Source organism: Apodemus sylvaticus, chromosome 22, assembly GCF_947179515.1.
Source record: "Apodemus sylvaticus chromosome 22, mApoSyl1.1, whole genome shotgun sequence".
In the NCBI taxonomy this organism is placed as follows: Eukaryota; Metazoa; Chordata; class Mammalia; order Rodentia; family Muridae; genus Apodemus; species Apodemus sylvaticus.
Window position 1 is genome coordinate 23,774,454 of NC_067493.1, and position 69,719 is coordinate 23,844,172.

General features: G+C 52.8%; 2 protein-coding genes across 3 annotated transcripts; both read left to right on the plus strand.

Annotated features, from left to right (window-relative positions):
* Window positions 1-8,777: 8,777 nt before the first annotated feature.
* Actb (actin beta) lies at window positions 8,778-12,411 on the plus strand. The gene is made up of 6 exons (XM_052167491.1): window positions 8,778-8,892; window positions 9,848-9,976; window positions 10,063-10,302; window positions 10,759-11,197; window positions 11,297-11,478; window positions 11,600-12,411. The coding sequence occupies exons 2-6, from the start codon at window positions 9,854-9,856 to the stop codon at window positions 11,741-11,743; spliced, it is 1,128 nt and encodes a 375-aa protein (XP_052023451.1). The 5' UTR covers window positions 8,778-8,892; window positions 9,848-9,853; the 3' UTR covers window positions 11,744-12,411.
* An 8,099-nt stretch (window positions 12,412-20,510) lies between these two features.
* On the plus strand, window positions 20,511-42,318 carry Fbxl18 (F-box and leucine rich repeat protein 18). 2 transcript variants are annotated; one of them, XM_052168119.1, is made up of 5 exons: window positions 20,511-20,624; window positions 25,337-25,552; window positions 27,349-28,895; window positions 36,588-36,806; window positions 41,631-42,318. In XM_052168119.1, the coding sequence occupies exons 2-5, from the start codon at window positions 25,340-25,342 to the stop codon at window positions 41,785-41,787; spliced, it is 2,136 nt and encodes a 711-aa protein (XP_052024079.1). In that variant the 5' UTR covers window positions 20,511-20,624; window positions 25,337-25,339; the 3' UTR covers window positions 41,788-42,318. The 2 variants fall into 2 exon arrangements, with proteins under 2 accessions (XP_052024079.1, XP_052024078.1); XM_052168118.1 differs by lacking the exon at window positions 36,588-36,806 and having other exon boundaries at window positions 20,534-20,624.
* The last annotated feature ends 27,401 nt before the right edge of the window (window positions 42,319-69,719 follow it).

The window sequence follows — 69,719 nt, forward strand, 5'->3', positions numbered from 1 at the left end:
CAGAAGCCGGTTCTCTGCCTCCGCTGTGACTTCGGGCTAGCCAACACAGCTTGTGAGACTTGCTAAATGAGAACTTAGAGCCACTGGGACATCTGGCTGGCCCCACAGAACTCTCTGCTGTTAGCATATTCATTTATCTGAAACAAGATTTCCTGGAACCCGGGCTGGCCTGGAACCCGCTATGTAGATGAGGACGAAGTCACTCCAGCCCTCCTGGCTCTTCCTCCTGGGTGAGGATCCAGCGTGCACCACCGCACCTGTTCTACAGGAAACTGAGGCAGGAACCCCGAGCCTTGTGGGCCTTAGGCAAGCACTCTACCAGCTAAGCCCCTTCCCTGTCCTTGTTGCTTGTTTGTTTTTGAGAGGCACCTGTGTCTGCAGCCTAGCTTGGCCTGCAGCTCACAGCCTAGACCCACTGGTCCCTGGGCAGGCCTGCATCATTCTTCCAAGTGATTGGCTTACAGGACTGAGCCAACACAGCTGGTTTACCAGTTCTCTTTATTTATTTACATTTATCATTTTATGTGTAGGAGTACTTTGCCTACACATCTGTGTGTGTGTACCATGCATGTGCCTAGTGCAGACTGGGCATCAGATCCCCTGGAGTTACAGATGGTTGTGGAGTTACAGATGCTGGGACCTGAACTCTAGCCCTCCCTATGAGAGCGACAAATGCTCTTAACCATTGTCATCTCTCTGGCCCCTTATTTATTTATTTTAATAGAATACAATATATCATATGCTACCATACCCTGCATGAAAAATTCATACATGTAAACATTGTGTTTTGATCATGTGCACCACAACTTTTCCCTGTAACTCCCCTCAGGAACCCCCTACTTTTCCCTGCCATTTCCCCTAGGTATCTGATCCATTCCCCATTCCCACCCTTGTGGGGTTTGGTTTTTTTTTGTTGTTGTTGGTTTTTTGGGTTTTTTTGTTTGTTTGTTTGTTTTTGGTTTCTTTTTGGTTTTGATTTTTCAAGACAGGGTTTCTCTGTGTAGCCCTGGCTGTCCTGGAACTCACTCTGTAGACCAGGCTCACCTTGAACTCAGAAGTCTGCCTGCTTCTGCCTCCTAAGTGATGGGATTAAAGGTGTGCGCCATCACTGCCTGGCCTTTGTGTTGTTTTTTAAGACAAGGTTTCATGCAGTCCGGGCTGGCCTGGAGCTTACTATATGGACCAGGCTGGCCTGGAATTCACAGAGATCTGCCTGCCTCTGCCTCCTAAGTCCTAGGACTCAAGCTGTGTCCTGATCAGCCATGCAGCCTGTTGGGACATCTTGTTGGCTGCTTCTGTCCATGTTGCTGTAGCTACAAGTTCATTGCGATGGCCATGTCAGGTCTCCAAAGCAGTATTATTCCAGAACATTCCTCTGCATCCTCTAGCTCTTACATTTTCTTCTTCTCTTCTCTGGTATGTTCTCTGAGTTTTAGAAGGTGGGGTGGGAATTTGATATAGATGACCTATTTTAAACAATACCTTACTATTTATTTTTATTCTACGTGCATTGGCGTTTTGCTTCCCTGTATGTCTGTGTGAGGGTGTCAGGTCCCCTGGAACTGGAATTACAGAAAGTTGTGAGCTGCCATGTGGTGCTGGGAATTGAACTCTGGTCCTTTGGGAGAACAGCCAGTGCTTTTAACCTCTGAGCCATTTCTCCAGCCCTGGATGACCCACTTAGGGTTCAACACTCAATGCTTACTTGTCCTTAGCACTAGTCTTGAATGAGTTGTGAGTGCTAACAAGCCCTTGAGAAAGAGGCTTTTCTGGCCAATGTTGAGAACAACATTAACATATGGGAGTTCAGCATAAATATTCAGAAGGGAGCTTGACAATATATCCTTTAGTGAAACAACAGTAGCAGATTCCTCCCTAGGGCCTGTGATCTTCAGGGCCATGGGCCTTTGACAAGGATTACAGTCTAGGCCTACATTCCTTGTTGGTTTCAGATCCAATCAGGAAGCAGTGGTTACCAGAGCCTTCACGCCAATGCTACACTAATGAACACGTCTTTGTTGGCATGCCACACTTTGTAGCATGCAGGCCTCCCTGCTGGGTAACACCACAGATGCTCACCCCTGCTACCCTTGTGGCCTATATAGATAGCACCTTCCAGCACCATGCAAGCTAGCCAGCAGAGAGGAATTTTTCAGGTCAGTTCTAGCTAGAGTTTTCTATTCTCTGCCAAAGACTAGTGTGTTTTCAGTAATAAGGTCCCACCATTCAGTTCTGATGGACAACTGAACAAAACCCAGCCCTTTTGAAATTTGATTTCATTTGCTTTGAGACAGGCTAGCCTGGAATTCACTAGATAGGCTGGCTCCATGTTTCACTTTGGCCATTTAATTTTTTTTTTTTTTAATAGTCTAACCTCCAATCCTCCCAGTCATCATGCCTCAGTGCCTGGGAGAGCTGGAGTGATAGGGCCTATGCCACCATATTTGGTCTGATACTATCTCCTTTGCTCATCTAAGAAACCGGGAGATTCCGGCTGACTGGGTAGGGGTGTGGCAAATTAGGGGTAGCTCCCAGTACCCTGTAGGCTCTCAGCAGGCTGGGTAGGCCAGGAGGGAAGGCCTGGGCTGACCCCTAGGGCTCAGCCTATGAGTCAGCTGTGGCCAAGACACACACCTACATCTACGCAAGTCTCCCTTCCAATTCCACTTCCTCCAAGGCTGGCATCCCCCTGGGTAACTAACTACCCTTCTCTACTTAGGAGGGGCATTTCCAAAAGCTGGAGCAGGCAGAATTCTTGTCTATTTATTTATCTTATGGTTTTTAGAGAGAGAATCTCGCTGTGTAGCTCTGACTGTCCTGGAACAAGCAAGCTGGCCTCAATCTCACAGAGGTCCACCTGCCTCTGCCTCCCAAGTGCTGGGATTAAAGGCATACAGTGTCACACTGGTGATTAAAGCTAAGCCCTCTCTACCAGGAAAGGGGCAAGCCACACTGACCACATGAGCCACACTGACCTGACCTTTAGACCTTGCCTTCCTAGGCACTTCAGAACGCCTGCCTGTTTTATTGTTTGTTTATTGTACTGGGGATGGAATCCAGAGTTTTGTAGCCTCAGGAGCCACTCTTTATTTCATTTTTTTGAGACATGGTTTCTCTGTGTTGCTCTGGCTGTCCTAAAACTCACTTCGTAGACAAGGCTGGCCTGGAAACTCGGAGACCTGCCTGCCTCTGCCTTCTTAGTGCTAGGATTAACCACGTGCACCAAAATGCCCGTCATGAATTAGGGGCTACACTTTGCTGAGCCACCCCTCCAGCTCCTCCCTGTAAGGACCTAAGCAGGTGCTCTACACTCAAGAGCCAGGACCCAGCCCCCCTGCTGTGGTAGTCTAGGCAGGTGTTCTACATTGAGCCACACCCCACCCCCACCCCTGGAGGATTCCAAGCAAATGCTCTACCACTGTGCAGCTCCTACCCTTCGCAGACCTTCTACTGGTGACCACCTTGACTGAGTCTCTGAAACAGCTGGACAATGAGCCAGCCATTGTCACCCCATAATGCTCTGGTCTACCTGGACAACCAGTAGAGCACAAGATCAGCCTCTGGTGACACAGAGCTGGTGGCCACTCCCCCGCAGGCTGTTCACTGGGACCCAGGGATCGGTCTATACCCTAGCCTCCCCCATTCCTCTGACTGCATTTCCTCTGAGCATTGGGTAGCACTTCCATCTGAGAGTGAGGAACGTGAATCCCGCTTGCCCTAGGACAAGCAGCCAGGCCTCCTCCGGTGTGTCTGCTGGGGAAGACCTGGAAGTTTCTTTTCTGCTTCTGAATAAATCACTCTGAATTTGAAAGTCTGGGAACTCCCCAGAAGGGCGGGGCAGTTTTTCCCTGGTGCCCTAGGGGGCCAAGACAGAAGGTAGTTTTTAAAAGGACTTTTCAAAATTCTCCCAAGAACACTAATAAGTTCCCCCATTTCAGTGGAGCTTGCTTCTAACTGAAGTGCTTGGCCGTGGGTTTGAGGCCAGGCTGGATTACAATTATGAGAACTTGCCTTAAGGAAACACCAGTGAACAAACACGGGCCAGTGAGATGGCCCAGGGGGTAAAGAAGCTTACCACCAAGCCCGATAGTCCCTGGCGACCCACCAGGTGGAAAGACCTGACCTCAGGTTGTCACATGTGGTACACAGCCCCCTCCACACACACTCAGAATTTATCATTACTGTGTAAACTGTGTGTCCCCGTGATGGGAAGATGGATAGTGGAGGATCAAGAGTTCTAGGTCTTAGATGCCTCGGTGATTAAGGACACTTACTGCTCTTGTAGAGGACCTGAATTCGGTTCCCAACATCCTCATGAGGTGGGCGCCAACTGTTGGGCGTCTGCATTCACGTCTACGCACAAACTCCTGCAGGCACACGTAAGTGAAAAGTAATATATGAACCTTTTAAAATATTTTAGGCTGGGCGGTGGTGGTGCATACCTTTGATCCCAACAGTCAGGAAGGAGAAGCAGGATGATCTTCGTGAGTTTGAGGCTAGCTTGATCTACAGGGTTAGTTCCAGGATAGCCAAGGCTACATAAAGAAACCCTATCTCGGAGGGTTGGCTCAGCCCTTAAGAGCACTGACTACTCTTCCAGAGGTCCTGAGTTCAATTCCCAGCAACCACATGGTGGCTCGCAGCCATCTGTAATGGGATCCCATGGCCTCTCCTGGTGTGTCTGAAGACAGCTACAGTGTGCTCACATGTATAAAATAAAATAAGTCTTCAAAAGGGGTAAGGGGGACAAACTTCCCTTTCCAAAACAAACAAACAAACAAACAAACAAACAGTCTCAAACTCACAAAAGATGAACAAGAACAACAAAAGAACACATAAAACAAACCCCCTACATTTGTGTGTGTGTGGTGTGTTGGTAGGGAACACTTGGTGTGGTTTTAACGTGGAGGTCAGAGGGCTTCAGAGGGCCACTGAGGGAGCTCGGTCCCCCCTCCCACCGTGTGGTTTCAGGCGGTGAGGCTTGGAAGCAAACAAACACCTCTGACCCAGGTAGAAAAGGTTTACCAAGTCAATTTTTTGCTTCCTTCCTGGAGCCAGCAAACAGGGCTATCTTTTAGGCTTTTCTTTTAGGGCTATCTCAAGGCACAGCTTGCTTCAGTTTATTTCCTCTGCTCAGAACGGGAGCCTGACAAACCATACTCCTTGCCTCTTGGCGGCCGAGTAGGCAGCAGGTACAGTGACTGACTGAGAAACTCTGCAACTGTTTGGGAGGACAGGGCCATCTGCTTTTGCCCCAGGCTATTCCTTTTCTGGGTCATCTCACCTGGGTCACTTGCTCTCTGTAGGCCTGGAGAGAACAGCCTGAAGCTGGCCCCAAAGGCTGAGAAGTTAGTCGGTTGAGGAACCCCACATCCCTGGACAAACCTCCTGTATTGGAAAGCCCTGAGGGAGGCAGGGTTATCAGAGCCTGGGCGGAGAGGCCCTACAAGCGGGAATCCCGTAGATTTTTCCAGTGGTACCCTATGACTAGGGCCTTTGGCTTGGCCTCACTGAACCCTGGGAGATAGAAATATGTACTGAGGAGGGGGTGGGGCCAGGAATTCCAACTTTGGAGCAGTCCTTGGACCCAGTCCCTGGGGACATTCCAGAGGCCACTTTACCCAGGGAGGGGCCCTGTGAGGCAGAGGGCAGGCTGTTAGCTCAGGGGCCCCTGAGGACGGAGGCCTTATGGCTGGATTGTAAAGCACTGGGCACTCTGTCAGTCCCATCTCAGTTTCTGAATCTGTGAGAAGGGAGTATGTTTTCTGGAACGTTCCAGGCCCTCCCTCATTCATTTAGTTACTGCCTTACTGACATCCTGCTGTCTGTAGGGACCCGCCCTCTTGGACAGAGCTCTAGCCAGTGTAACAGGAAGTTCCCCTCTTCCTCAATATCTCACTTGAAAATGTGCAGCTTAGGGTCTTCCTGGCCAGCTGGGCTTGAATGTCCCCAGGAGAAGTGACACGTGGCTTCTGAGAGGAGGATCAGGGAGTGGGCCTTGAATTAGGTTGTAAATATTCTCTTGTCCCAAGGCCTTGCAGGGAAAGGGGCCCTTATGGGAGAAATGTACTAAGGTGACAGGTGTCACGCTCTGGGCCAGGCCGTGGCTGCCAGCTGGGTGCCTGACTGTCACAGTGACAGCTCTTTGTGAGGGTAAAGTTCTCCGGAGAAGACTGGCCTCACTTCCTCTGCCTTCCCCTTCCTCCGCTTCCTCTTTTCCCCACCCCCATCCCGCTTTCTGTACATATGGGCTCCTGTCTGCACCCCAAACTTAACAGCTCGCCCCCCTCCACCTCTGCAGGCCTCTCGGGGGTCCTCTCCTTTGTCAGGGCCGAGGACACCCAGGCAGTCTCTCATTCATTCCACAGAACAGAGCCCCTCAGTGTGTGTGTGTGTGTGTGTGTGTGTGTGTGTGTGTGTGCGGTGGGAGGAAGTGGGGGGTGACGAGCCCCTCAAAGGGCTGGCTTGTTTTGTCGGGGGCTGGGGGCGGTGCTGAGTTAAGATTAGCCTGAACAGGCGCCATAACTGTCTTCATCAGCACACAGGAAGCTGAAGCAGGAAGAACAGGAGTTTGAGGCCAGCCTGGGCTACATAGGAGCCACGGGTTCAGACAAACAAAGAGAAGCTGGGCATAGTGGTGCATGCCTGTGATCACAACACTCAGGATGTAGAGAGACAGGAGGATCAGTTCAAGTCTCTGCTCCAGTACATATCAAATCTGAGACCAGCCGAGGCTACCTGAGACCCTGTTAAAAACAACTTCCCAGTCCCAGTTCCCAACAAACCAAGAGAAATTCTCTCTCTCTCCTCTCTCTCTCTCTCTCTCTCTCTCTCTCTCAAGAATGTGAAAGAGAATAGTGGAAAATGATCACTGCAGACAAGACAGAACCCTAAGCCAGTGACACAGACCAGAATTGTTTCAGAGGTCGGGTGGGGCTGAAGTGCCTGCCCCTGACCAGTCAGTCCCAGGACCGAGAGGTGACAAAGTGGCAACACAGGTCCTGCCTGGGAATCTGGTCCGCTCCAACCTAGTAAAGCTGCCTGGTGTCACCCCAGAGGCTCCCTCCTCATCCTGAACCCTTGCACCGCACCGGGGTTCTCCTAGGAACAGTCTGGACTCTCCTTATTGACCGGCAGCATTCGCCCTGCCCCACCCCCACCTGTGAACTGCAGGACTGGCAGGTCCTCAGGCAGCTGGCAAAGTGCCGAGCAACCGAGAGCTACAAGGCCAGAGTCAGGGCAGTCCCATCCCCCGGAGGCAGGGAGGGGGCAGCCTGGGAAAGTTCTCTCAGGCTCAGGGTTGGTGACTGCCGAAGACTTTTGTAAAATGTTTTTTTGTTTTTTTTTTTGTGGGAGAGATAAAGTAGCTCTGAACCTGGGGGTGTGTTTCCAGTTCACAGCATACGCTGCGGTGGTGGTCACCCTTTCCTGACAAGGCCTCTGCAACTTCAAAATGCCCTGCCACCAGCCTAGAACAAGGAAGCTGGCCTGGCCTCCTCCTGCAGGGCCACTGTGGTCCATATATGGATGAAGCCTTCCTTGGTTTCAACACCTACACTTTGTGATCCGGTGAACACCTACTATGCATGTGCTAAGCTATGTCAGGCCCAGAGTATCTCACCTGAAGCACCCTTCTTGCCTAAAGCAGCCTTCTGTCACTGTCCCCCAGGAGGTGTGTGTCCTTCTAAGCTGAGTTGAGGGTTCTGGCCCTCAACCCTGATCCTGTGCGTAGCTGTCAGCAGAATAGCTGGCTTCCCGAGCAGAACTCCCCTACTTAGGTGAGGAGAACAGGGGGTTCTTCTCTCTGGAGGATTTGGGGCTCCGGTGACCAGCAACACTTCCCTGAGCAGTTTGTCACTCCCAGAGTCCCCATGGCCGGCAGATGGACTGGTGTGCACAGTTCAGCTGTGGTTGCACATAATAAATAGAGTAGATGGTGGGCCCCAGCCCAATGATGCCTGGCAGTCACCCAGAGTCACTAGCTAACGGCCCAGGCTTAGTCTTGCCTGGGTGTGATCAGGCAGCCCTCCAAAAGTGCCTGACTCCATGAGAAGTTTGGTTTGTTCTATTGAGCACAGTTCTTTTCTAGATCCGGGCAAGGGATATCTAGAGGCATCTTCTTGCAGTATCTCCAGTTACTGGACCACCGGGGCTTGTCCTATCCTTGAGAGTATGGCCTTGAGTCTCTAAGTGATCAAGATCTGTGAAAACCTCTCCAACCAGAGTTCTGCTTCCAAGTTCTACCCCAACACACACAGCAGAAGGCCCCCCGGATCTGGGTTTCCGGCTATTGCTAGCAAGGGGGAGTGACACACTCTGTCCATTCAATCCAGGTCCCGCGTGTCCCTCAAACAAGAGGCCATACAAAAAGGGCCCGGGCCTCCATGCTGACCCTCGCCACTTAGGTGTTCAATATTCACGTGACATTCACACCCAGAGGGTCCTGGGGTGGGTGGATGACCCCCAGAATGAGGGCCTAGTAACCGAGGCATTGAATGGGGGGCAGTGTCCACAGGGGCGGAGGCTATTCCTGTACATCTGGGCCTACGGGGCCAGCACCCATCGCCAAAAACTGTCCATCCTCTTCCTCAATCTCGCTTTCTCTCTCGCTCTTTTTTTCTTCTTCTTCTTCTTCTTCTTCTTTTTTTTTTTTTTGCAAAAGGAGGGGAGAGGGGGTAAAAAAATGCTGCACTGTGCGGCGAGGCCGGTGAGTGAGCGACGCGGAGCCAATCAGCGCCCGCCGTTCCGAAAGTTGCCTTTTATGGCTCGAGTGGCCGCTGTGGCGTCCTATAAAACCCGGCGGCGCAACGCGCAGCCACTGTCGAGTCCGCGTCCACCCGCGAGCACAGCCTTCTTGCAGCTCCTTCGTCGCCGGTCCACACCCGCCACCAGGTAAGCAGGGACGCCGGGCCCAGCGGCCTCAACTCTCTTGTGGGTAGTAGTGCCTCGCTGCAGGGTCGTGAGGGACACTCAGAACGGACACCGCGGGCGGAGGGGTGGAGGGTGGTGCCGGGCCGCGGAGCGGACACTGGCAGAGCCAGCTTTCCGCCCAGAGTGTAGACTATTTGCAGCCGTATTCCCGCCGTGTAGACATTCGTGGGCCCGCTCCCGCTCGGTGCGCGAGGCTCGAGGGGGGACACACTAGGGTCGCGGTGTGGGTACTTGAAGAGCCGGTGCGGCTTGCGGGTGTTAAACCGTATCTGTCCACCTTGAGGGGACACAGTATTGGGAACCAGACGCTACAATCACGCCTTGATGGCCGATGGGTCTTTGTCCAAACCGGTTTGCCCATTCGGCTTGCCCGGCTGGCGGGCGCGGCGGGGCCGGCTCGGCCGGGTGGGGGCTGGGATGCCTTTGCGCGTGCGCGCTCTATCACTGGGCATTGGGGCGCGTGCGCGCCGGGGAGGGAGCTCTTCCTCTCCCCCTCTTCCGAGTTAGAGTTGCGCATGCGTATTGAGACGAGGAGCGCGGACGCCCAGGGTTGGGCGAGGGCGGGGCCGTTGTCCGGAAGGGGCGGGGTCACAGCGGCTGGGGCGCCTGCTTGCGCTTCCTGCTGGGTGTGGTCGCCTCCCGCGCGCGCACTAGCCGCCCGACAGCGCAGTGTAGGCGGAGCCTGCGCCCGTTTGGGGAGGGGGCGGAGGCCTGGCTTCCTGCCGTGGGTCCGCCTCCGGGCCAGCGTTTGCCTTTTATGGTAATAATGCGGCCGGCCTGCGCTTCCTTTGTCCCCTGAGCTTGGGCGCGCGCCCCCTGGCGGCTCGAGGCCGCGGCGTGCCGGAAGTGGGCAGGGCGGCAGCGGCTGCTCTCGGCGGCCCGGCGGTGACCATAGCCTTCTTTTGTGCCCTTATAGTTCGCCATGGATGACGATATCGCTGCGCTCGTCGTCGACAACGGCTCCGGCATGTGCAAAGCCGGCTTCGCGGGCGACGATGCTCCCCGGGCCGTTTTCCCCTCCATCGTGGGCCGCCCTAGGCACCAGGTAAGTGACCTATTACTTTGGGGGGTGGCAACCCTGGGGTTTTCTTGGGGAAATGCCAGTGCTAAGAACGCTGTTCCCCTCCGCAGGGTGTGATGGTGGGTATGGGTCAGAAGGACTCCTACGTGGGCGACGAGGCCCAGAGCAAGAGAGGCATCCTGACCCTGAAGTACCCCATTGAACACGGCATTGTCACCAACTGGGACGATATGGAGAAGATCTGGCACCACACCTTCTACAATGAGCTGCGTGTGGCCCCTGAGGAGCACCCTGTGCTGCTCACCGAGGCCCCCCTGAACCCTAAGGCCAACCGTGAAAAGATGACCCAGGTCAGTATCCTGGGCGATCCTTCTCTTAGGCCAACTTCTCGGCCACGCCCTTTCTCAATTGTCTTTCTTCTGCCGTTCTCCCATAGGACTCTCTTCTATGAGCTGAGTTTCCCTTGGATCTTTGCAGTTTCTGCTCTTTTCCAGATGAGGTCTTTTTTTCTCTCGATTGCCTTTCTGACTAGGTGTTTCAACCCTACAGTGGTGTGGGTATAGGTACTAACAATGGCTCGTGTGACAAAGCTAATGAGGCTGGTGATGAGTGCCTTGGAGTGTGTATTCAGTAGATGCACAGTAGGTCGGAGTGGAGTCCCTGTCCTGAGACTCCAGCACACTTACTTAACTTCGGTGTGTTCTTGCACTCTTTGCATGTCTCAAATCTATCCTTACAGTCTCACCTGCCCTGAGTGTTTCTTGTGGCTTTCGGAGCTTGACAACACCATATATTTATCTCTACAGATCATGTTTGAGACCTTCAACACCCCAGCCATGTACGTTGCCATCCAGGCTGTGCTGTCCCTGTATGCCTCTGGTCGTACCACTGGCATTGTGATGGACTCCGGAGACGGGGTCACCCACACTGTGCCCATCTACGAGGGCTACGCTCTCCCTCATGCCATCCTGCGTCTGGACCTGGCTGGCCGGGACCTGACAGACTACCTCATGAAGATCCTGACCGAGCGTGGCTACAGCTTCACCACCACAGCTGAGAGGGAAATCGTGCGTGACATCAAAGAGAAGCTGTGCTATGTTGCCCTGGACTTCGAGCAGGAGATGGCCACTGCCGCATCCTCCTCCTCCCTGGAGAAGAGCTACGAGCTGCCTGACGGCCAGGTCATCACCATTGGCAATGAGCGGTTCCGATGCCCTGAAGCTCTCTTCCAGCCTTCCTTTTTGGGTGAGTTGTAGTCTAGTCCCTTCTCCATCTAAAGGTGACCGACTCTTGAGGCCACACTCACTATAAGTTAAATCTGATTTCTCTGACTTTTCCTCTCAGGTATGGAATCCTGTGGCATCCATGAAACTACATTCAATTCCATCATGAAGTGTGACGTTGACATCCGTAAAGACCTCTATGCCAACACAGTGCTGTCTGGTGGCACCACCATGTACCCAGGCATTGCTGACAGGATGCAGAAGGAGATTACTGCTCTGGCTCCTAGCACCATGAAGATCAAGGTGAGCTTAGCATCCTTAGCCTGGCGAGGGTGGGACCTGTGGTTGCAAAAGCAAACTGCTTTGGTTTAAGGGAAATCCGTCATCCAGAATGGTCACCATCACTGTGTCTTGCTTTCTTCAGATCATTGCTCCTCCTGAGCGCAAGTACTCTGTGTGGATCGGTGGCTCCATCCTGGCCTCACTGTCCACCTTCCAGCAGATGTGGATCAGCAAGCAGGAGTACGATGAGTCCGGCCCCTCCATCGTGCACCGCAAATGCTTCTAGGCGGACTGTTACTGAGCTGCGTTTTACACCCTTTCTTTGACAAAACCTAACTTGCGCAGAAAAAAAAAAATATGAGACAACATTGGCATGGCTTTATTTGTTTTTTTGTTCTTTTTTTTTTTTTTTAATTTTTTTTTAAAAAAAGGTTTTTTGTTTTGTTTTGGCGCTTTTGACTCAGGATTTAAAAACTGGAACGGTGAAGGCGACAGCAGTCGGTTGGAGCAAACATCCCCCAAAGTTCTACAATGTGGCTGAGGACTTTGATTGTACATTGTTTTTTTTTTTTTTTCCTGTTTGGTTTTTTAATAGTCATTCCAAGTATCCATGAAATATGGTTACAGGAAGTCCCTCACCCTCCCAAAAGCCACCCCCACTCCTAAGAGGAGGATGGCAGAGTTCATGCCCTGAGTCCACACCGGGGAAGGGGACAGCATTGCTTCTGTGTAAATTATGTACTGCAAAAATTTTTTTAAATCTCCGCCTTAATACTTCATTTTTGTTTTTAATTTCTGAATGGTCAGCCATCATGACCCTCCTTTTTTTGTTCCCCCAACTTGATGTATGAAGGCTTTGGTCTCCCTGGGAGTGGGTTGAGGTGTTGAGGCAGCCAGGGCTGGCCTGTACACTGACTTGAGACCATTTTAATAAAAGTGCACACCTTACAAACAGCTTGTGGCTCTGTGGCTTTGTGGGTGTGGGGAGCAGGTTGGGGGGTGTGGGGACTCTCCTGGGAGGAGGGGGATCTAGGGTGGGCTGGGCCTTGCCTCATAATACCTGGTGGGAGGGCTACAGGATCATGACTATAATTGAGGTCTCACAAATAGCCCATCTTCTGACTGTCTTGAGGGAGGGTGGAGAGTTGGAAAGGTACTCTTCCTGAAACCCAGGCCAAGTTGGCCTGCCTTAACCCTACCTTCCTCAACCAGGGAGGGAGGGCCCACACCCTTTGTTCCCACCTGCATAGCTGCTCCTGAGTTTCTAGAGGCAAACCCTGATATGCTGGAGGCCTCTGACTGCAAGAGAATGGGAAGTGAAAGCAATCCGGGCCACCCTTGCCTCTCCAGGGCTGGGAAAGGGAAAGCCCAAGGCTTCCTTCCCAGGGAATGGTCATCTTTTCCCTGGTCCTGTTTGAGAGCCTAGGACTAAGGGTCACCTCTGACTAAGCTGCTAAGGATGGCGGGAGAAAGAGGGTCCACTGACAATAAATAAGTCCCTTCCACATGGCACACAGCTCTGTCATGTTAGCTGGCCTGGATTATTTGTTCACACATGCCAAGAACACAGCTTAAAAGTCCTTGTCATCTCCATCTGCCTACCTGTTAATCCACCCAGTTTATATACACCTATCAGCCCATACATCTAGCCTAGCCATTCACCTGCCCCAGCTGTCTGTCACTCATTCCCAAACAATCTGTGGGCAACACAGAAACCAAACCATCAGAAGTCTGGAAGTGAAGGCATACAGGTCTGGGGCCCAGCTGTTACAGGCTCATGACCAAGTCCAGGGAGAGCAGAGGCCGTGCTAAACACTGGATCATAATCCTGTGGGATGTGGTCTCAGGAGTGTAGGTATCAAAGTTCAAGGGCCAGATGTGGATACTTATCATTCTATCTGAGGTGGAGGCAGAGGCGGAGGACAGCTTGAACTACAAAGTGAACCCCGTGGGTTAATGAGTCCATAAATCTGGTATTTCAAGGTGAATGCAGGACAAGTTACAAGACCATCCCTATCTACATACGGACTTTGAGACCAGCCTGGGATACATGAGACACCGCCTCAAACAAAAGTCCTTAAACCAATCCTAAATAAACTACCTCAGGTGGTTAACCCAAGAAATTTGACTTCTTTCTTTTTTCAATCAGGCTGGGCACGACACACTTCTAATTCCGGTACTTGAGAAGAGGCAGGCCGATGGATGTGTGGGGGTCCAAGATATGCCTGCTCTGTGTAGTAAGTCCCAGGACAGCCAGAGCTGCGTCGCGAGATCTTGCCACAAAAGTGAAAAAGAAAAGGTAATAGAGGCCTGACCATAGACCAGGGCAGAGGGACTGGAGGAGGAATCGGGCCGGACAGTGTAAGTCGGTTGAAATCTAGGGTTGACTGGGGACAAAACTGGGAGACAAAGCACTTCCTCCCCGTAGGACAGAAACGGGGCACAGGTTGGTTGCCAAGTGGCCATTTGAGACATGGGCACAGCGGCAGCCCCTGATGCTTCTTCAGTCTTCGCCATTAAAGGATCCCAAGTGCCCTTCAGAGGAGCCAGGGCAGCGCCTGGCCCCGCCTCCTTCCCCTGCGCCCAGCAGGCAAACTGGCTATTCAAGGCCAGGCTCCAGCAAAGCCTGTCACTGTGCATGGCTTTTTTTCTTTTTGGACTAGAGGTTGTATCAGTACCAGGGCCTCACTCCTCACACATCCAAGAGAAATCTATCTTCAACCCTTTTCTGATCCTCCTGCCTCCAGTTCCTGAATGCTTACCCCAAACCTCCAGTACTACAGCAATAACAAAGCAACAATAGCTATAGCTCAGTTGACAGAGTTCTTGCCTAGCATACGCAAAGTCCTGGGTTTGAGCCCTAGCAGGAGCCGTCCAAGGTCATCCTTGGCTCCTTGGCTATATAGTGAATTAGAGGCCAGCCTGGGCTACGTGGGGACATTGTCTCCAAACAACAAACAAACAAAGTACAGGTGTGGTCTAATAAGCAGAACTCCCTCCCCTGGATTCTTTGCTTTTCAGAAATGTAAAAAAAATTTGTTCTATAAACGCCAGCTTCAGTTCCGTGTTCCCTCTTCTATCTGCAAGGGGGCAGTTTTGCCTTTGCAGACTCTACCCCAGTTGGCTCTGGCTTTTTCAGGTCACTGGATTCCCCAGTGAGGCAGCTCTGACCCTGATATTCACCTTTGCAGACTTGAATCCCACACCCTGACAGGCCACCCAGATCTTGTGCCAGCACAGGTGGAATTCCAGACCTTCCTTCATGGGGGCCCCGTGAAGACAACAGAGGCATCTTCTCACAATCACAGTGATGGTGGCAATGCCAGGCTAGGGAGGGCAGGCTGGCAGAGCAGCCATCATTTTAGCACTGGAAGAAGGGCAACTGGTGGGACTGAGTGGAAGGGTGGCCCTCCCAGGGCACACCGCATCTGACCAGTTGGGTGTCACCCAACAGATAGGAGAGGCGGGAACGGTTCACCGCCCACGCCACTGACTAGACCTTCACTGTCACTTATTGTCCAACAAAATGTGTGTGTGTGTGTGTGTGTATGTGTGTGTGTGTTATAGACGGTCTCGTGTAGCATAGTAAATTAAATTCAGCACATAACTGAGACTGATTTGGGTCAGGATGGCATAGGACTGCCATTTCAGTATGTGGGAGGTAGAAAGGAGGATCAAAAGCTCAAATTCAACCTTAGATACGTGAGACTGTCTCAAGAGAGCAGAAAAAACCCTAAACAACAAAAAAGGAGAAGTCTCACCGTGTAGTCCTGGATGGTCTAAAACTATGTGAACCAAGCAGGCCCCTCACTGGAGGATTCTAGGTGAGCATCCTGCACTAGGTCACACCCCCACCAGGGAAGGTTACTCTTGGTGCTTAGCTCAGTTCTATGAGGGACTTAAGTCTATTTAAATTTAAATTTTGTAGAAGGAAGAATTCTGTTCTTTCGTCACACAGCCTGCATGGCAAGCATGCAAAAGCTGGCATCTGGGTGGGGGGTGGCGCTGGGGAACCAGCTTACTAGGCAAAGCATTCAGTGCACAGTCATGAGAAACTGAATTTGGATACCCAGCTATGAAAAGCCGGACATAGCTCCTAAGCCCAGAACTCCCACAACTGGATGGGAGGAAGAGGCAGGAGAATCCCTTTAAGTTCAGGCCGCCTGTCAGGGTTCACACAGCAGCAAACAAGAGAGCCTGTCTCAAACAAGGTAGAAAGTGAGAACACCCAAGTAACTGCTACATGTGCATTCATGTATACGTACACAAGCACACACACACACACACACACATACACACACTTCTTCTTTTTTTTTTTTTTTTTTTTTTTTTCCAAGACAGGGTTTCTCTGTGTAGCCCTGACTGTCCTGGAACTCACTCTGTAGACCAGGATGGCCTTGAACTCAGAAATCCGCCTGCCTCTGCCTCCCAAGACCTGGGATTAAAAAAAGTGTGTGCCACCACTGCCTGGCCTTTTTGGTTTTTTTTTGTTTTTCAAGACAGGGTTTTTCTATGTAGTACTGACTATCCTGGAACTCACAGACTTAGGCTGGCCTTGAACTCAGAGAGATCTGCCTGCCTCTTGAGTAATGGTAAAACTCATTAAAAACATGCATAACTATAACCAACAAAAAGCCCCATTTCCAGTTTTTTTATTTGTTTTATGTGTAGGAACTTACATACAAAGGTAAGTAGATGTGTGTGTGTGTGTGTGTGTGTGTGTAGGTCAGAGGACAATTTATGGGAGTCGGTTCTCTCCTTCTCTCCTTCCATCATGTGGGAACCTGAGATTGAATTCAGGTCATCAAACCCGGCAGCGAGCACTTTCACCTTCTGAACCCCAGTACCTGTGCTCCCTCAGATTAAAAAAAAAAGTTGATTAACTGTGTATATTGTTCAGTGGCAAAGCACTTCCCTCACATACACAAGTTCCTGAGTCTGTACCTAGCACTGAGGGCAAAAAAGTATTCTCTCCAGCAGTTTTCAGGCACACAGTGAGATCCAGGGGAAGCCTGCCTCCTCCGCCCACGGTGCCCCCACGGTGCCCCCACGGCAGCATGAGGAAGCTGGGCGCTCCGTTTGTTACAATGAGTCTATGTCCATGCCTTCTTTCTTGTTGGCAGGCAGTGCAGAAGTTGCAGGGTGCACTGGGCTTCCCTCTGCATGGTGTACGCTGTAGGTTTGCACACTTCTAGTGACCAAAACCGACCACCGTAGGGACTGACAGTGAGCAGTCACAGGAGTGGAAACAGTCTGGGGTCTGGACTGGAAGCCATGGTTCAGCAGTTAGCAGAAGACTCGGGTTTGAGCCCCACATGGTGGATCACAACTGTCTGTAACTCCAGTCCCAGGGGATCTGACATCCTCCTCTGACCTCTGTGGGCACTACATGCATGTGATACACAGATACTCATGCAGGCAAGACATTCATACCCATGTGAATGTTTGTGTTTATACACATGCATGCCCAGGGGCCTAAGGGTGTCAGATCCTTCTCCAGAAGATTAGCACACACGCTTTCAACTACTGAGCAATCTCTTCCGCATCCTGGAAGTAATTAAAAAAAAAAATCTGTTTTGAGACAGGGTCTTACTTTGTAGCTTTGGCTAGCTTGAAACACACTATGTAGACCACTATGTAGACCAGGCTGGCTTTGTAGACCAGGCTGGCCTTGAATTCAAAGTGATCCCGCACCCCCCCCCCCTCCGTGAGGTGAAGTGGTCTTTGATTTGGCATAGAACACACCGAGATACCAAATTCTCGGCACAAAGATTTACTACCACAAGGGACAATTGGGGGCGGGGAGGGGGAGAGGGGGAGGGGGGGAAGGCTCTGGACTGGACAAAGAGAAGTGAGGAGAAAAGGGGAAGTTCTGTGCTGGGGTAAGGTGGGAAGTCCTGATTAGATATTCTAGTCACTGTAACCAAATAATGGATTTTGAATGCTGGACCTTGGTGTTTTGATAGTTGGACCTTGGAGTTTTAGTCAGGCATAAGGAAGTAGCCAATAAGAGAACAGACCTTGGTGCCAAACTTTAGGAATCTAAAAGGGATGGGGCAAGACCAAAGCCATGTTTGCTGTGTCTGGACCGTCCTTCACAAGGGCAGGAGAGATGACTCAGTGGTCAAGAACACTGGTTGCTCTTCCAAAGGCCCCGATTCAGTTCTCAGCAAGCGTAAGATTTCTTTTTTTCTTTTTCTTTTTTAAAGATTTATTTTATGCATATGAGTACAGCACCGTTGCTCTCTTCAGACATACCAGAAGAGGGCATCATACCCCATTATAGATGGCTGTGAGCCACCATGTGGTTGCTGGGAATTGAACTCAGGACTTTTGCAAGAGCAGTCAGTGCTCTTAACCACTGAGCCATCTCTCCAGCACATATGGTTTCTCTTATAGTGTACTGTTATAAAAATCTAAATTAATTTAGCAAATCTTTTATATTAAATAGTGTATTTCTTTTTTCCGAGACAGGGTTTCTCTGTGTAGCCCTGGCTGTCCTGGAGCTCACTCTGTAGACCAGGCTGCTCTCGAACTCAGAAATCCACATGCCTCTGCCTCCCACGTGCTGGGATTAGAGGCGTGCGCCACTACCGTGCTGCTACTTTTTGGTTCTTTATGTTTAGTTTGTATAAATATTAATGATTTGGGCTAATACATCTGGACCATGCTCAAGGTCATGGAAATGCCAAATATGTATATAGCCAAGGCCAATGCAGCTCTTGGGGAGTAGGGGCAGAGAAGTATCTAAGCAGATACCAAAGGGGGCAGACAAGATGGCATTACCTTAGTCACATCAAGACAAAACACTGTTTGCATGCGAAGACCAGAGGACAATTTTATTTTCTCCTTCTGCTTTCATGTGGGTTCTGAGCCAACTTGGCAGTTTGTAAGACACTTCAAAAACAAGCCCTTTATCTCACGCAGCTGGTGATATCTTTGTAGTGTAGCACAGGCTTGGCTTTTCTCGGGATGTCCTTGAGTTGGAATCCAGTCCCACAATGGGAGCCTTTTCTGATTAGCTTCCTTTGTTGCATTACTTGCCTCCAAGTTTGATGGCACACGTCTGTGACTCCAGCACTTGGGAACCGGGAAAGCAGAGGCGGGAGGGGCTGGAGTTGGAGCCAGCCTGAATTAAATAGTAAGATGCAGGACAGTCAAAGCTTTATGATACCCGTGCTCAAAGAACTCTGGAAAGGGCTTGCAAGATTGCTCCGTGAGGGGAAGCATCTGCCATGCAAGTCTTGACTACAGCCTCTAAAAACTATGGCTGAAAGAGAAAACTGACTCCCCAGGTCTGACCTCCAATGTTTACATGTGCACATGCTTCTTGCTACATGCACCTATACATATCTCACACACACACATACACACATACACATACACACACACACACACTAAGTAAAATAAGAAATGTAATTAAAAATTAAAAAGGAAGAAATTGCTGTGTGTTGATGGTAGTGGTGGGAGATGGGAATGCGGAGTCCTGCACAATGAGAATCAGCTAGCTCAGTGGCCCCGCCCACCCCTTCCAGGCCCCTCCTCTCTTCTCTCCTTTCCTCCTCTCCTCTCCTCCCTTCCCTTCTCTTCTCTCTCTCTCTCTCTCTCTCTCTCTCTCTCTCTCTCTCTCTCTCGTTTTTTTCGAGACAGGGTTTCTCTGTGTAGCCATGGCTGTCTTGGAACTCGGAACTCACTTTGTAGATCAACCTGGCCTCGAACTCAGAAAGGGCCTGCCTCTGCCTCCCAAGTGCTGGGATTAAGGTTTTCTCTTCTCTGTAGTAGCTTACAATGCTGAACTGGAGGGTTTAACCAGGGGCTTCAAACCCAGCTTTCCCGCTATGTTCATAATTTGGTTAATTTTCATAATTATTATTTTAATTATGTCTTGAGGAAGTAGGAAGGGTGTATTAGTTCCCCTGTAGCCTTAGCTGTTCTGAAACACACTATGTAGACCAGGCTGGCTCCAAACTCACTATATAGCCTAGGATAACCTTGAACTGCTGCTAGTCCTCCGGCCTCCACTTTCTGAGCCCTGAGGTTGCCTCCATTTGGTTTGGTTTATATAGTGCTGGGGACTGAACTCTGGGTTATGAACCTGCTAGACAAATACTCACATGAACTACATCTCCAGTTCCCTTTAAACTATTATCTTAATTTTAAAAACACCTGGCCTTCCTTCCTTTCTCTTTCTCTGTGTGCGCTTGGGTAAGGGCATGCGTTCATGGCCAGGTGCACACACAGACACCAGAGGTCAGCTTCCAGGAATTCTGCCAGCATGCACGTTCTTGGGATCTAGCAAACTCACTTCAGGTGGTCAATCAGAGTCAGGCTTCTTTCCCTGACGAGTCATTTCACCAGCTCTAGTAAACCATTTTTAGCTAGAAACTCTGTGGAAAAATTTATTATTCATTTATTCAACAAATATTAATTCAGTGTTATGACACACAAAGAACAGTACCAGGCAGAGTCTCTGCTTAGTTTTGGGGGTACAGGAAGGGCGCTTACTTAGCACGCATGAAACCTTAGGTTCAATCCTCAGTAGTATTAAGAGAAAAAGAAAAAAAAAAGATACAGAGGCCTGGGCATTGATGGGAGGCAGAGGCAGGCGGATTTCTGTGACTTCAAGGACAGCCTGGTCTTTATAGCTAATTCCAGGACATCTAAGGCTACACAGTGAGACCTTGTCTCAAAACAAACAAAAAAGGTATAGCAAGTCAGACGGTGCAAAGAGCTATTGAGAGTTATAACGCAAGATGAGGGGCAAATTCAGGAGCGTGTGCACATGAAGGTTGCTATGGTTATATAGGATACCTGAGCGCTGTGACAGATGACTGGGAGCGCAGTGTGTAGCGCGAAGGTTAAATGCGAAGGCCTGGAGCAGGACGCATGTTGGAGTGATAGCGGGGGAAACTGCGGAGACAGCTTGGAGACTAGTCATTTGTGACCTTCTGGACGCCTCTGAATCCTGATAGTACTTTACGCCACACCCAATATGGCGACGGCACCATGCCTCTCCGGGCGCAAGCGGAAGTACGTATAGGCGTGCGCCGCAGCCACGCCCCTTGCCGGGGTCTCTGTGGAGCTGTGGCCGCGCCGGCTTCGAGCATCCCTGCGCTGGCAGGCTTGGGGACTGTGAGGCTGCAGCTCCGGCGGCTAGCTCCGGAGAGGTACGACCTGCACCTCCAGTCCCGGCGGCTGGAGTCCCCTCGGTGCTTCCCCCCCGACCCCCGACCCTGGCCTCATTCCGAGGCCCATTCTTGCCCTCTCCTATCCTTCTCCCAGGCCCTCTCCTCTTCTGACCCCATCTCTTCCCTGGCTCACAATCCCGGTGGTCAGGATGGACCCGTTCACGTGGCCTGCTGAGTTTCCAAGTCTTTCCCCCCCATCTGCTTGTGTGCCGGCTGTGATCTCGCAGCTATGGGACGATGTCCCTTCTGCTCGCGGTTTCTTGTTTGTTTTACACTGTAGCCCAGTCTGGCCTGGAGCTCAGTGTGCAGCCCAGGCTGGTTTTGAACGTACAGCGAGCGATCTTTCTGTTGTGGCCTTTGCAATGCTGGGGTTCCAAGTGTGCATCATCGCGCGGGGGTTTTATGCGCAGCTAAGGGTGGGACCCAGGGCTTCGTGCCTGCTGGGCAAGTACTCTACCTACTCATCCACATTCCCAGCCTCCGCTTTTTTTTTTTTTTTCCTGCCATCATAACTGCATCCCACTTCTTTCGGGAGCCTACTTGTGGTGTGCGGGAGTGTGACAGGGCGTCGGATTGACCCCCAGAGCTTTATGATCTAGGTCAGCTGGAGAATCCCACTGCGTCTTGTTATGGGTGTGCGGTATTTTCTCTGCAGATAACAGTATGGGGCCATGGTGGGGGTTGGGGGAGGACTTGGGTGCAACTGTTGCCTTCCTCCCTATCTGAGTTATATTTGCTCTTTCCCAGGACTGACACGGGGGGGGGCATCTATTTATCATATTAGTGTGTGTGTATGTGTGAGTGCCGGCATCTGCATGTCATGGTGTACATATGGAAGTCAGAGGACCACTTTTAGGAGTTGGTTCTTGTCTTTCAGCTTGTTTATATTATTTATTTTTAATTGTATGTATGTATGCATGTACGTATGTATAACTGTGTGTGGGTATGTGCACACGAATGCAGGTGTCTGAGGAGACCAGAGGATCACATGCACCTGGTGTTGGAGTTACAGGTGGTTATCAGCCTCCCCAAGGTGGGTGCTGGGAACCGAACTTAGGTCCTCTGACAGAGCAGTACTAAATCATCTCTTGGGCTTCTGCCTTTCCCCCGGTTGAGGCAGGACCTCTCTTGATGGTGCGTACTCCAGAGCAGCTGGCTTGTGAGCTTGTGGCTGATGTCGCGGTCTCTTCCTCTCACCTTGCTATAGCAGTGTAGGGGTGGCAGGTGTGGGTCACTGCATTTGGCACGTTGTGTGGGTCCGAGGGTTTGACCTTGGGTCATCAGGTACTCGAGGCTAGCTCCCTTGCACACTTAGCCATGCTGCTGGTCTCTGCGCACACTTTTAAGTCTTAGGAGTTTCCTTGCATTTATCCAGTGCGACTTACAAGTGTTTTCCACAGTAGATGGGACATGGGTATGAGCACCGTGGCTGGGCTCTGTCGGAAACTTCTCTTCATTTGAAGAAAATTGGGCTCAGAAGTGTCTGCTTTGATTGACAGGAGAGAGGGGTCCAGAGAGAGGAGCAAGGTGCTAGAAAGTTATGTCTGCAGCCAGAGGCGTTCCAGGGTAGCACTGCTGTATTGGCAGCTCTCAGTGATGTACATGCTAGGGATTACACACGTGTGCTCATGTGGTCCTGTGGAGTCCTGACTCGAAAGCGCCTCTGTTCCTTGAGCGGGCAATATGGCCAGCCAGTAAGGTTTGAGCCTTTGATGTTAGATCTGGCTATGGTGCCTAGGCTGTTGTCAAGTTTACAGGCTCAAGCTGCCTTCCTGCCCCGGCCTCCTAAGTAGCAGGGACTGTAGACCCACATCGCTGTGCCTGGCTCCTGTGTGTGTGTGTGTGTGTGGTGTGTTCATATGCCTGTGGGATTACAGGTGTGCACCGCTGTGCTTGGTGAGTATGCATGTGTGCATGTGTATGTGTGTGTATATATTTCTGTTTGTGTGCTGTGTGTGCTTGTGCATATGCCTGTGGGATTACAGGAGTGTACTGCTGTGCATGGTGTGTGAGCACATGTGCATGTGTGTGTGTGTTTCTGTTTGTGTGCTGTGTGTGTGTATGTGTGTGTGTGTATTTCTGTTTGTGTGCACTGTGTGTGCTTATGTATATGCCTGTGGGATTGCAGTAGTGTACTGCTGTGCTCGGTGTGTGTATGTGTGTGTGTGTATTTCTGTGTGTGTGTGTACTGTGTGTGCTTGTACATATGCTTGTGGGATTACAGGAGTGCACTGCTGTGCTGTGTACATGTCTGTGTGTGTTCACGTGTGTTTATGTGCGTGCGTGTGTGTGTGTGTGTGTGTGTGTGCTTGTGCATATGCCTGTGGGATTACAGGAGTGCACTGCTGTGCTTGGTGTACGTGCATGTGTTCACGTGTGTGTGCGTGTGAGTACGTGCGTGAGTGTGTGTGTGTGTGTGGTGTGTGCATATGCCTGTGGGATTACAGGGGTGCACCGCTGTGCTTGGCTTCTCAGGGTCTAGCCTGCTTTGGAGGGTCACAGTTCTGAGCCGGTTAGACTCCAGTTAAGCTGCCATGAGTGGCCGAGTTGGACTCAGGACGGCCTGCTTCTCTGCTTTCTTTCTCAGCAGTTAAGAAAACAAATCCTGATCTGTGGCTATGGCTCAGGCAGTAAAGTGCTTGCTCTGCATCTCCAGCAGCCACATACAAAGCGAAGCAGGATGGCGCTTGTCTGTGTGTCTGTCTGATCCCATGCTTGAGGGGGGGGGGGCAGAGACTGGTGGGTTCTGGGGCTGGCTGGCTGGCCTGTCTAGGTGAGCCCCAGAAAAATAGGACAAAGACTTAGGGAGTGTGCTTCTGTACGATAGGACTAATAGTGCACACCTGTGATCCTAGCCCACTTTTCTTCCTTCTCTCTGAACAAGGACTTGTTGGGTAGCCTCAGCTAGCTTGGAACTCAGCATGCAGGAAGGGGGAATCTGAGGATGTGCTGTGCTGAGCGGAGGAGTGGTCCTCAGTTCTTGCAGTTCTTGCTGTTGTTAAGAGCTGGGAAGTAGCTCCAGGTTAGACCCTCATCTGAGATTCAGGAGGCCCCACTTCTGTCCCCAGTGCTGCAGATACAAAAACAAACAGCCAGCCTTGGGAAGGGAGGCAGGAGGATCAGTCATCGAGCTGGTCAGTGGCTACACAAGGCCCAGTCTGTCCAAAACAAATAAAAACAAGAAACCCTCAGTGGTCAAGGCTGGACATTGAGTCTAAAAACTTGACTTTATTTATTTATTTATTTATTTATTTATTTTCAGGACAGGATTTTACTGTGTAGCTCTGGCTGTTTTAGAATTCTCTCTGTAGACCAAGTTGAACTCACAGAGATCTGCTTGCCCTGTCTTCTGAGTGCTGGGATTAAAAGTGTGTGACACTCAGCTGGGCGGTGGTGGCACATGCCTGTAATCCCAGCACTCTGGGAGGCAGAGGCAGGCGGATTTCTGCGTTCAAGGCCAGCCTGGTCTCCAGAGTGAGTTCCAGGACAGCCAGGACTATACAGAGAAACCCTGTCTCAAAAAAAAAAAAAAAAAACCAAATCCAAAAAAAAAAAAACAACAAAACCAAAACCAAAAAAAAGTGTGTGACACTACCAGCCGCAACTTTTTTTTTTTAGTGTATATTTGTGTGTCTGTTTTGGGGTATATGCATGTGAGTGTAGTTGTCTACAGAAACCAGAAGAGACCATCGGATTCCCTAGAACTGAAGTTACAGGCCATCAGGAGCTACCCAGCATGGGTGCAGGGAACTGAACTCTGGTTCTCTGCAAGAGCGGTGTGCACTTGTAACCTCTGAGCCGTCTCTCCAGCCAGGAGAACCTTAGCTCTTTGTCAAGCCCTACACAGTGGATTAGAAAACGGGCTTCCTCAGTTTCACAAGATGTCCTCTGACTTCCACAGGCACATGTGTACCAACACACACACACACACACACACATTCTCTCCTCAGAAACACACACGGATGTAAAATTCAAAAATAAAAGAAAAAAGTCAGTATAGTGGGAACCTGTGGGGTTGCTCAGTGTCTTGTGTGAGTTATTGCTGCTGTCTGGGTAGATGCTGGGTGCAGAGTGGCAGAGGTGTGGGCTGAGGTTTGCTGGATGCCAGGCCTGGGGAATGCACCTGTGATCCCAGCAGTTGGGAGGTGGAGACGGGAGTATTAGGCGTCCAGGGTCATCCTTGGCTAGTTTGTGATCAGTTTCAGCTTCGTGAGACACTGTCAAGAAAGAAGGAAGGGAGGGAGGGAGGAAACGGAGATTGATGATGGGAAGGCAGGCATGGTGGTGCGTGTGTATATCCCCAGAACCATGTTCAAGCTTTGGCTGGGCTACATTACGAGTTCAAGGATAGCCTAGGCTACAAAGCAAGCTCTGTCTTAACACCCAGGAAAAGCCAGAACCCTCGGGCCTTGGCTGAAAACGGCCTTCAGCTGATCCTGGTCTCCTGGTTTGCAGGTCTAAGAGGGGATTCTAGGGAGCTCGTCATGTTCTCTGTGACTCAGTGAAGAGCTGGTCGGACTTCTCTACCGAGGGGGTGGGGTCCTCCGGTCCCCGCGGCCCCAGGGCTGGGGTTCCAGGTGCAGGCTGCCTTACACAGCTTTCTATGTGGGTGCTAGGGATCCAAACTCGGGTTTCTGCTCGTCCAGCTAGCATCTAAAGGCTCCCCTCCCTCTGTTGCCCCTCACTTCCAGGACATGTCCAATGACGATGAGGCGGCGGAGGCGGCGGCAGAGGCAGCGGGGGACACCCACCTGCTTGGCTTCTCTGATGAGATCCTCCTGCATATCCTGAGCCATGTCCCCAGCACAGACCTGGTTCTCAGTGTGCGACGCACCTGCAGGAAGCTGGCAGCCCTGTGCCTGGACAAGAGCCTGGTGCACAGCGTGCTACTGCAGAAGGACTACCAGGTGAGCAGGGTGGGCGGGAGGGCGAGGTCGGCCAGCGCCAGCCTGGGCCGCCAGTGCAGGCACCCGTGTTTGCTCACAAGCCTGTGGCCGGGGGGAATGGTCTTCAGGATACAGTGGGGGACAGAGCCAGGGTGGAGGAGAGTAGGTGGGGTGCCCCATGGCAGGGGGGAATAGTGCGTGTGTGTGTGTGTGTGTGTGTGTGTGTGTGTGCGCGCGCGCGTGTGTGAATGGAGTTCTGGGAGGGAGGGAGCCTGGGCCTCAAATGCAGGGATCAGTGAGGCCTTCTGGGTAGGCTCCACAGGGTGGAGTTGCTGCTCCACAGGGCAGACTGGAAGGTCGTTGTGGAGTGGCATGTGGACAGATGCCACAGTAGACATTGCTGCAGAAGGGCTGAAGTCTCTGATCACCTGAGACAGTGGTCTGCCGTCTGCCGTGGTCGGGTGTTGCTACTTTGTTTCCAACCCAATTCCCCTGGTAAAAGAAATCTCAACTCAGTAACAATACAAGTTGTAAGCCTCGATTGGGCAGATCTCCCACTACACTGTTCTATTTCCATCTATGTTATAACTTGGGGTTTCTCCAGGCCATGAACTTCTCTGTCTGTAGCTTCTCTGGCCTCTCCTTCTTGTTGATCCCCCGAGGCTCCTCCCCCAAACTCTCAGCTCCTCCCCCTTCTTCCTGCCCAATCATTGGCTCAAGTCTTTATTAGAAAAGTTAAGGTGGGGACTTCTCAAGGCAACTCCTCATCTGCAGCCCCTCTGAGGAGTGGAATTAGCATCAAAATACAAGCCCAGGGCTATCCACTACACATTACACACAGTAATCCCAACACTCTGGAATCAAGGCAGAAGGATCTGTAAATTCAAGGCCAGACTGGACTACAGAGTTTCAGGTCAGCCAAGGCTACACAGTGAGACCCTGTCTTTAAAAAAAATAAATAGCATGTTGTGTGGTGTCCATGTCTTTAGTCCCAGCACTTGGATTAAAGGCGTGCGGCACCACCACTTGGCGAAAAACCGTCTTGAAATTACCTCCCACCAAAAAAAAAAAAAAAAGCTAGTTATTTTTAGATGTGTGTGTGCCCCTGTGTGAGTTCTTGTGCCCAGAGGCATTAAATTCCCCTGGAGTTGTAGTTCCAGGCAGTTGCGAACCACCTGAGGTGGGCGCTGGGAGCTGGACTCGGGTCCTTTGGAAGAGCAGTGCGTACCACTGAACCATCTCTCCACCCCCAGTTATAGCTTGCAAGCAACTGCTTTTCTTCCTTTTCTCCTCTCTCTCTCTCTCTCTCTCTCTCTCTCGCTCTCTCTCGCTCTCTCGCTCTCTCGCTCTCTCTCTCCCTCTCTCTCTCTCGCTCTCTCGCTCTCTCTCTCGCTCTCTCGCTCTCATCTTTCTCTGTGTAGCTTGGCTATTCTGTAACTCACTCTGTAGACCAGGCTGGTCTCAAACTCAGAGATCCACCTGGTGCTGGGATGAAAGGCGTGCGCCACCACCGCCCGGCTTGTTTTTCTTTTTGAAACAAGAGTCTTGAGTACTCCAGGCTATGCTGGAACTCTGTAGCCCAGGTGGATGCTAAACTTGAAATGCTGCTCCCGTCTCAGCCTCCCAAGTGTTGGAATGACTGGCATGGGCCATCAGGGCCTGGCTAGCGAACGGGGTGGGGGAGTGGGGTGGGGCAGCCCTCTTGGCTGCTGGCAGTGGTAAGTGTCTGGAAGAGCAAGGGTGGCCTACTTTCCTCTGTGCGGGAGTGGGACGTAGCCGGGGACGCCTGTCTGTCCTGCCCTGTCTCCGCTCTGCAGGCCAGCGAGGAGAAGGTGAAGCAGCTGGTGAAGGAGATTGGCCGGGAGATCCAGCAGCTGAATATGGCGGGCTGCTACTGGCTGTCTGGCTCCACCATCGAGCACGTGGCCCGCTGTCGCAGCCTGGTGAAGGTGAACCTGTCGGGTTGCCACCTCACCTCCCTGCGCCTGTCCAAGGTGCTCTCGGCCCTGCAGCACCTGCGCTCACTGGCCATCGACGTGAGCCCCGGCTTCGACGCCAGCCAGCTGAGCAGCGAGTGCAAGGCCACGCTGAGCCGCGTGCAGGAGCTCAAGCAGACGCTCTTCACGCCGTCCTACGGGGTGGTGCCCTGCTGCGCCAGCCTGCAGAAGCTGCTGCTCTACTTCGAGATCCTGGACCGCACCCGGGAGGGCGCCGTCCTCTCGGGCCAGCTCATGGTGGGCCAGAGCAACGTGCCCCACTACCAGAACCTGCGCGTCTTCTATGCCCGCCTGGCGCCCGGCTACATCAACCAGGAGGTGGTGAGACTCTACCTGGCCGTGCTCAGCGACCGCACGCCCGAGAACCTGCACGCCTTCCTCATCTCCGTGCCCGGCAGCTTCGCGGAGAGCGGGGCCACCAAGAACCTGCTGGACTCCATGGCCCGCAACGTGGCCCTGGACGCCCTGCAGCTGCCCAGGTCCTGGCTGAACGGCTCCACCCTCCTGCAGCACATGAAATTCAACAACCCCTTCTACTTCAGCTTCAGCCGCTGCACGCTGTCGGGCGGCCACCTCATCCAGCGCCTCCTCAACGGGGGGAAGGACCTGCGCAGCCTGGCCAGCCTCAACCTCAGCGGCTGCGTGCACTGCCTGTCGGCCGACTCGCTGCTGCGCAAGGCGGAGGACGACATCGACAGCAGCATCCTGGAGACGCTGGTGCGCTCCTGCTGCAACCTGCACCACCTCAACCTCTCGGCCGCCCACCACCACAGCCCCGACGGCCTGGGCCGCCACCTCTGCCAGCTCCTGGCGCGCCTCTGCCACCTGCGCTCCCTGTCCCTGCCCGTCTGCGCTGTGGCTGACTCGTCGGCCCCCAGGCCTGACCGTGCGCCCGCCCCGCCCGCCATGCACGCCGTACCCCGCGGCTTCGGCAAGAAGGTGCGCATCGGGGTGCAGACCTGTCCCAACCCCTTCGCGGGCCAGTCGGCCCCACAGCCCACCTCTGTCTTCTGGTCTCTGCTGAAGAAGCTCCCGTTTCTGGAGCACCTGGAACTGATCGGGTCCAATTTCTCCTCAGCCATGCCCCGCAACGAGCCTGCCATCCGCAACTCCCTCCCACCCTGCGGGCGGGCCCAGAACGTGGGGGACTCGGAGGTAGCCGCCATTGGCCAGCTGACCTTCCTGCGGCACCTGACGCTAGCCCAACTGCCAGGCATGCTGACGGGCTCTGGACTCGTGAGCATTGGCCTGCAGTGCCAGCACTTGCAGTCTCTGTCGCTGGCCAACCTGGGCATGATGGGGAAGGTGGTGTACATGCCTGCTCTTGCCGACATGCTGAAGCACTGCAAGCGGCTGAAGGACCTGAGGTGAGGGGATGAGGGCCTGAGGTGAGGGGCTGAGGTGAAGGGCTGAAGGGCTGAGGGGTTGAGGTGTAAGTGTCTGAGGTAAGGGGGTAAGGGGCTGATGTGTGTGTCTGAGGTGTAAGGGTCTGAGGATCTGAGGTGCAGGACTGAGGTGTGAGGGCCCGAGGTAAGGGGCTCCGGTGACGGTCTGAAGGACTGAGGTGAGGGTTTGAGGGTCTGAAGTGAGATGAAGGGCTGAGGACCTGAGGTGACGGACTGAGGTAAAGACCCGAGGTGAAGGTCTGAGGGGCTGAGGTGAAGGTCTGAGGGGCTGAGGTGAAGGTCTGAGGGGCTGAGGTGAAGGTCTGAGGGGCTGAGGTGAGGACCTGAGGTGAGGGGCTGAGGTGTGAGGGGCTGAGGGCCTCAGGTGTAAAGAGCAGAAGACTTCTCTGGAGCTTCTGGGATTTGCAGATGGTATCTGCCTGTCAAGGTGGAACTTAGAGCTAACACAGGCCTGTCAGGGAGATCAGAGGCAGGAGGAACCTTAGTATCTGCAGGGAATGGCTTCAGGAAACTGGGGTCATGGCAATTAGCAGAGCTGTGGGAGGCAGGGACCCTGAGCACACGTCTATCTCACCTCACACTTACATGAGCCCCTGCTGTCTTATTCGGTGTAGTGCTGCTTCATCTACAACCTTATGGGCTTAAAAAAAAGGTTCTTTTAGATGTGTTTACTTTTACTTTTCTGTGTGTGTATTTTGGCTGTATGCATGTCTGTGGCACCACATATGTGAAGTGCCTGTGGAGGCCAGAAGAGAATGATGGATCCCCTGGAACTGGAGTTACAGAAGCTTGTGAGCCACCGGGTGGGTGCTGGGAAGCGAACCTGGGTCCATTGGAGCAGCAGCCAGTGCTCTAACCACTGAGCCGTCTCCAGGTCTGTGCCCCATCTCCCCCCACTCCCCACCCCCTGCTTTTTGAGACAAGGTCTCACTATGTCACCCTGGCTGGCCTGGAACTTAACTATATAGACCAGGCTGACTTTGGATTCACAGACTCCCCGTGTTTCTGCCTCCTGGGTGCTGCGATTAAAGGACTCCCCTGCGCCTGGCCCTGGATGTTAAGTGTTATATTCCCATGTGGCGGCCCATGTGCCGCAGTGCACATGCGGACGGCAGAAGGCACACGCGTGCAGCGGGTTGACTGGAGCCCTTAGACTTCCCCAAGCACATGCTCTTACCTAACTCTGAGCCGCCTCGCTCCTCCACACTGTGTTTCCTCAGACAGGATGTCTCATTGAACCGGAAGCTGCTCATTTGGGCTGGCCACTGACTTCCTGGGGCTTAGAGCATGAGTGGCCTGCCTGGTTCTTAGTGCTTGCTGGGGATTTGAACTCAGTTTCTAATATTTGCTAGAAAGCACGCTTACCCACTGAGCCATCTCCTAAGGCCCCTCACAGTGACTGTTGGAGGGTGTGTAGCCATTGGCTAGGGGCGTCAGGATTGGGTATGCTGGAAGTCTGATGCGTGTGGCCTGAGTCCCAGAGCAGCTTGGGGTGTAATACTGAGCAAGACCCTTCCTCAGCAGATGACCCCCCAAACCTCCTTGATTCACAGCCGCCAGGGCACTGCAGGAGGCAGGAGGGGGGAGTGAGAGGGGGCAGCAGGGGCAGCAGGGGTGGCGGTTTCAGCTGGGAGCTGCTGCTGGTGCCCCGTGGGGACAAGGGTGGGCAGGCCACCGGTGCAGACGGGTTAGTCAGAAAGGAGCTCAGGCCTGTGGGAGCGGTGGCCTTGAGATGGGCGTGGCAGGCCCCACTCTGGAAAGTGGGAGGAAAGAGAGCACACAGGCCTCAGAGGGCCCTGCCACGGCCGTTGTCCTTGAGCATCCCAAGTTCAAGACCCGCCTGGGGCAGTGAGTCTGGGCAACTAAGCAAGACCCTGTCTTGAAAGAAAATCTGTAAGAAAGGGTTGAGGATGTAGCGTGGAGGCAGCGCACCTAACACGCTCAAGACTCTGGTTGAATGCCTGGTACTGAATCCCCTGGTGTGTCCAGAGCAGAGCGTTGAACGCACCCACACAGAGCACAACGTGAAGGACAGGGATTACCTCGTCACCCACCATTAAGGGGGAGACTTTAGCACTACTCAGGAGGCAGAGGCAGGTGGGTCTCAGTGAGCTTGAGGCCAACCTGGTTTAGTGAGTTCCAAGCCAGCCAGGACCACATAACAAGGCCCTGTATCAAAAACTGTCAAAAGCAGACTGGGGGTGGGGAGAGGGGAGAACTCTTTTCTTTTGTGGTGGTTCTGCAAATGGAACATGGAACAGGTTTTGTTCTACCACTGAGCCACGCCTCAAGCTTCATATTGGGGGGGGGGGGAATTCTGGGTGGGAACTGTGCCACTGAGCCACGCCCTAGCCCCTCCTTGGGGGATTCTAGGCAGGGGCTCTACCATTGAGCCACGCCCCAGCCCCTCACTGAGAGAGTCTAGGCAGGGGCTCTACCATTGAGCCACGCCCCAGCCCCTCACTGAGAGAGTCTAGGCAGGGGCTCTACCACTGAGCCACGCCCCGCCCCTTACTGGGGGATTCTAGGCAGGGGCTCTACCACTGAGCCACACCCCAGCCCCTCACTGAGGGATTCTAGGCAGGGGCTCTACCACTGAGCCACAACCCAGCCCCTCACTGGGGGATTCTAGGCAGGAGCTCTACCACTGAGCCACAACCCAGCCCCTCACTAGGGGATTCTAGGCAGGGGCTCTACCACTGAGCCACGCCCTAGCCCCTCACTGGGAGATTCTAGGCAGGGGCTCTACCACTGAGCCACACCTCCTAGTCCTTGGGTTTTGAGCTAGGTTCTCTCTAGCCCACGATGGTGTCTGACTGGTGATCTCCGTGTACCTCATCGGTAACTACAGTGAGGCCGGCGTAGTTTAGGGAAGCAAGCCACCCACCACTGAGCTCTCTCCAGCTCTCCTTTTACTTTAAGCAAGTTCCCTGGGCTCATTTTGAACTCACTGTCACCCAGCAGGGCACTGAACTCCTGACCCTCCCAGAAGCATCCCTTTTCTCTTCTGGGACAGTCTCATGGGTCGTACCTTTCGGTGTGACTGTGACTGAAGATATGGAGCTTCTGATTGTCTTGCCTCTGCATCTCCGTTCTGGGAGTATACCGTGCTTCGCCGGACTAGGTTTATGAAGCACATATACACGCCTCTGCTTCTGGGCAGGCAAGAGGCGGCAGGACTTAAGGACTCTGCCAGTCCATTGGACTTGGTGGGTCGCTAAGTCATCCCTTAGCCTAAAAGGTCTTGGACGCTGCTGTCGCTCTCTCTGGTACAGTTACTGCTTTGGTGCCTGACTTATTTCGGGTTTGTGTTGCTGTGATGAAATACCTTGATCACCACCAGCCCAGGCATGGGACCGCCAATCACTAATTAAAAAACGAAAGCCCTGCAGGTCCATCTGCCGCGAGCCCGTGCTCACGGAGGCATCTTCTCAGGTGAGGTTCCTCCTCAGATGACTCTAGCTTGTGTCAAGCTGACCTAAAACCAGCCAGCAGGGGCTGTGCTAAGGGCCTGGCCCGAAGCTGACCTTTCCCCCACAGCATCCGTGGCTGCTGATATGGAATCAGAAGCAGGAAGCATCTCACCTGTCAATCCAAGCCAGAGCTTCCCTTTGGCTTCAGGGCCCACAAGGGAGGGCAGAGGGAGGACAGGGCGGATCCTGTGCGTCTAGCTGTTCCCCTCCTGGCTTCAGCATGACAGGAAGCCAGCTGGTCCCCGCTGCTCTCTTCTGTAGCTGCCTGGCTAGGCTGTGGCTCTGCATTCGTTCCTCCTCAGGGCGCGGCCATGCTGAGGCTGTCTAGGTCCAAAACCTCTGTGTTTTCTGCCCGTCTGGTCACCTCCCACTTGATGCTTAGCTGAGCTGTCTTGGTGCCCATGCCTGGGTATCCGTGTGCCTGGGCATCCGTGTGCCTGGGCATCCGTGTGCCCGGGTATCCGTGTGCCCGGGTATCCGTGTGCCTTCCCGCTGTACTTGCCTTAGGAGCCTGCCCGTGGGCTCTCCTGTTCTCCCAGTTTAGAGGTCCCAATCGCTGGATTGTGGTGCCACGTGCACAGATTGTGGCTCCCAAGTGTGACAGACACCACAAAGGAAGCAGAAGGAAATGGTGCTGTGAGTAGTCCCTCACCTTAAGAGGCTGAGGCTGGGGGGTTGCCTTGAGTTCAGGGTCAGCCTGGGCTAGAGTAAGACCCTGTCTTCAAATGCAACAACAGCCTCCACCCCAACAAACAAACAAAAACCCAACCAGATGAAGGGACTGTATGTCTGCCTGACATTCCAGCACTCCTGGGGTCGAGGCAGTTCCGGGTTAGCCTTGGCTTCATAGTGACCTTCAAGCCAGCCTGGGCTACACAGACTCAATGTTAGCAATCACAAAAACAAGACAGATGTAAGCCTTGGTTCCCCTCTGCATTAGTGAAAACTTTGTAGCTATAATAGGCAAACTACAGGAGCTGCCCCTCCCTCTCACATCTGCCTTCCGCATTTCCCAGGGGGTACAGATGGATGTCTTCCTCCCTGGCTGCATCCGTAGTCACTGGGCCCCTCTGCTTCCTCCACTTCCTTTGTGGTGTCTCTCACACCTTCGTCTTCCTGTGCCTGGCCTGTCACACCCCTGGCCTTTCCTGAAGCCACAGTTAGCGCATTGCATGGTCTTTGTTTGCCAGAACGGCAAGCGTGTTAGAGATCTGGGCTGAGCCTAAAGCTCAGGCGATAGAGAGCTTCCATCCTCAGTACCGGATGTACTGGGTGTGCTAAGATACCTGCAGAGCCAGCACTGGGGGGTGGCCAGAGGGAAGAGGATCACAAGTTCAACTAAATGCTTAGCTACATAGTTTGGGCCAGCCTGGGCTATATGAGACTGCTTTGTCTCAAAAAAAGAGAAGAAAGAGAAGAAAGAGAAGATGGATCAAAGGATACATACGTTTGGTGGATAATCCCTCTGCTGGGCCACTGCTGTTGCCTTTTTTCCTTTGGTTTTATAAATTCAAGGAACCCAGGGGAGCCTTTGAATCTTGCAGAGCCAAGATCTTTCTAGGTCATGCTGTCCTGCTGCCTCCCCCTACACCCCCCCCCCTGTTTGTTTTCCATCTGTCTATCAAACCTTTTTTAAGATTTATTTATTTTATATATGTGAGTACACTGTACTCAGAAGAGGGCATCCCATCACAGATGATTGTGAGCCACCATGTGGTTGCTTGGGAATTGAACTCAGGACCTCCAGGAGAGCAGTCAGTGCTTTTAACCACTGAGCCATCTCTCCAGCTCCAAGCCTTAGGCATGGTGGTGAACACCTATGATCCTGGCTTTCAGGAGGCTGAACTAGGAAGATTGAGTTCCAGGCCAGCCTGGGCTATACATTGGTTTGTCCCTGAGAGCTAGCATTCTCTCCAGAGGCAGGACCATCATGGGAGTCCCGCAGGACGGGAGAGGAATTCGTCTTGTAGGTCTTCCCAAGAGCTTGATCACGGTTCACGTGTTGTCTCTGCCCAGGCTCCAGCCTGTGCCCGCAGCCGCAGAACCGTCTGCTGTGTAAGGTACTGCCTGTTCTGAACACACGCGGGCCTCCAGAACACAGCCAAATGGCCCCGTTCCTCTGGCTCACTGCCTTCCGAGGCGGGCGGGCGGGCGGGCAGGCGGTCGAGCCCAGAGATGCTGCAGCAGGTGGCAGGAGCTAACTATAGGCTCAGGAGGCTTCATTCGCTTGGGGCTTGCTTCCTGGGGTTCTGGGGACCGCAGGGGCACCTGCATTCTCTGGGGTGCAGGGAGTGTCTGTGCTAGCCCTGGAATCCCGGGCTCGCCTGCTACCTCCGCCTCAGCCTACCACGAACCCGAGCTGTACCAGCCTGGCTCCCTGTGGGGTGGAGGTGCCACTAGGATAGGTTGTTCTGGATGTCGGTTTGGAGTGCACCCTATGGCGGGAGGATCACGTGTCAGGCGGGAAAGGGTGCCACCTTTCCCACCACTGGAGGTGGAGTGTTGCCCTGAGTCACCCTAGGCTACCCGGGCGGGAGCAAGAGCCACTTGAGCCAGGCCTGGCACAGTCTCGGGTTGGGGGCCCTTTGCGCTGCCTCTCCCTCATCCTGCCTGGAGAGTGCAGCATCGGAGGGGAGCTGCAGCCACTCCAGAGCAATGTGCCCTCGCCGGCTGGCAGTCTGAGCCAGCTGGGAAGGACTGGAGGTGGGAAGAGGTCCAGTTCGGGTGGGCCTCATTTCCTTGTTCTCTGCCTACCCTCAGATGCCTCAGATGGTACCCAGGTCAGGTCCGTTCCCCATGCCTGGAGGGGAGGCGGGGCGCCTGGGCTTTAGCGCAAGTCCATACTGCCACCTAGTGGTGGAGGTGGCAGCTGCTGTCTGGCCCTGGGCTTCCAGCCCCTGCTGTTGGGAGCATTGGGATAGGGTCTCTCTCTCTCTCTCTCTCTCTCTCTCTCTCTCTCTCTCTCTCTCTCTCTCTCTCTCTCTCTCTCTCTCTCTCTCTCTCTCTCTCTCTCTCTCTCTCTCTCTCTCTCTCTCTCTCTCTCTCTCTCTCTCTCTCCCCCTCGCGCTCTCTCCCTCTCCCCACCCCCCTGTGTCCCTCCTGCCTACTGCTTTCTCGCCCTATAAAGAAAGCACTTGGGAAGCTGAGGCAGAAGGAAACTAAATTCAAGGCTGGCCAGGACATCAGAGCGAGACACCAGGCCTGGGCGTACGGTTCCGTGATGGAGTGCTTGCCGAGCACTCGTGAGGCCTGAGGTCAGTTATCCAGCTGGAGGTGACATGCGCCTTTGATCCCAGCACTCAGGAGGCAGAGGCAGTTGGATCTCTGAGTTTGAGGCCAGCCTGGGCTACAGAGTGAGTTGTAAGCCAGACAAGGCTACACAGAGAAACCCTGTCTTGTGGGGGGGGTGCGGAATAAAAATTGTAAAGGGCGGGGGTTGTAGCTGTGGTAGAGCCTGGCTGTCGCACCCGAGGCCCTGAGTTCAGTCTATGGCGTTATACACACACGAAATGTTGTCTAGGGCCCTGGAGAGGCGGCTCAGGGGTTAAGAGCATGTGCTACTCTTGTAGGGGATCCCGGAATCCAGTTCTAGGGGATCTGACAGCCTTTTCTGCCCTCCTTGGATACATACATGCAAGAATTCACACATATTTGTATAAAATATAAATGAATAAGTCTTTTTTTAAATTTAAAATGGGTGGGTGGGGAATCAGTTTAAACTTCCAGTGTGAATGTGTGTCACTTAGGACTCTACAGATATGGGTGACTGGTGTGCACGGCGCAGGGGGAAAAGCCACAAGGCCACTTCTGTGGCCTCAAGAGTCCCGTTCCTTGTGTCTAAGAATGGCAGTCTCCCTCATGTGGAGCCTGTGTGGCATGGCTTGTCCTCTGGGCCATTGACAAGATGCTGTCGCTGGGCTCAAAGCAGCCCTGAAGGGCTTCCCTCCCACTCTTGCCCACCCCGGCCCTCTGGACACCCACCTTCTCCTGCCTTCCTCGGCTGATCTATCTCTGCCATCAGAGCGCTCCCCAGGGTGGCCACATGTGAGTCCCCTAAGGCCAGTGGGTGTGGTGGACCGCTGTAGCCTTGAGCCCGAGCATGCTGGCAGGTCTGCGGGCAGCGCTAGCCGCCCTCGTCCCCGGAGTCAAGCCCCTCCAGCTCACACCCATGTCTCTGCAGGCTGGAGCAGCCCTACTTCAACGCCAACGCCCAGTTCTTCCAAGCGCTGGGCCAGTGCTCGTCCCTGCAGCGCCTGTGCCTGGTGTCCCGCAGCGGCACCCTGCAGCCGGACGCCGTGCTGGCCTTCATGGCCCGCTGCCTGCAGGTCGTCATGTGTCACATGTTCACCGGAGAGTCTCTCACCGCCTGCAAGAGCCTGCAGCAGTCGCTCCTCCGGAGGTGAGTGGCACGGTCGCCAGGGCCCAGTGTCCTCAGCCAGCTCCGAGACTAGCAGCGTGATCGGAGGGCCTGGGAGGTTAGCTTAGCCGGTAGAGTGCTCACCCAGCAGACACCAAGCCCCGGGGTCAGTTCTTACAGTGTGGGGCTAGAGAGGTGACTCAGAAGTCAGTCATCTTACTGCAGCTGGGACGTGCCAGCACCCAGAGGCAGAGGGCAACCTGGTCTACAGATCAAGTTCCAAGACCGCTAGGATCTCTCCTGGCCACTTTGGGCAACTGTAAAGATGTGATGCACTTAAGCTTATGCGGGCACACGTACATACACACGCACACATACACACGTGTGCATACATAAATAATCAGATCTCAGCCTCTATAGTACCACAGCCGTGCTGGTACATGCTTACGGTACCAGTCCTTGGTGATGGAGGCAGGAGTCAAGGTCTTCTACTACGTAATGAGTTTGAGGCTAGCCTGGGCTACATGAGACCCTGTCTTAAGAAAATGTCATAAAGTCAAGAGAGTGTGGCTGGTTTGGGGAAGCCCTTCAGGGCAAGTGCTGAGTCCTGACCCAGGCTAGCACAAGGCCTTCCTCTCTGCTGGAGACTGGCAGAGAGGCTGTTCCGTGGAGGCCTCTGCTGCCACTTTGCCATCTGCAGGGTGGCAGCTCTGCTGTGCACCCCTCCCCCACCGCACCAGCCGCCTTCCCAGGTCTTACAGTCAGCCCAGCTGTGCAGGGCGCTGAGCTGCAGGCGTCCAGCAGGTGGCAGTGTCGCTCTTGGCAGCCAGCCACCTGGTGCCCAGGGCATCTGTGAAAAGTAACAGCACTGTCAGTCTGGCCTCTTTCCCGAAGCTCCTTTTGTGTGTTTAGTTTAAGAACCGTTTTTTTAGACTGGGTTTTTGGAGCTCAGGCTACCCTTGAGTCCACTGTGACGCTGGGCATGACCTTCACTCTGCATCCTCCTGCCTCTATCTCCTGAGTGCTAGGATTAGCGGCATATAACACCACTTTTGGGGTAGCCCAGGCTGGCCTTAAGTTTGTGGCAATCCTTCTGCCTCAGCCACACAGAGCAGGCCCCAACTCATTGCTTTCTTGCCTGTGCGTGGCGGAATACATTTGTCCATGTTTGAATCCCATGTCTGTCTGTCTGTCTCTCTCTCTTTTGAGTCTCAAGTAGCCCAGGCTAGCCACTAACACAGTGAAGAATAACCTGAACCTTCTGATCCCCCTCTCTACTGCTCAGGTTTTGTCATTACAGGCAACTATAACACTGCCACGTTAGATGTGTGCCGGGCTGGGCCTGGAAGTGTTGCCTGAGCCACCTCTCAGCCTTGGGACTTCCTGCGTCTTGGTTCCATTCTGGGCACTGACATCTCAACCCTCCCCAGCACTAGGATAACATGCACGTGCCAGCTCCTTTTCTCTCCGTGCAGCCCACTGGGTGTGGGGTTGCGTTCTTCTGCAAGTCCCTCCCCTGTTTGGGCCTCTTTGGCCTCATGTGAGGTCTGAATTTAGCATCTGGGGACCAGACACAGTGACAGAGGCTCCTGGTAGACCCTGGGGTTTGTGGCCTCCCAGGCTGGTGAGTGGAGACTATCGGAGTTCCACTGTACCCCATGCTCACACAGCTCACACCGTGCCTGTCCAGTTTCCCGTCTTCCCTAGAAACTTGGGCTGGTCTACCTCACGCAGGCCTTGCCTCCCGGTTGTTTGCCTACAGTGCTGTTGCGTCCGGGTCTGGGCCCGGCATGTGGCTTCTGATAGGCCCACCCTAGACTTCTCTTTCTCATCTCCTCTTCAGACCCAGCAGGGAAGGATCCCTCGTACGCCCTGCTTCCTTGGGCTCTCCCACGTGGGCCTGGTCCTTGCCAGGCCTTGCAAGCCCTGGGAATGGGAGGACCCTGTTTCATCTAGTCTCAAGGTTTCCAGCAAAGGCTGGTCACTGGCACTGTAGGGGTTGAGCCTGCACTGTGTCTCCCCAGCCTTGAGACCCCGAGTCTCCTCCCTGCGTTGTCTCTGGGGAGCAGCCTCATCTTCAGGCACAACTGGGCCCTCGCCATGACAGACCTACTCCCTGCCCACCCCGGGTGAGCCGTGATATGGGAACTGCTGCCAATCACCCCACCTGGTGCCATCCTCCCAGAGGGCTGAGATTGGCTTCCCCGCCTTCCTCTTCGTGTCTGCCTGCTGCCACATGCCGAGGTGTGACAGCTTGAATCCCATGTAGGACTTCTCTAGGTCCTGTCTCCTCCCTGCAGCAGGCCTGAGCCCCAGACGCATGCGTGATGGCCCTGGCACAACCCCAGACAGTAGCGAGGTGAAGGGGAGGGCACTGCTCGCCTGGAGCCGGTACAGACCTGACGTTTGTGGCCTTCTCACGTCACAGCATCCTGAACCTGAGCACAGTGCGAGGCTCCGTCCTCCAGCTCTTCTCAGGCTGTGACAGAGCGCTGCCGTCCACTGTGGGGCGTGTCATTCTCTCGAGGCCCAGTTGGCACTGCCCTCCTGCGTGGGATCTTACAGTGTGTTTGTGGCCTGTTACCGTATGTTAGGACATATGGCCCTGGAAGGCCAACTGGCTGCTCCAGCCGTGTGGTGGTCTACGTAGACATGGGGGTCTTCTTTTCCTAAGTTTCCAGCTTGCCAGAACCAGTTAACAGCTCTCCCTCTGCCGCTGCGTTCTGGCAAGCTCTGGCCACGACAGCCTCGGGGGCCGGCGCTCAAAGCTGATCGAGCACATGTGATTCTCCATAGCAGGGAAACATAGCTCAGTCTGGCAGACGTGCAGAGAAGCGGTCTCGGATGGAGTGGGGTTGCTTAAGTCTGGCTCGGACATCAGTTCCAAAGACTGGAATCAGGCTGGGGATGAGGCTTGGCTGGTAGAGGGCTTGCCTGGCACGCACAGCGCCCCAGGCTCCATCTCCAGCATGGCACACACTGGGCCCTTGGGAGGTGGGGCAGGAGGATGCAAAGCTCCGGGTCATCCTTGGTTTCATGACAAGTTTGAAGCCAACCCGGGAAGCGGGAAACGTTGTGAAGGCCTGTCTCAAAAAGTTAAAGACAGCTGGGCGGTGGCGGTGTGGCACATGCCTTTAATCTCAGCACTTGGGAGGCAGAGGCAGATTTCTGAGTTTGAGGCCAGCCTGGTCTACAGAGTGAGTTCCAGGACAGCTGGGGCTATACAGAGAAACCCTGTCTCGAAAAAACAAAACAAAACAAAAAGTTAAAAGACAACAAACGGAAAAAGAATGGGCTTTGTGACGCTCTGCTACCCGGGCTGCCCCACGGCCTGTGAGGCCTCTGTAGGAGTGTGGAGTCTGGGAGCCGCCCAGCTCGCACTGCTCTGTGTGGGGTAGCTCTAGATCAGGCTGTCCGGGCGTTCCCACCTGGCAAGCTGAGCCTCTGCCTGCTCCGCCGGGAGACCTGGGACCTGGGTGCTGGTCTAGGAAGCTGCTGAGTCCCAGCTCCACTGAGCACATTCAGAAGCCGGGAGCTGTGAGCCCCGCGAGGCCTGTAGAGGATGCGGAGGTGCGGGGTCCCACCCGCCATAGCGTTAGCAGCATGGAGGGGCCACAGGCCATTTCAGAAGGGAAGATGTCTGTCTGTCTGGATGTGGAGTTAAAGGTGATCTGACCTGGGGGTTCTGTCCTTACCCCAGAACCTCTAACTAGCCAGCTGCTGGTGGTAGGGCACTCCTTTAATCCCATGCTTGGGAGATAGAGACAGGAAGATCTCTGTGAGTTCAAGGCCAGCCCTGGTCTATAGGACAGCAGGTTCCAGGACAGCCAAAACTACACAGAGGAACTCTTGTCTCGAAAAACAAAACAAGGGCTGGAAAGATGGCTTAGTGGTTAAGAGCACTGGCTGTTCTTCTAGAGGACCAGGTTCAGATCCCAGCAACCACATAGCAATTCAGAACTGTAACTCCAGTTCCAGGGATGTAGGACCCTCATACAGACATGCCTAGCAGGCAAAACACCAATGCACATGAATACACATAAGTAAACTATTAAAAAAAAAGAAAAAAGGAAAGTAAAGCACACACACACACACACACCCCGTTAACCAAATTACAGAGTCTGCACTTGTTTATTTTTATGTGCTTCTGTGGCTGTGTGTGTGTGTGTGTATGTGTGTGTGGGTTCAGTACCCGCAGAGGCCAGTAGGGGCGCTGAGTCCACCCAGAACTGGAGTTACAGATGGCTGTGCACCACCGTGTGGGTGCTGGGAACCAACTCCTCATCTTAACCACTGAGCTGTATTTTAGTCCCTGCTCCCCAGAGTCGCCAGTTTTCCGGAGGAATCAGGTTGCATTGCTGCTTCGGTCTGAGAGTAGCTAGGTTGTGTGGGTACTTAGACTGTAGCTGCCCAGGGGAGAACAGTCCGCCGCGTGTCTCCCTCCAGGGCTGACCCTGTCCCCTCCCTCAGCTTTGGGCTGAACCTGGTCTTCTCTGACACCTCCTGTGGGAGCTCGCAAGGTTTAAGAACAGTGGGGGAAGGTGTTTGCCCCTCGGGTGTACTGTGTACTCGGTGCGGGCAGAGGTTCAGAAGAGGGAGTTGGAGCTCCTGGGACAGGACAGCTGTGACCATCGTGTCGGTGCTGGGGACCGAACCCAGGTGCTCCGGAGTGCTGAAACACTGCAGTCTAGCCTCAGCCCTGGCTCCGCTGTTGTGCTTTCTGGCTCCGGGAATGGGACGGCTTACAGTAGAGCAGGCGTCCGTGCTGGGCACTGAGCCCCCGGGTCTCCCGTGGCTCACCCAGCACTCTGCCTTCCCAGCTGGGTCCTCAGCCCACACCCCCTTAATGGCTGATCTCTGGTTCAGTTTCCAGGCTGAGAGGCCCGCGTTGAACGTCGTCATCTTCCCCCTGCTCCATGAGGGCCTGACAGATGTTATCCGAGATGTCCCCATGGTGCACCTGGACGAGATCACCTTATTCAAAAGCAGAGTGGCCGAGGAACCACCGAACCTGTGGTGGTGAGAGGGCCCCCTGGCCCCGCCCCGGCCCCGCCCCCTACTCGAGCCAGCAGACTGTGGGGCGTTGTTTCCTGACAGGAAGAACGTTTCCAGTTCTCCTGAGACACTCTTCCCCAGTGCCCCGGGTTTCTCTCTGTCATTCTTATGAGTTCTTGGGCTCAGTGACAAGAAGTGATCTGGTGAGCCAGGGACGAATGGGCAGTGGAGGAGCCAGGCTGGCCTTCAGGTCCTGGCCACGCCCCCGGGGGCCCACAGGCCCCAGTCCACCTACTGGCTTCAGCCTGGGGACGCTGCCCTGCTCCTTTGTCCATGGTCATCTACAGTTGAGCTCAGTAATGTGACTGCACCCACATTACTGGAGTCAGGGTGGGCCGGGCTGTCAGTGTCAAATGTGAAAAGGACATCTGTGGGCCTGTGGCTCCTTTTCCTATTGAGATACATTTAAGGTGTGGTCCAGTAACAGAGTACTCACCTAGTGTGTGTGAGGCCCTGGGTTCCATCCCCACCACAAAGAAAAAAAAATGTTTTAACCCAATGATGTCTCTGGGATGTTTTCAGCTCAGTGATACTTGTGCCCGGGGGTCCCTTGGGGCAGGGACTGTGGGGTGGCTTCATCCCCAAACTGAGCCTGTGGAGGCGAGCCTGTGTCTCACAGGTGGTCACTTCTCCTTGCCGTCCGTGTTGTGGTGGTCTAGAGGCTTCCCAGGAGCGCTACAACCACTGGTGCTGTTAGGATAGCAGAAGACATTAAAAGCAGCGTGGGCAGAGGAGGCTGGAGTGGAGAGCACCCACCTGTGGCGTGCTTACAGAATCCACCCAGAGCGCTGCTTTAGTCAGCGTGTGGGCGCAGACCCCGGCTTCCATCCCCAGACCACACATACCTGCGTGGCAGCTCACACTCTGGAGGTCAAGCACAAGTGTGGGTCATCCTCAGCTACATAATTGATGTAGAGGCTAACCTGGGCCACATAAATCCCCGTGTCGTTCTCAACAAGTGGAAAAACAAAGGACAAAGCTAAAGAAGGACCCAGTGTGTGTGTGGCTTCATGCTTCTCTCACGACAGTGAGGCTGAGCCAGCAGCCCTTAGAGGGGGCTTGTGAGAGCATGTGGCCGGATTGGTCCGGCTGCCTCCCGCGCGCGAGCGTGCGGTCCTCCCTGTGATGGGTCAGTACATGTGGACATCGATCCAGGTGGCTTCCAGGCTAGACCTCGCAGTCCATACCGGCCCAGCAGGCCTCGCTCACTGCTGGGGACCTCCCCAGACCCAGCCTGCCCTCATCTTCTCTCTCCTTGCGTTACAAATCTTCCTAATCCGTGGTCTCCTAGTCAGTCAGCACCCCCACCCCTTGCTGGTGAGGAGCAGAGCTAGGCTGTGCCTGGGGAGATCTGCCTCTGGGGACAGTGTTAGGGAAACAGCCCTCAGGCCCAGGCCCCAAGAACTGTACCTCAGCCTGGCCCTTGCCTTTCTAGCTTCAGTGTTTACACGGGGTTTCCAGTGCCAAGCCCTCCCTCCTCAGCCAGCCTCTTGCCTGAGGGAATCTCGGTTCTCTCTAGAGCCCATGGTGCTCCTCCCGGTTCTTGTTGCTGAGTGATCTTAACTCCTAGCCAGAGGGATTGGTCTGTTTGCAGGCGAATCCCAGGGGATACCCAGCCCGAACCCTCCCAGACCTAACACAGTCTGAGAGTTCTAAGCCCATCCTGTCCCTTCCTGGCATTGCAGGCCATTGGAGCGGCCGCCAGGGTTCCAGGGGGCAGACTGAAGTCCCACATGGCTATAGTCAAGGGACCCAGAGGTGATGGAACCCACTTCTTCCAGTTTCTGGGCATGTCTTTAGAACGTCAACCTGGCACCTGAAGGCCACCCCTAGGCCCCAGGACCAGCTGCTTGTCCTCACATGAGAATGTGGCTGGCCAGCCTGTGACAGAGGCAGGTTGCCCAAGTACCCAGTCCCGAGAAGCCTGTGAGTTCTTCCTTTAAAGGCAGTTCCGCTCAGCTGGGTGTGGTGGTGAAGATGTCAGTCCCAGTGGCAGGTGGATCTGTGAGTTCGAGGCCAGCCTGTTTGGTATAGTGAGTTCTAGTCCAGCCAGGGCTATATAAAGACTCTGTCTCAAAAAACAACAGCAAAACACCCAAACAAATGGTGGCCCCATTCAGACAGGAAGTTACCCTTCTCCTGGGATGTTATTCAAAAAGCCAGAGCCATCCTGTCAATCCTGTGGAAGGCAGTTCTTAGGAGCGGCAGTGCTATCCTGTGGCATGTTAGGGAGGGGCCTGGACACAGGAGGCTGGGGGTGCAGACTGCCTGAGGAAGCGCCCCAACTACTTGTATTCTCAGCGTCTCCTTCAACTTCAAGCCAGGATTTTCTCTCCTTCTCCACTGGGGACAGGATCCACCAGATGTCAATAGTGTGCTTATTTTCACTAAGTGCTATTTTGGCACTGGTGTTAATCGAAATTTATAGCCTGCAGCATTTGACACTGAGAAAAGAACCCACCCTAATGGTCCCTGATTGGCAGGACTGGGCTGTTAAGTGGCAGACCATATGCTGCCTGCCAAGAGCACGATGAGCGCTTGTGTGTGTGTGTGTGTGTGTATACGTCCATGTGTGCCTGCTTGTGTGCCTGTGTGTGTGTGTGTGTGTGTGTGTACTTGTACCTGCATGTGTATACATGTATGTGTGTGTGCCTGTGTGCATGCATCTGAGCCTGCATCTTCTGGTGTATGTGCTCTGCATTAAGGAGGGGACATGGGGGACCTCATCTTTTATAAACAGCACCCCCTGACCTCCCATGGCTGCCGGCATCCCAGCCTCAGCCCGCCCCTGCCAGTTCTTCCCCCTCCTCCAGACCTTGTGGGGGTTTTTTTGGTTTTTTGATACAGGATTTTTCTGGCATAGCCCTGGCTGTCCTGGAACTCACTCTATAGACCAGGCTGGCCTTGAACTCAAAGAGCTCCACCTGCCTCTGCCTTCTGAGTGCTGGGATTAAAGGCGTGTGCCGCCACACCCGGCTGGACCTTCTGCTTTAATGTTCTGCCTTTGACGCCGTATCCTCAAACTCCTCGCCTGGCATAAACCAGCTAACCAGGCTCACTGTGTGACTTTTCCTGTTTTCTTCTTAAAACTCTGTGCATGCGTGCATGTGTGTGCCACGGCACATGTGTAGAGGGCAGAGGACAATCTTGGGTGTCTCTTCTCACCTCCCACCTTGTTTGAGGCGGGGTCTTTTGTTTGCCCGTGAACCATCAGGGATTCTCCTGCCTCCGCCCACCCATCCCTCGAAGGGCATCCGAGACGACATGTAGCTGACATGTAGCTGCCGTGCCTGGCCTCATGTGGGTTCCGGGGCTCTGAGCTCAGGCCCTGTACTCATGGGGCCAGGTCCCCAACCCACACTCCTGATTCTCATAGGGAGGAAACTTACTGGCTAGATTGAAGAGGGCTTTGCTTTGATATGACAGGGACAGGATCTGTCCTACCAGTCAGAGACCTGCCTAGAGGCCCTGTGATACAGTCATGAGGTCCAGACCCGGGCTGCGACCAGCAAGGACTGGGCCCAGACATTTGAATCCACCGGTTGCTTTCCCGTGTGGGCATCCAGGGCAGATTCCCTGACTACTACATCAGGCCCAGAGTTCAAAAGCCACGTACTTAGCAAGATGACGGGAGCTGGGCCAGTCCAGGGCCGTGGGGGGTCTGAGGAGCTGGGCCTATGCAGTGGGGCTGTTGGTGCCAAAGGCCAGGCCTCACGCAGGATGGACTGCCACCCTCACACCCACTCCACGAGGGGCCAGCATGCCACACCCCTCCAGCCTTCACTGCTCCCTACCCCTTTGAAGACTGGGAAATTGCTGAACTCTTCTAAGCAAAAAGAGAAGCCACGTGTGATGGGGTACGCCTCTCATCCCAGCCTGCAGAAGGTAGAAGCAGGGTCAGGAGCTCAAGGCCAGCTTCAGCTGTGTAATGAATTTGAAGCCAGCCTGGGCTTCCAGAGACACTATGTCAAAAAAGATCAGAGGGGTGGGGGGTGAGGGAGGGACAGAGAGAAAGGGAGGGAGGGAGGGAGGGAGAAACATTTGGATGGGATATGCAGAAACAGGAGAGAAGTTTTGAATGGGGTATGGAGTGTGACGACAGGCAGTGAGTGCCAGCCTGTGCCCTCTTCCTGTGGATGCGACCCATCCATTGGTACTTGCAGTTATTAGTAGCGTCCACTGCACTGTTGTGGGTTTTTGTGACAGGTCTCATCTGCATTTGGGGATGCAGGATATGAGAGAAGTTTCCAGGCTCAGTGTTAATTCTGCGTGACATTCCGGACCAGGCATGGCGCCCACATTAGCTGCTTGATGGTAGCAGCTACGTCCCTTGGGAGGATCACCAGCGGGAGGGCATCATCAGATCAGGGGCTTGGCTGTACCTACCACCACCACCCCCCAGCCCCCCCAACCCCCACCAGATCTGGCAGGCTCCCAGGTTCAGAGAGAGCCAGGGTTCCTGCAGCTGCCTCTGCTATTGCAGGCCCAGGATCTGCTTCAGGGGTGGGGTGGGGGTGGGAGGGAGCAGGGGGATCACCAGCTAAGCCCTGACTTCTGTGATCAGAGTTGCTGTGCAGGAATGTGTCTGAGCAAGGGTTTCCATAGCAGGAGGAGTGGCCCTGCATCAGTGAGCGTGTCTATGGGCGTGTCTGGGTCTGCATCAGTGGGCGTGTCTATGGGCGTGTCTATGGGCCTGCATCAGTGGGCGTGTCTGTGCTCACACAAGAGCTCCTGTCCAGATAACGCTCGAAGCCACTTCTTCCATTCTTCTGACCGTGATATATTGCACGGGGCCTGCCCAGGCACCATCTGAGCTCGGTGTTTGGTTTTGGGGCATGGGGAAAGGCCTTGAGACCAGGTGCTAAGTGACCGTTCCCTCCCTTCTGATGACTGACCGCCCTGCCTCCTGTCCAGCTGGAAGAACTGCCTGTGGTTGGTATCTGGCAGTGACAGATGATGTCACTATGGTGCTGACAAACTACGTTCTGAGTGGGTGTTTCTATGTAAATCTGTGGCACGTGGAAAATCTCTAATAAACGGAACTTGATTTAGAAAGCCAGGCCTCCGTGCGGTCCTTCCAACAGGGACCCTGGACTCTTCTGTGGCCGGCTTTATAGGCTCAAGTGCAGAGAGTCCCTCATTCTTATTTTGAGACAGAATCTCATGTAGCTTAGACTGGCTTCAAATCTAATGTAGACAAGGCTGGCTTTGAACTCCTAACCCTGCTTTCTGGTTGTGGATGTCAGTACCAACCTCGACCTCAGCAGAGCCTTTATAAAAACACCCACGGTTTTCATTGCTTCTCTCCCCCGAACAACACACTCATGGTTTCTACGACACAGGTATTCCACAAGCAATGTTTCCTGCTCACTCCTAGATGAATATTATGACTTCAGTTTTGTGTGTTTGTGTGTTTGTGTTTGTGTGTGGTTCTGGGGGTGAGGACCAGGTTCTTGCACATGCTGTGTCTCTGTGTGAATGCTGAGCCGTCCCTTGGCCATCCACGAGGGTGGGGGGACTGGGGGGTGGTGGACACTCAGCAGGTTTAACATGCAAGCTGCAAGCTGAGCTTTGGACTGAGAGTCCTTTCACATTCCAGTCTCTGCGTGCACATGTGTGTACATGTGTGTCTCCATGTGACTTCTGCCACCTCCCCGAAGAATCTTAGGTTTGACCCAGGCAGGAAGAGCAAACGTTTGTGGGGACTCCCACATGGGGAAGGTCCCCATATGTATACACACCTCCGGGCTTCTAATGGAACCACAGTCACAGGTTGAATAGTCCCAAGTGTGGTAATACTGTGGTAGATAACAAGGACAGTGGGTTATATTTCTAGAGTACTTACTAAGTGCAGGGTGCTGTACTGAGTACTTCTCATCATTATCCTGTCCTACAAAGAAAAACCAGAAGCATTTATGTAACAAGAGCTGAGATAAGTTAAGATCAACAGGCTGTGGTCATACATGCCTTTAATCTCAGCACTTGGGAGGCAGAGGCAGGTGGATTTCTGAGTTCAAGGCCAGCCTGGTCTACAGAGTGAGTTCCAGTATAGCCAGGGCTATACAGAGAAACCCTGTCTCAAAAATAAAACAAAACAACAATAAAACAAAAAACAAACAAAAGTTAATGATCAGGTACCTAGACACGGTCCCCCCCGCCCCCCAGGCCAGATATCACCTGCTCCTCAACTGTCTCAAACAAAAAAGTAAGTACACTAGTATTTACAAGAGTATGCTCAGAGGAATTACTTGGTGACCCCCTTCATCACCTACATTTAAATGTTAAGTCATGGGGAGATGGCTCAGTCAGTAAGGTGTTTGCTTGCTGCGCCACATGTGTTAGGGTGTCTATTCCTGCACAGACATCATGACCAAGAAGCAAGTTGGGGAGGAAAGGGTTTATTCCGCTTACACTTCCACACTGCTGTTCATCACTAAAGGAAGTCAGGACTGGAACTCAAGCAGGTCAGGAAGCAGGAGCTGATGCAGAAGCCATGGAGGGATGTTCCTTACTGGCTTGCTTCTCCTGGCTTGCTCAGCCTGCTCTCTTATAGAACCCAAGACTACCAGCCCAGGGATGGCACCACCCACAAGGGGCCCTCCCCCCTTGATCACTAATTGAGAAAATGCCCCACAGCTGGATCTCATGGAGGCATTTCCTCAGCTGAAGCTCCTTTCTCTGTGGTAGCTCCAGCTTGTGTCAAGTCACACAGAACCAGGCAGTCCACCACGTGAGCATAAAAACCTGAGTTCCACCAAGTGACGCCTTTAGTCCCAGTACAGAGGTAGGAGGATCTCTGAGTCTGAGGCCAGTCTGGTCTACAGAGCTGAGTTTCGATGCCTGCACTTGGATAATGAGCAGGGGAGGCCGGGGAGGTTGGAAGCTGGGATGAGCATGGAGCTGGGCATCTGTAACCCCAGCACTGGGGAAACTGAGGGGGACCCCTGGGGCTCGCCGCTCATCCAGCCTTGTTGGTGAGCTCCAGTTTCAGTGAGAGAACCTGTCTCAAAAAGCCAGATTGGGCTGGAGAGATGGCTCAGCAGTTAAGAGCACTGACTGCTCTTCCAGAGGTCCTGAGTTCAAATCCCAGCAACCACATGGTGGCTCACAACCATCTGTAACAGGATCCGATGCCCCCTTCTGGTGTGTCTGAAGATAGCGACAGTGTACTCATGTGCAAAAAAAAAAAAAAAAAAAAACCAACCAACTTGGAACAGCTGGGACACTAGACAGGGCAGTCCATATCTTAAATTCCAGCACTAGGAGGCCAAGATTGGTGTATCTTTGTGAGTCTGAGGCCTAATTTATCAACATAGAAAGCTCCAGAGTACCCAGGGCTATGTTATGACATTTTGTCACAAGAATAAGGCTAGATGATTGGCCTAGTGGCTCAGTGGTTAAGAGCACTGGTTGTTCTTGTAGAGGACCTGGGTTAGATTGCCAGCGCCTACATGGTGGCTCACCACCACCTATAACTCTACTCCTGGGATATCCGATATCCTCTTCTGATCTCAGAGGCTCCAGGTATGCACATGGTCCACAGACATACATGCAGGCAAAAAAAAAAAGAAAAAGAAAAATTGAGGAAGATTCCAGATGTCAACTTCTGGCCTCTAATGCATACAAACATGTGCATTCACATGCACATATATGAATACACACACACACCTCCAGACACAAAAGAGTAGGCCTTCTATTGGCAAGACTGTGAGGGCGGTCAGGGGCTCCTGTGTCCTGGGGTGGAGATGTCAGTTGGCTCTGCTCAGTCGTGTGGAGGACATGGGGCAGCTGCTGAGACCATGAATTCATGTACGTCTGACCAAGCAGCCCCAGCTTGGGGGGATTATGTCACAGCTCACTGCTGTGTCACTATGTGACAGGCATAAAGTGACAGATATGTACAATGTTCATTATCAACCTTACATGGGATTGCCAAAGTCTGGAAGTACTCTAAATGTCCAATCACAGGGGATGAGTTAAATAAATTAACACAGCTACCAAGTATGACCGAGGAGGGACATGGATAGGAAGAAAGAAAATGGCGGGCGGGGAGTCTTTCAGCCTGGTGTGGGCTCGGTGGGAGACCATGGGCCCAGGGTTTTGTCCCCGGCACTGTCAAAAAGGAACTGTGAGTCTTAAAAAAAAAAAGAGAGAGATTTATTTACTTATTACATGTAAGTACACTGTAGCTGTCTTCAAACACACCAGAAGAGGGCATCAGATCTCATTTCGGATGGTTGTGAGCCACCATGTGGTTGCTGGGATTTGAACTGGGGACCTCTGAAAGAGCAGTCAGTGCTCTTAACCGCTGAGCCATCTCTCCACCCTAAGAACTGTCTTAAAAATTCCCTCCCACAGCCATTGAAATGACTCAAGAGTAAAGACACATGCCACCAGTGTTGATAACCTAAATTCAACCCCTGGGACCCACATGGAGAGAAATAGTTGTCCTGAGAACCCCACACCCTCGCTATGCCGTAAGTTCAAGGCCAACTCAGGGTTTAGTGTGAAGTCCTGTCAAAAAACCAACCAAGCCTTTGCCTGGTGGAGCAGCGCACGCCTTTAATCCCAGCACTCGGGAGGCAGAGGCAGGTGGACCTCTCTGAATTTGAGGCCAGCCTGGTCTACAGAGGGAGCTCTAGGATAGCCAGGGCTACAGAGAAATCATCACTCAAAAAAACAAAACAAAACAACAACAACAAAAAAAATCCAAAAACCAAACCAAACCCAAACCCAAAACCAAACAGCAACAAAAAAGAACTAGACGGGGTGCTGCCTATCTGTAATCCCATCACTCAGGAAGTGGGGCCAGGAAGATCAGAAACTCAGGCTCATCCTCAGCTACATTTCCAATTTGAGGTCAGCCCAGCCTTTGCTAACCTTAACCCTAACCAGTTAAATAAATAAAAATGATCAATAAAAAAAATTCATGCCTCCATAAATGTCACACACACACACACACACACACACACACACACACACCACCACATCTTGGACAGCTTCAGGGCGTTTTCCCCTGGTCCTGTTCTGTCCCTGTCTCTCCAGCTCAATGAAGCCCGCATTCCTGGCTCTCGGAGGAGTTGACAGCTCAGGGGCTCTGATACCTCATTCTCCAAACCAGGCACGACAGGACATGCTTGCTAGATCCTTGGAAGACACCTTTTTCTGAATAAACTCAAGATCTCCTGCATTATAAACTTTCCCCCAGACCCATGTGTCAAAACTGTTTACAGCCAGGTGTTTTCTGTTGCAGCTGCCTGAGGCAATCGTGGGAGTTAACAGACTGACTAACAGACCCCCAGACACACTCAGGTTGTACATAAATAATAAAGAAGCCGGCTGTGGTGGTGCACAGCCATACCAGTTCAGAAAGCCCAGACAGAGAGGCCAGGGAGATGACTCAGTGGGAAAAACTGCTTTCAGCGCAAGCGTTCCTCCCTCCAGTATCAGTTAAAAAGCTAGATTTGGGGGTGTGCATCTATAATCCCTGCACCCCTACAGTGAGATGAGAAGCAAGAGACTGGAGAATCAAGAGGTTCGTAAATGCTGAGCAGGAAATAGGAGAAACTCACTCTACCTCAAAACCAATGGGAGGGAGGTGCTAGACATGGCGCCGGCCAAGCTGGTGGATTGGGGCTAGCCTGGTCTACATAGCAAGTTCCAGAACAGCCAGGGTTATGTAGAGAGACCCTATCTCAGAGAGAGAGAGAGAGAGAGAGAGAGAGAGATCCAGTTAGTGCTTGAGTGGCGGCAGGGTCACGGTGGGGTCACCGTGTGGTCACCGTGTGGTGTCCTCACTCCCCACTTGTGAACAGCTAGCCCTGTTCCAACCGGCAAGCCCTCAGCTCTGAAACCTTTGCCTCCATCTCCAACAGGAACAAACGATTTGATTATAGAGGCTGTCTCCCTAACAGCTGAGCCTCAGGAGTCAGTGTTTTGAAGAGGGGGCCGTGCCTTTCGCTAAGTCGGAATAGGCCACCCAGACACTCGCTCAGAGAGCCCTGTAGGGCTGGCAGGCAGGAGGACTTTGCACATGTGGCTTTTGGGGGGGTACATCTCAAAAAAAAAGTTCAACTAGATGAAAGTTTAGTCATGGCAATGAAGGTAAACGTCCCTCCACACCATCACGCTGACGGACAGGAAGACAGCCTGGCCTCTGGCCTTTCCCTATCAGTCCCCGTGGGCGGGGATTCAGGAACCATGCCAAAGGACGTCATCAAATACAGTTTCCTTCCGTCCTCCTTCCTGCTTCCTTCTGTCCTTCCTCCCTTCTTCCTTCTTCCTTCCTTTCCTCCTTGTCCTCCTTATTATTTCTTTATTTTGTTTTTTCAGGACAGGTTTCCTCTGTGTAGCCCTAGTGTCCCGGAGCTTTGATTTATAAACCAGGCCGGCCTCAGACTCATGGATCCTCCAGCCTCCGCCTCCTGACACCGAACATGCGCCACCACACTCCGGAAAATGCAGTTTCTTTTTTCTGCAGTCTTCTCTATTTCCACTGTAGTGCTCTTTGTTTAGCTCAGTGAAGTTGTGCATTTTGATGTGCAGAGAAGTTGTCCTCTGACCTCCACACACTCTGTAGCAGACACATACACAGATATCATACACAAAGTTATAGTAAATGTCTAAAAAAAAAAAAAAAGAAAGAAAGGAAAGAAAGGCTGGAGAGATGGCTCAGTGCTTAAGGGCACTTGCTGTTCTTTTAGAGGACCTGGGGTCAGTTCTCGGCTCACAACTGCCTGCAACTCCAGTTCTAGGAGATCCGATGCCTTCTGTTCGACTCTTTTACACTTGCATTTGTGTGTACACTCATCAACACACTCACACACACACATACACACACACACACACACACATTAAATTAAAACTTCATGAAGAGCCGGGCGGTGGTGGCGCACGCCTGTAATCCCAGCACTTGGGAGGCAGAGGCAGGCAGATTTTGAGTTCAAGGCCAGCCTGGTCTACAGAGAGAGTTCCAGGACAGCCAGGGATACACAGAGAAACCCTGTCTTGAAAAAAAACCCAAATCCAACCCCCCCAAAAAAAAACTTCATGAAGAAAGGAAGGAAGAAAAGAAGGAAGGAAAGAAAGAAAGAAACAAAGAAAGAAAGAGAGAGAGAGAGAGAGAGAGAGAGAAAGAGAGCTAGAGGGATGACTCAGGGGTTGAGAGCATTGACTGCTCTTCCAGAGATCCTGAGTTCAATTCCCAGCAACCACATAGTGGCTCACAACCGTCTGTAATGGGATCCGATGCCCTCTTTTGGTGTGTCTGAAGAAAGCTACAGATTAAATAAATAAATCTTAAAAAAAAAAGAAAGGAAGAAAGGCTGGCCAGCCAGGCATGGCGGTACATGATCTGAGCCCTCAGGAGGCAGAGGAAAGTGGATCTCCCTCTGTGAGTTCAAGGCCTGCCTCATCTAAGAAAAAAAGAAACAATTTGGAGTGTCTATTTTCAATATATTTAAAAAGATTAAAGAAAAATCATGTCTGAACAACCAAAAGTATAAGAATAACGGCTAAAAAGGGAAGGATCAAAGAAAGTGTCCACAAGGGGACAAAGTGGAAATTCCAGTAGTTTCTGGGTGCCCTGCCCTACCCCCACCCCCGCAGTGATGATAGGTTTCTGTGGGATGGAGGCAGGCCTCTGTGGAGGTTAGAGGGTTTTCTCTGTCCTCCATGAGTTCTAGGAGACAAGCAAGGCTGGGTGGCAGGTGACTTTACTCACAGAAACAGTAAGTAGGGACAGAGTGCTCCCAAGTCTTCCGGCCTTCTTCTCACAAAGCTTCTAGAAGTGAACGGTAGTGATGGCTGCCCGCAGTCCGCTCCTTCACACGCACTTGACCACAGTGAAGAGGAGAAACAGCATGCGGCTTGTATCACAATATTTTAGAAGCTGAAGGATGGGTGTGTAGCTCAGCTGTGGTGGGTCGGCCTAGAGTCCCCCAGGGAGGGGCTGGGGTGTGGCTCACTGGTAGAGCTCCTGCCTAGAATCTCCAGAGAGGGGCTGGGGCGTGGCTCAGTGGCAGAACCCCTGCCTAGAATCCCCCAGGGAGGGGCTGGGGCGTGGCTCAGTGGCAGAGCCCCTGCCTAGAATCCCCCAGTGAGGGGCTGGTGTGTGGCTCACCTAGAGTACTTTTTTTTTTGAATTTGGTTTTTTCGAGACAAGGTTTCTCTGTATAGCTCTGGCTGTCCTGGAACTCACTCTGTAGACCAGGCTGGCCTCGAACTCAGAAATCCACCTGCCTCTGCCTCCCAGAGTGCTGGGATTACAGGCGTGCGCCACCACCGCCCGGCTCACCTAGAGTACTTTTATGCATGCACAAAGGTCTAGGTTTGGACACCAAACAAATCTAGCACTGCACACAGGGACGCAAACAAACAAACATAAATTTAACTAAAAAAGAAGGAGGAGGAGCAGCAACACATGGGGTTTGGGGCAGAGAGACAGGTACCTGTAAGGCGTGTCTCTCTCTCTCTCTCTCTCTCTCTCTCTCTCTCTCTCTCTCTCTCTCTCATTCTCTCCCTCTCCTCTCTCCTTCCCCCTCCCTCTCCCTCCCCCTCCCTTTCTGAGGTCTCACTGCAAAGCTCTGACTAGCCTAGAACTCACAGAGACCCTCCCGTCTCTGCTTCCCAGACACTGAGATTCCCAACACCACTGTGCCCTGCTCTGTTATTTTTAGCGGAATGAACATGTTTATTATAAAATGAGAAAACTCTTAGGAGTAGGAGGGGCCTCACCCTCTTCCCACACTCAGGCTCTTCTCTTGGACCCCAAACACCTCGAGCAACAACCCACCGGACAGAGCGAGGCCCTGGGAGCTCTGCCTTCCGAGCTCGCTCAGACAGAACACACAAGGAATCCAGGGTCCCTTTTCCCAGAATGCTCCTTGCTCTGTTGCTCTGGCAACCAGCACCTCTTTATCAAGCTGCGGGGAAAACCCTGAAGGCCCCACCTGTTCTCCCGTTTGTGATTTAGAGCTTTGGGTGTTTTTAATTGTAGGAAAAACGAAATGAACAGGGCTCGCTCCCTCTGCATGGGCAAGATAAAGCCTCAATCTGCCAGAGCGCTGTCTGCTGGAAAGAAATCTCTTTCAATTTGCGGGCGACTTTCCAGCGAGGCGCTGGTGGCAGCGAGCGAGCTGGCAGTGCATGTGGTAACACACTCAGATGGAGGCTTTGCCATTTCGGGGGGTGGGTCCCTCTCCCCATCAGGGAAGGCTGGGTCCTGGCCAGCCAGGTTCGTCTGGGATGGTGTTCTACCAGGCTGGGAACTTTGAGATCCAAGGAGTGAGGTTCACAGCTCCCACCGTGGGCCCCTCTGCCCCTTCCGACCCCTAACTACTCCACTCTGGCACTGCAGGCCAGAGGCTGACGAGGGTGGGATAGTGCAGGCCTTTAACCTCAGCATGCCAGAGACACAAACAGGCGATCTCTTGCAGGTGAGTTCAAGGTCAACCTGGTCTACATAGTGAGTTCTGGGCCCACATGGTGGAAGGGGAACTCCGTCTTTTTCTGACCCTCAAACCACATTCCCTTTGTTTTCTTTTGTTTTCTTTTGGAGACTGGGTTTCTCTGTGTAGCCCTGGCTGGCCTAGGACTCACTCTGTAGACCAGGCTGACCTTGAACGCATTGAGATCCACCTGCCTCTGCCCCTGCAGTGCTGAGTTTACAGGCATGTGGCACTACAGCCCATCTCTCCACACATTCTGTTGCAGGCATGTGCCCACACAAGGCACAGAAGGACAGACATACCCCTACACACACACACACACACACACACACACACACACACACACTTACTTAACATAATAATAAAAATGTGAAATACAGCTCAACCCTACCTGACACTGGTCCCACCTGACTCCTGAGGTGTTCTGTTTGCTGACTGGAATCTCTGCAGCAACTTCTGACCCCTGCATCAGGATATTTGTTAGCAAAATACAGAAACACACACACACACACACACACACCCCAAAATTAAAAACAAGGGATCTGGAGAAGTGGCTTAGGAGTTAGAGGCACTGGCTACTTCTTCAGGGGATGCGGTTCAATTCCCACAGTGGCTCCCCATCAGCTGTAACTCTAGTTCCTTGGGGATCCAGCGCCCTCTTCTGTCTTACCTGAACATTGCATGCACATGCTACACATACATGTGGGCAAAACACACATTAAAAAAAAAAACAATTAAATCTGGCTGGGCATGAGGATGAACCCCTTTAATCCTAGCACGCAGGAGACAGAGGCAGGAGGATCTCTGAGTTCGAGGCCAGCCTGGTCTACAGAGAGAGTTCTAGGACAGCCAGGGCTACAGAGAAACCCTGTCTTGAAAATAAAAAGCCCCCAACTTAACAGGTTATTTGTGAGATTTCCACTTCACATTTCTGACTGAGCTTGACTCCAGGCAACTGGAATCACAGAATGTTAAATCACAGAAACCAGAAAAGGGAAGAGCCCTCGCCCACACATCCTCGCCCACACATCCTCGCCCACACTTAGGGATTCTGGGAAATTGCTCAGCAGCCTGGCTCCCACTGCCCTTAGCTCTTCCGCCTTTCCGGAGTTTCTGATTGGCTGTATGGGACTGCTTCTGTACAAACCGTTGTTTGTTTTGTTTTGTTTTTTTTAATTTTATGTTTCTATTTTTCAAATGCTTACGTGTGTATTTGTGTTTGCAAGTGTGTGGACAACTGTATGTGTGAGGTGAAGGTACACACCACGCACGGGGAAAACCCAGGCGATGCTGACAGCCGTTCTCCAGCTCTCTCCCACCGTATCCACTGAGGTACCGTCTCTCAATCAAGCCCCGGTATCACTATAACCAGCCTGCTCTGGAGACCCCTGCCTTCTGACGCCGGGATTTCTGGCTCAGCATCGACGTGGGCTCTGGGGGTTTGAACTCTGGTCTTTATGCTTACATGCTTGATGCTTTAAGCATGGAACCATCTTCCCAGCTCTGTGGGAGAATGAAGAATGATTTACTTTTATGTGCGTATGGGTGTCTCGCCTACATGTATGTCTGTGTACCCTGTGTGTGCAGTACCCACAGTGGCCAGAAGAGGGCGCCAGATTCCATGGGACTGAAGTTACAACTCATGAGCCACTGTGTAAGCGGGACATTGAATCTGGCTTCGCTGGGAAAGCAGTTCATGCTCATCACCTCTGAGCCGTCTCTCCAGCCCCATGCCAGGCAGTTTTGACAAATGAGCCCCCCCCCCCAGCCTCTTGCTGCCCTATTCAAAAGCCACTTGGAAGTCCCGCACCTTGGGGGAGTGAAGAGTGGTCACTGTGATCAGAGGCGTCTAGGAGAAGGTTGTTCCAAGAGCAGACACCCGAGGCCTGGGCGGCAGGCTGGAGGGGAAGGTCACCAGGTTACCCTGGCAGCAGAATCAGGGGATAAGCCCTTCTCCTGAGGGTTGTCAGGGCTGCAAATACAGATAGGTAGAATCCCGCATTGACAAGGTGATATCGATGTGGGGTGGGGCTCTAGGTAGTGGTGCTATATGTGAGACCTGAAGGGTTGAGAAGGGGAGGAGCTGCGGCACACCAGACACTGCGGTCTTGTGTGCACAAGCTCAGGACTGGGAGCACGTTCCTGCTTGGGTGTTGCACTATTCCCATCCAGCAGGGGCAGGAGGGTGAGGCTGGGGAACAGCTCCTTCTGATGCCAGAAACGCCAGTAGCCGGCAGGGACTGAGGTGGTGCTCCCTAGACTCCCACTAGTGCTGAAGTCTATTCCCGGAGAGTGCTCCCCATAGCTGGGGCAGTGGTGGTTACTTCGGTCCTTTAATCCCAGCACCTGGGAGGCAGAGGCCAGCAAGTTCCAGGACAGCCAGGGCTACACAGGGGACCACTCTCCCCCATCGTGACCTCAAACAGCTGATCTCCAAGAGTGCTCCTCCGTGGCACTTGGTAGTACCCTGCAGTAGAAGTACTACCTCCCCCAGGGTGCTTCCCAGGACGACTCAGGAGTACTCCCCACTAGTACCTGAGAGTGCTCCCCCACTAAAAGTGCATTCTGTCATAGTCGGTAGGGGATCTACGGCTGTTGTGTGGCTGAATGAATACAACACACCCGTTCGAGAAGGGAACTAGAGAGACCGGAAACTGCTCCACTCGACCCTTCTCAGTTCTAAACGACACACATCATGTCACCCTGTCCAAGGCTCAGGGAACATCACTGTCAGCTGGGGCAGAAAGACTGTCAGAGCCAGGGGAAGGGGAGGAGGGCTGTTGGAGGAGGGTTGTGGGAGGAGGGTTGTGGGACACCGCCTTCCCGCCTAAGGTGACAGCTGCCCAGAGAACTCAAAACCCCTGCAGTGACCCAGACACAAGATTAGGACCGGAAACGGAAATGCGTACTCACGGACGGAGGAGGGGCTCCTAGGCCCGCCCTTTTCTCAGGATCAGTAGCTGGTTCATAGTTGTGGAAGCAAGATAAGACAGCATTTCAGAGATGGAGTCCTTCGCCTATGCCCCTGAACAACTCTGATGACTCTCGACTCTCTCTCTCTCAGGGCAGGAAAATAAGAAGAGGGCAAGTTAGGAAGACTAGAGAGATGGGACCAGTGTGAGAAGGAGGGGGACATGTGGATGAAAATGTCATAATGAAATCCATTCTGTATAAATCAAACATAAACCCATATATATACAACAGTGCCCCCCAGCCAGGGGGTGGTGGCGCACACCTTTAATCCCAGCATTTGGGAGGCAGAGACAGGCAGAGCTCTGTGAGTTGGAGGCCAGCCTGGTCTACATAGTTAGTTTCTAGGACAGCCAGGGCTACACCGAGAAACCTTGTCTTGAAAAATAAAAACAACAACAAAACAAACAAAAAGGAGTGCTCCCCAACTGCTGAGAGTACCCCTTGAGAGTGCTCCCCCAAAAGTACCTGAGGGTACCCTGCATCAGCACCTGTGTGTACTCCCCAGAAGTGCTCCTCAAAGAGGAAGCCAGAACAGCTGACAAGAACGTTAGGGTGAGCATCTCTGAGCTTGGGTGACTCTACCCCCCCACGCTGGCTGTCAGTCCTCCCCACGCTGGCTGTCAGCCCCCACTCCCCATGGCAGAGCGACAGAACGAGATCTTCCACAAGAGTGAAGAGCCACACCCTTCAGGACTATGTACCTCAGAAAACACCAAAAGGTGACAGCTTCACACGCCCTGCCCTGTGTCCTCTCACCAGATGAAGGGCGGGGCAAGGTGACATCAGAGACGCCAGAGTACTCACTGGGGCCTGAGCTACAGGCCTTGCGGGCAGCAGGCCTGTCCCCAGCCCGGCTTGGCTCTGCTATTCTTGCTGTGTGACCTTCAGCAGCTTCCTCAACCCCTCTGAGCTGTGCCTGGGGGACACAAAGTAGACACACAGCTCTGTTCTTCCGCAGACCTCAGTTTCCCCTCTGTAAAATGGAATGGCAAAGGGGCTGCCGTGAGGGCCGCTGGGAGGAAACAGGCAAAGCAGGGCCCGGAATTCTATTCAGCGCGCACAGAAGGACGAGCACTCATCAGGTGCTCATTACGGAGTAGGCAGCCAACACACAGTAGGCGCTTGGCACCAAGTGGACAGTCAGGACGCGCTAGGCCCTTGGCACACCATAGACACAATGGCTCTTCCTGGTTGCCAACTTGATTATAAGTAAAACCCAAATGGCTGGGCACGCCTGTGATGGATTTTTTTTTTCTTAGTTAAATCATTTGAGGGCTGGAGAGATGGCTCAGCGGTTAAGAGCAGTGATTGTTCTTCCAGAGGTTCTGAGTTCAATTCCCAGCAACCACATGGTGGCTCACAGCCATCTGTGATGAGATCTGACACGCTCTTCTTCTGGTGTGTCTGAAGACAGCGACAGTGTACTTAGATATGATAATAAATAAATCTAACAACAACAACAAAAAAAGCCGGACGGTGGTGGCACACGCCTGTAATCCCAGCACTCTGGGAGGCAGAGGCAGGTGGATTTCTGAGTTCGAGGCCAGCCTGGTCTATAGAGTGAGTTCCAGGACAGCCAGGGCTACACAGAGAAACCCTGTCCTGAAAAAAAACCAAAAAATCCAAAAAAAAAAAAAAAAAAAAAACCAACAAAACAAAACTAAAAACGGCCGTGGAAGAAGGGAACTTTAGCTCCGCCCACCTGCTCTGGCCCTGGCCTGGCGTTAGCCCGTACTGAAGACCAGCTGAGACTCCCAGCCCCCTGGGACTGAGCACCTACTGGACTCTTGGATCTTCCAGCCACAGGCAACCATTGTGGGACTAGATGTACCATACCCTGTAAGCAACTCTAATAAATCTCGAGTGTGTATGTGTGTGTATGTGTGTATGCGTGTATGTGTGTGTATGCGTGTGTGTGTGTGTGTGTGTGTATGCGTGTGTGTGTGTATGTGTGTGTGTATGCGTGCGTGTGTGTGTGTGTGTGTGTGTGTGTGTATGTGTGTGTGTAAAGTGAATATATATATATATATATATATATATATATATATATATATATGTTCTTTCTGTAAGTTCCGTTCCTCTGTTCCTCTAGAGAACCCTGACTAATACAGACAGCAAGCACACGGTGGGTGCCCAGAGTGCAGTAAATTCACAGCACACAGTAGGGTCTGTGTACACAGTAAGTTCTGGTTCCCCCCACCCCCAGGGGGACGTGAGTTCTCCCAGGAGACCCAGCCAGGCAGAGACACCATGTCCCTCCTGAACTGCTCTGGGCTGTGGAGGTCAGCGGTTAATTGGCTCTGAAGATGAGCCGGGCTAATCCTCACGCGATGGGAGTGTGGCTTAAGAAGATTGGCGCAGAAACCTAGACCCACAAACTCCATCTCAGATTAGAGATGAGAATCTCCCGCACAGGCAGGGCTGGGGGGACCTCGCAGCTGACTGCCCCACGGCACCACGGGGCTGCCTCGTCCTTGCTGCCCAGATGGCCAAACCGCCTGCTCTATTGAAAGTGACAAGAAGGGGGGCCGGGAGGGCCAAGCGGGTTGGTGTACACTTGTAATTCCAACACCCACGAGGTGGAGACAGAAGGATTAGAAGTTCAAGGTCATCCTCAGCTACATAGGGAGGCTAGCCTGGACTAACGGAGACCCCATTTCTCAAAACAAACAAACGAATGAACACAAAAGCAAAGCAAAACAAAAAGGAGGCTCCTGAGCCTACGAGGTCACTTCAAGGACTTTGAGAGAAATGGCCTGTGCGCTGTGGGAAGCAGGCTGTGCGTCACTGCAGGAGATGGAGCGATACAGCTTATCTCTTCCTTCCTGAAGCCTTGTTTTCCCTGTGAGCATCTCTGTCTGTTGCGGGGAGACATGAAACTATCTGATCCATGCTCAGAATTTATTTTATTTTTTAATTTTGAAATTAGAGCATAATTGCATCATTTCTCCCTTCTTTTCCCTCCGACCCTCCCCTCCTGGTACACCCCCCTCGCTCTCTCAGATTCATGGCCCTCAGTTTCTTAAATTGTTGTGGGATGTGTGTGTGTGTGTGTTCAGTTTGTATAATGTCACCTGCATGCATGTGATTTCAGGGCTTACCGCTTAGTATTGCATAACTAATTTGGGGCTCTTCCTTGGGAAAGACGATTCTTCCGGCTCCCAAGTACATACATTTTGGTTTCTGTGCCAGGGAAGGAACCCAGGGCCTTATGTACACACTAGACAGAGGTCCATCACTCGGGGCTTCTAGGCAAGGGCTCTACCACTGAGCCACGCCCCCAGCACCTCACTGGGGGATTCTAGGCAGGGGCTCTACCAACTAAACCACACCCCAGCCCCTCCCTGGAGGATTCTAAGCAGGGGCTCTACCACTGAACCATGCCCCCAGCCCCTCCCTGGGGGATTCTAGGCAGGGGCTCTACCACTGAGCCACGCCCCCAGCCCCTCACTGGGGTATTCTAGGCAGGGGCTCTATCACTGAGCCACGCCCCCAGCACCTCACTGGGGGATTCTAGGCAGGGGCTCTACCAACTAAACCACACCCCAGCCCCTCCCTGGAGGATTCTAAGCAGGGGCTCTACCACTGAACCATGCCCCCAGCCCCTCCCTGGGGGATTCTAGGCAGGGGCTCTACCACTGAGCCACGCCCCCAGCACCTCACTGGGGTATTCTAGGCAGGGGCTCTATCACTGAGCCACGCCCCCAGCACCTCACTGGGGGATTCTAGGCAGGGGCTCTACCAACTAAACCACACCCCAGCCCCTCCCTGGAGGATTCTAAGCAGGAGCTCTACCACTGAGCCACGCCCCCAGCCCCTCACTGGGGGATTCTAGGCAGGGGCTCTACCACTGAGCCACACCCCAGCCCTCACTGGGGGATTCTAGGCAGGGGCTCTACCACTACACACCCCAGCCCCTTCCTGGAGGATTCTAGGCAGGGGCTCTACCACTGAGCCACGCCCCCAGCCCCTCCCTGGGGGATTCTAGGTAGGGGCTCTACCACTGAGCCACACACCAGCCCCTCCCTGGAGCTTTCCAGGCAGGGAAACACTGAGACTTACTTGCTCATCTTTCTCTATCAGTGCCTTTCTTTCTCTGTCTGTCTGTCTGTCTGTCTCTCTCCATCTCTGTTTCTCTCTTTGTCTCTTTCTCTCTGACTCTCTACTGCCAACGCTCTCTGCCTAGGACTGTGAAACATGTACACGTTGAGCCTCAGACACACTGTCCTGTCCTTGGCACAGCCCAGGCCTGAGCTCTCGGGCAGGGTAGCTGAAGACAGTGGGGCCAGATGCAGCGGTAGAGACTTCATTCCTCTTCTTGACATGAGGTCTACCATACCTGGTCATTACAGCCTGCTCTGGTCCCGGTGGCTTGAGGGGACTGACCCTGCTGTTGTCTAGACCACCAGCCTGACAGTTCTTTCTCATCCAGCCCCATGAAGACCTCGGCTCTTAGGATCATGTAGAAACCTCCAGAACCCATGTCAACACAAAACACAGGAACCCTACACAAAGCATCTGGAAGGAGGTAGAACCTGGGTGGGCTTATAACTCTCTCTCTCTCTTTCTCTCTTTCTCTCTCTCTCCTGAGACTGGGTCTCTCACTGGCCTGAAGCTCACCAATTCGTATAGGCTAGACCAGTGAGCACCAGAAGCCTCAGGTCTCCAAGCACACACAGCCACCGCCAGCTCTTCCAGATAGGTTCCGGGGATTGCACTGAAATCTTCATGCTTGCTTCACGACAAGCACTTTGCAGACTGAGCTGGCTTCCCAGACCTCAGCTGCTCCTCTCAGCCTTCAGCTCTGGCTTCTTCTTCCTTGTCACTCAACTCTGTAGCATCTCCCCCCCCCATCCCTGTACAGAACACACAGGGCAGGTTGCGCCCCATGCACACTGCTGGACTGCTAGGTCATTTTCTAGAGCATTCTACTCCCAGGAATGAGGCCAGAACCTGCTCTGCAAGCCTGGGAGGTTCCTGCAAGAGCCCCGCAGGAGGACAAGAAAGGCACGCAGCTTCTCACACAGTTTAGGAGAAGGGCTTGAGGTTTTGAGTATCAGGGTGCTATGGGCCAGAGCTGATGGCCCAACACCTGAGAGGTGGAGGCAGGAGAATTCAGAACTGAAGGTAATCCTTGGTTATGTAGTGAGTTTTGAGGCTAGCCTGGGCTACATAAGACCCTGTTTCAAAAAACAAAACAAGGGGCTGGAGAGGTGGCTCAGCAGTTAAGAGCACTGGTTCCCCTTGCAGAGGACACAGGTTCCGGTCCCAGCACCCACAGGGCAGCTCTCATGTGTCGATAATAAGTTCCTCTCTGCTTCACGGGACTCTGCATGTATACATGTCACATAAACCCACACAGGAACACATACATGTGCACAAATACAAACAAAAGGTATACATCTATGTGGTATAATGCTCTTCAGCTATTAAAAGGAAAAATATTTTAAATATTTAAATTTGGGGCTGAAGAGACAGCTCAGCGGTTAAGAGCACTGATTGCTCTTCCAGAGGTCCCGAGTTCAAATCCCAGCAACCACATGGTGGCTCGAAACCATCTACAATGGGATCTGATGCCTTCTTCTGGTGTGTCTGAAGACAGCTACAGTGACAGTATACTCACATATATAAAATAAACAAATCTTTAAAAGAAAAAAGAAAGGAAGGAAGAAAAGAAAGAAAGAAAGAAAGAAAGAAAGAAAGAAGAAGAGGAGAGAGACAAAGAGAGACAGAGATCGTATGGTAGCTGGGTATAGTGGAGCATCCCTTCAATCCCAATCCCAGAAAGCAGAGGCAGGTGGATGTCTGTGAGTTTGACTTCAGCCTGGTCTGCATAGTGAGTTCCAGGACAAACCAGAGTCACATAGTAAGACTCTGTCTCAAAAAGAAACAAACAGAAAAGAAACTGTGTGGTATGGGTTCTATACTATAGACTTTTAAAAGGGTAAAGGTGGGAGGTGTGGCTCAGCTGTGAAGTGTTTACTTAGGATTCCTCAAGAACACACAGTGGGCGCTGCTCAGATGTAGAGCCCCTGCCTAGAATCCCCCAGTGAGGGGCTGGGGGCGTGGCTCAGTGGTAGAGCACCTGCCTAGAATCCCCCAGGGAGGGGCTGGGGGCGTGGCTCAGTGGTAGAGCCCCTGCCTAGAATCCCCCAGTGAGGGGTTGGGGGTGTGGCTCAGTGGTAGAGCCCCTGCCTAGAACCCCCAGGGAGGGGCTGGGGTGTGGCTCAGTGGTAGAGCACCTGCCTAGCATCCCCCAGTAAGGGGCTGTGGGTATGGTTCAGTGGTAGAGCCCCTGCCTAGAATCCCCAGTAAGGGGCTGGGGGTGTGGCTCAGTGGTAGAGCCCCTGCCTAGAACCCCCAATGAGGGGCTAGGGTGTGGCTCAGTGGTAGAGCCCCTGCCTAGAATCCTGCCTTTGTTCTTTGAGACAGGCTTTCTCTGTATAGCCCTGGCTGTCCTAGAACTCACTCTGTAGACCAAGCTGACCTCGAACTTAGAGATCTCCTGCCTCTGCCTCCCTAGTGCTGGGATTACAGGTGCATGCTACCCCAGTCTGGCAATACAAATACAAAATACTTTTTAATTTATATTATTATTATTATTTTGGTTTTTCAAGACAGGGTTCAGGGTTTCTCTATGTAGCCCTGGCTGTCCTGGAACTCACTCTGTAGACCAGGTTGTCCTCAAACTCAGAAATCTGCCTGCCTCTGCCTCCCAGAGTGCTGGGATTACAGGTGTGTGCCACCACCGCCCAGCACATATACTTTTTTAAAGAAGAAAGATGGGTCCTTCTGGAATAACATGGTCACAACTTATGAGCCCCTATCCAGATGTGGTCCAGCTTCCTGACATCTGGGCCTTCCTAGTGGAAGAGGCGGGTCGAGTGATCTGTCGCTTGTGCAGAATTCAGTGGCAAGTAGACAGCCCACTCTGGACCCCCTTCCCATGCTGGCAGCTTCTTCTCCAGCCACCTCAGTTCGATACTTTGGGGGCCATCACCTGAACTTGTAAGGCATTTACACATCATGCTGCTGGGTCGATAGCCCAGAACATCACAGCTAGACAAATTCCTAGGTGTGGCCGGCCAAAGAGAAGAGGCTGGCCCTGTGAGCATTACCCAACTGTCAAATCCTCTAATCACAAACTGTCAGGTGTAGGTGGGGCAGCTGAGGCCCTGCTGAGGGGGTAAGGCCACAGGTGAACTTAGGACAGGCAGAGAGGATGCAGGGCTCTCGCCTCTGTGTCCTTTCTTCCTGTCAAAAGACGCACAGGGGAGATAGATCAGGTTCTTGATTAGCTAGCTGCTGTTTTGAAGGGAGCTTCTCTGGGATTTTTTTTTAAGGTAGGGTCTCATGTAGCTCAGGCTAGCCTTGAACTATGTAGCCAAGGATGACCTGGGATTTCTAATTCTCTTGCCTCTACTTCCCAAGTTGGGGAATCGTGGGTGTGCAGCCCTGTGTGTGGTTTACAGGGATGCTGGGGACCCAATCCAGAACGTGTGCATGCTAAGGAAGCAGGCTATCAATGGAGCCCCTCTGTAGTTTCCTGCTTTTTGTAAAGCAGGGGACAGACCCAGGAAGTGGTGACCCTTCATCCTGTCTGCCATCAGTCTTCTAGGTGACCCTTCCCCATATCAGCTTCATGGGGTGCTGGAGCCTCTGCTGTGGTTGCCATAGAGATGGGGGAAGTGGCCAGCAGGTGTCAGCAAAGTCTGCCGAATCCAGAGGATCCACAAAGATGGTGGTGGTGGTGGTAGGGGGCGCTGAGGCCCCTCTCCCCCCAGGCCTCTTCTAAGCACTAAGAGGAGTGGATCATCCCAGACTGCTACAGGTAAAGCTTTGTGGGCTGTGGACTGCGACCTGCCAGCAAAACACAGCCCAGGACAGCAAAGAGGAAGGGAGTGTCCCTTTCCCTGCTGTGGAGAACTAACAGCAGGATGAACGAAAGAATGGGGTTTGTTTCCTTTGTGAATGTGTGCCTAGGGCTGGTCTGGAGCATGGTGTAACTCGGGGACTGTTCTTGGCTTTGTTTTGGTTGGTTGGTTGGTTGGTTTTCCTGAGACAGGGTTTCTCTGTGTAGCCCTGGCTGTCCCGGAACTTATTCTGTAGACCAGCCCACCTAGAACTTAGAGATCCTCCTGCCTCTAACTCTCCAGTTCAGGGATTAAAGGTGTCTGCCACCCCTTCACCCCAACCCTGGCTCTGGGCTGCTCTTCTATTTCAGGGCTCCAAATATCTCTAGTGGGAAACCACTTACCCCAGTAGGCAGGGCCCAGGAAGGCTCTGTCTCAAACTCACCATCAATCCACACAGAGCCAGACCTGCCTTCTTCTGGCCTGCATGGACCTCCTGAGGTGTCCCTTGAACTCAGAGCTCTGAATCTAGGATGCAAATTTTTTAGTACTCAGTCATCATGGGCCGGAGAGAAACCAGAAGACTCACCGGACACTAGGTTCTCTCTTCTTATTCATCTCCATGAGAATCCGGCAAGTTTCTGGCCCCGGGGGCTCAGCGTGAGGTCTTTCTCAGTCTCCAGGAGGCCACGGGGTTCTTAAATAAATTCTTAGCCACACCATTACCACCTTTGCTATAGGAAGCCAAGTGAAGCAGCCACACTAAGTGACATTTGGATCACAAGGGTAGCTTCCACTCTGTCCCTGAACCTTGCAGGGACATCTGGTTTGGTGGCTGCTATGGTCCCTGGGGCTCAATCAGGAGCAGGAAGGGCCTGGCTTCTCCCTGTGTGAACCTGCTTCTGCCTTTTCCTGGACTCTAAGCACAAAGCCTTGGGAGGATGTGTCCCACCACCAGCCACCAGCCACTTGGAAGGGTTGATACTTGCTGATCTACAGTAGTGTAGAAAATAGGCGTGGGATGTGTGTCTGTACTTCTAGCACTTTGGAAGGTGGAGACAGGAGGACGAGGAGTTCTTTGGAGACTGAGAGACTGGCTTAGGCTATGTGAGCCCTTGTCTGGGGTGGAGGGAAACACACCACTATACCTATTCTGGTTTTAAGGTCAGTACTTGACTCCAGAGAAACATTGCATATTACAAAAACATAATGAGGAAACTCAACAATGCCCATGCTTTCCGGAGGCTGCTGACATGCCTTGTGGGCCTGGAAGAGATCTGGGCTCTGCGTCTCCCTCCCTTAGATTCTGGTCCTACCTCCTTCACCCACTACTCTAGCTTAGATGGTTAGCTCCCTCCAGGCTGTCTCTGGCAGAGGCGGGCACATCTCTGTGAGTTCCTGGTCTATGTAGTGAGTTCCAGGATAGTCAGAGCTACATCGTGAGTGCTTGAATCCAAAAGTAATTAATTAATTAGTTAATACAAAAGAAGCAGCCCTTTCTCTCTCACTAGGTGTGGAGTGAGGCCCAACCATGAAGCTGTGTGTGGTCCAAGGAAGGCCCAGAAAAGCAATGTTGAGAAATGTGTCCTGGGATCTCTCAGTCCAATTGGAGAGTGACTAGCAGATCGGTACAGGGACAGAGAGCACACCACCCCATCTGTCTATCTGTCTACCCATTCCATTGCCTATATGTCCGTGTCCTTCCATCCATCTATCCACCCACCAACCATCCATCTCTCTATCCATTCATCTACTCGCTCACTGTCCATCTATTCATCTGTCTACCCCCATCTATCTACCTGTCTACCTACTAAATATCTGTAGGGCATGTGGAACCATGTTACCACACAGACATAAGAATTGGCAAGGGGGGGGGGGGTTGGGGGTGGCGGTGCATGTCTGTAATCCCAGCACTTGGGAGGCAGAGGCAGGCGGATTTCTGAGTTCGAGGCCAGTCTGGTCTACAGAGTGTGTTCCAGGACAGTCAGGGCTATACAGAGAAACCCTGTCTAAAAAAAACAAATTGAGAGAGAGAGAGGGGGGGGGGGGCTAGAACTGGGTAAGAGGTTAAAGAAAAAAAAAAAAAACACCACCACCACCACCACCACCACCACCACCAACAACAACAACAACAAAAAAGAAAGAAAGAAAGAAAAAGAAAGAAAAAAAGAAAGAAAAAAGAACTGGCAAGGTTGGGTGAGCTCAGACCCCAGGAATCTCAGAGATCTGAGACCAGTTGGAGTGGAGCCACTCCCTACCTATCTGTATACCTGCTCTGGAACGCGCGCGTCACCATGATACCCTACTGAGGACCAAGGCCTCTGGGTCACATAGCATGATACCTGGAGTTCTTCTCCATGCTAATGAGGTATCCAGATAGCCCTGAGCCTTCAGCCAATGAGCTTCCCTTCCTGGTATTCCTTCTGCAAAAGGCTCATCCTGAATAAAGGGTCTGCATTCACATCCACCACCAAATAAAGCAGTCAGAGCAAGCAAGAAGCTGCTTCATTTAGGATGGCCTCAGGGAAGGCCTTCTGTCCTCCAGCCCCTCAGTACTCCAGACCGGTTCTGCCTGTTCCAGACTCTGCACTCCCCTCCCTGCCCAGGACACCGAGGCCCGAGGGGAAGTGCAGACAGCAGACCCTCATTCCTGACTCACAGCTGCACACCCTTGGCGCCTGGGTGCCCAGAGAGGAGACCAGGAACCACAGCATTCATTCCAGACTCCGCTGTTCCGCATTCCTGTCTGACAGAGGAAGACACAGACTGCAGACCCTGTTTTGGGTTTGTACTGGCTGGTTTTGTGTGTCAACTTGACACAGGCTGGAGTTATCACAGAGAAAGGAGCTTTAGTTGGGGAAGTGCCTCCATGAGATCCAGCTGTGGGGCATTTTCTCAATTAGTGATCAAGGGGGGAGGGCCCCTTGTGGGTGGTGCCATCCCTGGGCTGGTAGTCTTGGGTTCTATAAGAAAGCAGGCTGAGCAAGCCAGGGGAAGCAAGCCAGTAAGAAACATCCCTCCATGGCCTCTGCATCAGCTCCTGCTTCCTGACCTGCTTGAGTTCCAGTCCTGACTTCCTTTAGTGATGAACTGCAACATGGAAGTGTAAGCTCAATAAACCCTTTCCTCCCCAACTTGCTTCTTGGTCATGATGTTTGTGCAGGAATAGAAACCCTGACTAAGATAGGGTTTTATTCTGCCTCCCCTGAGCAGCATGCCTGTAGCGGCTAAGCACCACCGACAGAGAGGCAGGACAGAGTGTGACATTTATCTACCCACCCATCTACTTAATTACCCATCTATCTAATTAACCTATCCATCCATCCATCCATCCACTGACCCGTTCACCATCTCCTCACACATCTCCCCACCAACCCACTTACTCATCCATGCATCCATCTGTGCATCTACCCATCCATCTGTCCATCCATCCATCCATCATCCATCCATCTACCCATCCATGTATCCATGCACCCATCTGTCCATCTGTCCATCTGACCATCCATCCATCCATGCATCTGTCCATGCACCCATGCATCCATCCATCTGACGGTCCATCTATCCATCCACCCATGGATCTGTGTATTCATCCATCCACACATTCACGTATCCATCCATCCATCCAT

What these genes read in the sequence shown, in the direction of transcription:
- Fbxl18 (XM_052168119.1), top strand. Translation starts at nt 25,340, where the DNA reads ATGTCCAATGACGATGAGGCGGCGGAGGCGGCGGCAGAGGCAGCGGGG. An exon ending in TACTGCAGAAGGACTACCAG is followed by an intron (nt 25,553 to 27,348) that starts GTGAGCAGGGTG and finishes TCCGCTCTGCAG; the next exon opens with GCCAGCGAGGAGAAGGTGAA. An exon ending in AAGCGGCTGAAGGACCTGAG is followed by an intron (nt 28,896 to 36,587) that starts GTGAGGGGATGA and finishes ATGTCTCTGCAG; the next exon opens with GCTGGAGCAGCCCTACTTCA.
- Actb (XM_052167491.1), top strand. Translation starts at nt 9,854, where the DNA reads ATGGATGACGATATCGCTGCGCTCGTCGTCGACAACGGCTCCGGCATG. An exon ending in TGGGCCGCCCTAGGCACCAG is followed by an intron (nt 9,977 to 10,062) that starts GTAAGTGACCTA and finishes TCCCCTCCGCAG; the next exon opens with GGTGTGATGGTGGGTATGGG. An exon ending in CTAGCACCATGAAGATCAAG is followed by an intron (nt 11,479 to 11,599) that starts GTGAGCTTAGCA and finishes TGCTTTCTTCAG; the next exon opens with ATCATTGCTCCTCCTGAGCG.